At 38.5% G+C, this 72089-nt stretch overlaps 4 protein-coding genes and 1 pseudogene across 4 annotated transcripts; all 5 read left to right on the top strand.

The window, feature by feature from the left end:
* Positions 1 to 16784: 16784 nt before the first annotated feature.
* LOC150017800 (olfactory receptor 5G3-like) lies at positions 16785 to 23718 on the top strand (annotated as a pseudogene).
* Positions 23719 to 40301: 16583 nt separating this feature from the next.
* LOC150017801 (olfactory receptor 5G25-like) lies at positions 40302 to 41246 on the top strand. Its single transcript, XM_090267528.1, has one exon. It carries the CDS (start codon positions 40302 to 40304, stop codon positions 41244 to 41246), a length of 945 nt encoding a protein of 314 aa, XP_090123654.1.
* A 5973-nt stretch (positions 41247 to 47219) lies between these two features.
* LOC150017802 (olfactory receptor 5G9-like) lies at positions 47220 to 48204 on the top strand. The gene has a single exon (XM_090267529.1). The coding sequence runs from the start codon at positions 47263 to 47265 to the stop codon at positions 48202 to 48204; it is 942 nt and encodes a 313-aa protein (XP_090123655.1). The 5' UTR covers positions 47220 to 47262.
* A 9065-nt stretch (positions 48205 to 57269) lies between these two features.
* On the top strand, positions 57270 to 58205 carry LOC150017803 (olfactory receptor 9G19-like). The gene has a single exon (XM_090267530.1). The coding sequence runs from the start codon at positions 57270 to 57272 to the stop codon at positions 58203 to 58205; it is 936 nt and encodes a 311-aa protein (XP_090123656.1).
* A 12086-nt stretch (positions 58206 to 70291) lies between these two features.
* Positions 70292 to 71227, top strand: LOC150017804 (olfactory receptor 2G3-like). The gene has a single exon (XM_090267531.1). It carries the CDS (start codon positions 70292 to 70294, stop codon positions 71225 to 71227), a length of 936 nt encoding a protein of 311 aa, XP_090123657.1.
* The last annotated feature ends 862 nt before the right edge of the window (positions 71228 to 72089 follow it).

A 72089-nucleotide genomic window follows, 5' to 3' on the forward strand; every position in this document is an offset into this window, starting at 1 on the left:
ACCTATACAAAATGTCACGTGCACAGGTTATTAATTATGTTTACTAGCAAAGACCTACCAGCAACCTAGGTACCATGAAAGGAAGAATGATCCCATAAACTATTTTTATAGTATATGGCAAATGAGAAGGTTTCTAGCTACTACTCTCATGGCAGGGTCTCCAGGATATATTTTTAAGTGAAATAGAAAAGCATACAACAGTTTACATCATATATTGTTTTTGAATAGGAAGGAGAATAAGAAGTTGTATTTGTGTGCATTTGCGTAAATAACAAATGATATCCAAGAAAGCAAAGCTAAACCACTTTTAGTTAGTGCTAGCAAGTGGGCAAGGGGGATGGAATGGTGTGCACAGGAGCAAAGGGGAAGCAAGAGGACTTCCAATGAATGCCTTTTTAAATTAAATTTATTGAGGCAGCATTGGTTAATAAAATTAAATAGGTTTCAAGTGTACAAGTCTTTTCTTTGGCAAGGGAACAATTCTATGATACATCTTCTATATATTGCATTGGATGCTCACTACCCAAAGTCAAATCTTCTGTCATTATATATTTGACCTCTTTGCCCTTTACTACCCCTCCCCTTACCTCCCTCTGGTAATCACCATACTGTTGTCTGTGTCTATGAGCTTCTGTTTGTCTTGTTTCTTCATTTGTTTTTTTCAGTTTTCTATTCTATGTATGAGTGAAATTGCATGGCTCATGACTTTTTCTAACTGACATTTTACTTAGCATGATATTTTCAAGACCCATCCATGTTCCACAAATGGCAGGATTTCATCTTTTTTTTTTTTTTTTTTTTTTTTGTGGCTACCATCCCATTGTATATACGCACCACATCTTTATCCAATCATCTCTCAAAGGACATTCCAGTTAACTCCATGGCTTCACCACCGTGAATAATGCTGCAGTGAACACAGGGGTGCGTATACCTTTGCAAATAAATGCTTAAAAAAATTTGGGTAGATACTCAGAAGAGGGGTTGCTGGGTCATATGGCAAATGTATGGTTAACTTTTTGAGGAACCTCCATGCCGTCTTCCATACTGGCTGTAGCAGTTCACATTCCCACCAGCAGGGAATGAGGGTTCTTTTTTCTCCATAATCTCTCTAACATTTGTTATTTCGACTTGTCTTACTGATAATAGCCATTCTAACAGGTGTGAGGTGGTAGCTCATTGTAGTTTTTATTTGCATTTCCCTAATAGCTAGTTAAATTGAACATCTTTTCATATATCTTACTGGCCATTTGTATGTCTTCTTGGGAGAAATGTCTGTTCAGGTCCTCTGCCTATTGTTTTTTTTTTTTTCACTAATGAATGCCTTTTAATACTGCTTTGAGGAAATAGAAATAATTTGCCTATCCAATAAATAAAACTAAACTTAAAAGAATTACCAGCAGTAGCAAATATGTGTACAGTAACTTTGGACAAGTTCTTTACACTTCATGAGTCTTAACTTTTTCATCTTTCAGTTATTTGCATGAATCAAGCTCATTCTCAACTTGGGTCATTTATACTCTGCACCTTCTCTATAGAATGTGTTACCATGGGGGTTTTGGAGAACTATAATGTCAATTTCCTTCTCAGAAAAGCCTTCTGTGGCCACTATATACTATACCCCTCGCTCTACTCATTAGCTGCTGGCCTATTTCTCTATTTTGATTTTCTCACAACTTCTTAATAGTTAGCTAAACTTCTTTCTCTCTTTTTTACTTATTAGTTGATATTTTGTGTCTCTTTTACTATAAACACCATGCAAAGAGTGGATTGTCTGCTTTTATCACAGCTGAGTCCCAAGAATCCAGAATCATGCCTCATGTCTAAGAAGTGTTTTTTGAAGGAATGAATAAATGAGTGTTTGTTGTTAATGTGAGATGCATAGAAGAGGCTCCGTTGAGTTTAGCTATTTCCATCATGGGTTATATATCAGGGATCAGGCTGTGTGAGGCATTACCTCCCCACTTCAGTTACCCAAATAGTAGTTTGTGAGAACATATTGGCTTGTTTAACCATAACAGTAAGACTTAACTTAGATGGATAGCTAGCATGTGGAGTAGGAATTAAAGAAAATTAAAAGATTTCTAGAAGAAAGTTCACTGTCCTACTCCTTGGATCAATCTTGCATATTTAATGAGAATTTGGTTATTCTTACAGGCTCAATAGAATCTCATTCTGATTTTGTTCCCAAACAGACAGAAACCAAGAACCGTGCCCTTTCCAAGATGCAGGTGCAGTGTGAAAGCAGAGCTGCAGTTGCTTGGACGTTGGTGCCAGATAATTGCTCACGATTAGTTTGCATATCTGATCGGGAGCATAATTATCCCCTCTCTCTGCGAAGTCTCTGGAGAGAAAGTTTAATTTGTGCTTTCTTTTTCCTCTTCAGAAAAGTATTAGCTTTGAACTTGATTTTACCTTGATGATGAAAACAGGAGAAAGAAATATACATTTTTTCCAAGGTTTTTTTCTTTTGAGTAAATATATATATTTTATAATCCCAGTTTTCTGACTTCATAGAGAAGTATTATTCAGAATATCATAAGGAAGTTAGACCCTTAAACCCAATATGCGTGCAGTGGTATAAGTTAAGTTTTCTCTAGTTCACATATGGCTTCCTTTGGACTTCCACCACATCCAAGCACAGTGGGCCTTATGGGAGGCTTATCCCTATGCTTAACTTAAAACATATATATAGTGTTAATATTTAATAACAACATAACATTAGACATACGCCGTGTGTGTGTGTGTAGTTTTAGCAAAATGAGGTATGGAGATGAGTTTCTTTCCAACTACCTTGCTTAATGTCACCAGCTTATCTGGCTAATTCCAGGCCCTTAAGTAGCAAAGTTTCAGGTGCTCATTATTTGGTTGATTACTTTAATTTCCCACTGCATGGATACAGACTGAATTAATGAGGTAAACAAGCTGAGAGATTGATGTGCAATATTACAAATGTTGCGCAAGGAAACCTTTAGAGATTTGGCATCGCACTTACCAGCACCACAGAGACGTGCGAGGTGTGAGTTTGGAAGGCACAGGCTCTCTGCAGGCTTCATTGCGGTCCACATGTGTACATGTGTGTGTATGCATGTGTGTGTGTGTGTGTGTGTGTTATATTTCTGGTATTTCTGGTCTACCTGAGGTGCAAGGGCATAGCATTTTGTGCAGGGGCTGCTTTCATGGCTCAGGGAATTGTAGGTGATCAAATGACTCATTTCTGTGTAAGAGGCTGAAACCAAACCTTGTGATTTCCCTCTTCTCCACCTTCCTTCCCGGCATGAAGTAAACTGATTCCTGGTAAGTCAAAGCAGGACCTGGACGGTAAACCAGGTGAATCGGAGGCATCGCTGCATTAGCTTTTCAGAAGCTCTAGGTAGGGAACGTGTCTTGCTCACATTTGTAGCCTCTAGTGGCGTAAAGCAGACAACTAATGGTATTTTTTTAGTTTCTATAATAATAACAATGCTTCAGGTTTACAGAGCACTTTGACATGCACCAATATCTTTCATATTTATTATTTTATTTAATACAGAGGCCACTAAGTTCAATGCTGGATACATGGTCCTTATTTTATAGATAAGAAGAGAGAGTCAGGTTACAGAGCATGGTTAGTGGCTTCGAGGGCTGGCACCAGCTCTTCTATCTCTAAATTGACTCTTCTTGCTATGCCTCAGCTGTCCTCATTAACTATAACAATGGAGAGAAGAATGAATGAGTGAATGAATGAATGAATGATGGTCGGGGTAGTGTGCCATGCCTCAGGGTTGGAGAGGCTAGCTCACAAAGAGGATCCAAACACAAGATCCATCAGGACGCGCTAGAGAAATCCTAGAGAAATCCAGGCTGTTGGTATCGAATTGCACATTTCAAATGTAGCAGCGGGAAATCCATTTACATGCTTTCATATTAGGAGCTCTCGTGCTGCTGCGTAGCAGGGGCCACTATATTGAGCCCAATCTGCTAAACACAACTGAACTAATCACTTTAAAAGTCCTGCCTTTCAGATGCCTCTTTTCTCTGCTCCTCTTCAGGGCGGCCTCTTGAGGCATTGGGAAGTGGCTTTAGGAGACTTTATGCTGAATGGAATGGGAGGAGCGAGCCTCTTGGATTTATGTGTGGAAACTTGCATTGTCTTCCGGCTTTCCTGGTCTCCATGGGACTCGGCTGCCCATATAGTTGTTTTTGACCCTTCTGGCTTCCTCAGCTTGTGATCACCTGGTCCCTTCTCTTTCACGGCCTCACCCTGGTCTTGTTATATATGTCACTTAGTTATTATACTCATAGCATAAACTTTGGAGCCCCTGCTATAAATTGCCTCCTACTCTGATTGCAGGAATTCGCCTGGTGAAATCACCCATGGTTGAAATGGAAAGGACTTTGGGTCAAAGGTAGCACACAAAGCAGGCAGTATAAACATGCTGTCTGTGAAGATTGGCAAGGTTCTCTCTAGGACCTGATGGACTGAAACCCATTAAAATGACTGCTTCTCTGGCTGACTCACTGTCATGGAAACAGCGTTTACCAGGATGGACTGAAACTAAGCTTTAGATGACAAGAGCAATTCAAGTCCTAACTTGAAAAGCCACTATATCATGCTATTCTCCAGCCACAGGTGGAATAATGCTTGGAAGCTCCTAAGTGGCCTAAGTTTTTGATTGCGCAATATATAGTTAGGACTTATTAAGTCATGTTGGAAATTAATCCTCTGCCAAGAGCCAACTGTTAATTAAGTCTAAGCATGACTCGGCAACACAGGAAGCGAGTCACATGCACAATAGGACGCAGAACTGAAGACTAAAACTCAAGGAGGGCCCCGGAAGGTGGAGATGAGTAAATGTCATCCACACCCCACAGGCAGTCTGGGCGCAGGTCAGAGACCGTACGTCCCTGGTTGCCACCAGTGCAGCACAGCCGGCCATAAGGAGGACGGTCAGAGTCAAGCTGCGATTTATACTCACCCTGTGATGAATGGGGAGCCCCTGAGAGCATGGGCTCCATCCCAGTAGTGTAGTGTTAGCGGTGGGCAGCTAGTGTCTGCTTTTCTCCTTTCCCCTCTTCTATTTAGAGCAAAGACACTGCTCTTGGAGAGGGACACGAATTCTAGTGAATTTGCTCTGGACTCGAGGTTTTCTCCAGAGGGACTGTGATGCCTGAAGCCAGGATCCAACCAAATGCAATTTCAGAGTCATTGAGAATGAACTTACAGTTCAATCAAAGGCTGGAGAGGTTAGCTAAGTACTGGACAGAACGCCACAGGAATACACAAACATTGATCGTGGTGAAAGCACACATGATAGACAAAAACAGTCATTGTTTCTTTTTAAAATTAAAAAAAAAAATCTTCTGAAGTAGAAAACTGAGTGGTGCCTGGAAGTTATAAGTACTAGAAAAATGAGAGGGCTGGCAAAGAACATTCACTTTAAATTTGAATTTGGTAGTTATTTGGTGAATATAAAACACAGTTTCTTCTTTTGAAGAGCTAAAATGTTTTTTTTTTTTAAAGGAAGATGTTAACAAAAGACATATGAATACCTACGAACACCTGAAAAATGTGTTAAAACCAAATTGTGTTAAAACAAAAAGACATTATGTCTGACCTATCAAAATGGCAAATGGCTGCAGGGACTCAGAAAGGAGCTGCAGCCCTTGTGGCTCTTCATCCAGCCCCTAAGAGGTTCATTCCTCTACCTGAACTCTTCTGCTACGTCTTCTGCTGTGTGAATCTGTGGTTAACTTGCAGCTTCTACCCTCCCGCTAGGAATGTCTTGATTGGAGGCTCCTGGTACAAGATTAACTTGAAATCCATCTTCATGTCAGTAGGAGAATAATGGAAGTTTATAGAAATAGAAGCCCCATTGTCACAGGGATTTGTGAGGATATGCACATCATATCTTAAAGTGTATCGTCGGCAGCCGTCCGTCTCGAGAGACGATGGTGTAGCTTCTCAAGAGTCTATCTGCACCGCCGAGAATGGCTGTGCAGTCCGACTCGGGAGTGACACGGTATCTGTCTCCTCCCGTGTTGAATCGACATCTTGCGATGACGCTGGAGTGTCCTCTCCAGTGAAGCTGAAGCTACAGAGCCTGGGCAGGGTGATATGGAGGGTCTGCTGTTGCCCATGCAGCAGACCCCCCCTCTCTTCGCAGCTGAAGGGTCCAAGGGAAAGACGGAGTCGATACAGCTTGGCTTCAGGTGCGCCGCAGGAGTTGCCAGTGTTGACTACAACGTCAAACCGCCTTAGGGACTCCGGCTCCGGATTTTCTGTCGGGGTTTACTCCCTTAGCCTTTCCCCTGAAGAGGTATGCCGTAAGGCAGCGGAGGTTTTTTGGAGTCAGAGTTTTCCTTCTCTGATGTACCCTGACTGGAAGATCGAACCAGCGACACTTAGCTCGCAGGCCGACGCTCAATCCACTGAGCTAAACCAGCCAGGGCAATTAAAGTGTATAGTCTTTGGATATATACCAAGAAAAGAAGGTTAAAGTCCTCAGGTGATCTTGCCAGACTTAATATATGCAGCTGCCTTGCACTGTCTTATATTATAATTCTTTTTTTTTTTTTATCACACTTTTTGTCTGTCTAAGGGGAATCCTTTAGTTAGTGATTGAACCTGGCCATCTGCCCATAATTCAGGAAGATGGTTGTTTTATACTCATTGTGACTATTGCAACTCACACAAAGGGATGAACCCCTTTGGCAAGGTGGGGGGTCGTGGATGTGATTTAAAAGGAATGGCTCAATTAACATAGCCAGCTTCTGGAATTGGAGATAGACATGAAGGATCTGAGAAAGTAATGGTTCTCAGACTACAAATGAAAGGTTTGCTTGACTGTGGAAGTGTACTGTTATGTTCAGTAATAACTTCCAACTCCTAGGTGAATGAATCCAAGTGATCTCTGCACAGAAATAGGACAAGACTTTAACAGAACCATTTCAGTAAGTGTTCTGAACAGTGAAAAATTACTCGTCAAATGAGAGCCAACAGTTGTGAAAGCTGAAAAGGTGGTTTGTTCGTCACATGAATTATAGACACAGTAAACAAGCATCCCTGGGAAGAAATGTACTTCAGGGCAAAGTCAGAAACTTGCAAATACACATCCTTACATTATAAGTGGTGAAGGTATTAGTGAAGCTGAGTAGAAGTCGGTGGGGGAATTTTAAGAACTGTTTTCCTTGCTTAAAGTGAATTTAACCAAAGAAAGAACATTACTGACTTCTCTGCCTTATTATTTTTGTGTTTATTTTTTTCTAAATTGAAAAGCGAAAGAGGCTCATTGTGGAGAAGGTGAAAAAGTTACGCACCAGGATAAATTATTAACGCAGATAAAATATAGTTATATGACACGAAAATGCTTTGGCACTCAGAGATACACAAGGAGAAATGAGCTTCTGAGGTCAAACAGGCAAAGGCTGACTAACTCGCCTTCTTTGGGGTAATGCTACAGCTTCCTTTTAAAGCTGAATTGTTCTACCATTAAGAAAACCTCATGGCATTGAAAAATAACAATGAGAAGTTACTGTAGGCTTATTTTCTGTATAAAAGAGAGAGGAGCTTGGGTAACGCCATGTAGAATACAATTCAGTATTATTATATGTTTCAATAACTTTATAGATCAGTTTAGTTATATATTTAGAAAATTACTAATGTTCATAGGAACCAAAACCCAGTTGAAAAATGGAGACCAGAAAGTTCTCAGAAAGTGAAATATAAATGCAGCCCTAAACATATAAAAAAGCATTCATCCCTCTCATAAAATGAAAAATGCAAATTAAGACTATGTATACAGTGTTCCCTCACATATTGTGGGTATTACATTCTAGACCTCCCGCGAAGTAGGAACCTTACATTTATTCTACACTCTTAAACCTACATAACTTTAACAACATACATATACAGTACCGCAAAATCCCGCAATATAGTGAAATATCTGCGATAAATAATTAAATATAATATTAAAAAAAAATCCCCCGATACAGTGAGGCCGCGATAAGTGAACCACGATATAGAGAGGGACTACTTACTGAAACATTTCTCACCGATTCAACTGGCAAAAATTCAAAAGTTTAACACTATAGAAGGCCCGCTACTGGAAGCTGGAGAGAAACTGGAAGTCGCTTACATCACTGGTGAAAGTGAGAATGTTTCCATCTCTTAAGGAGAGTAACTTTGTAATATCTGTGAAAAGTATAAATGCATTTACTCTTTGACTCTGGTATTCTACTTCTGGAACTTTATCTGAGAAACATTTCTGCATGTGTATAAAATGAATTTTCTCAGATATTCACTGAGGTATTGTTTGTAACAAAAAATATTAGAAACTACTCAAACGTCCATCAGTGTGGGACTGATGGAATATATTGCAATGAAAAACGAGTGAGAAAGTTCTCTATGGGTTGATCTGGAAAGGTGCCCAGTATGCACTAATAAAAGTAAAGGGAAGAACTACGAACACACTATGTTACCTTGATATAAGAAAGAGGTGGGGAGAGGATTAACAAATACATTCGTATTTATATTTACATTAAAGAGACTGGATAGAGACTCAGGAAGTGGTAGACGTTGTTACTAATACAACATATTGGCAGGTGACGAGGAGTAGACAAAACTAGAGTAGGAAGGAGGTTTTTCAAGGTGTATGGTATTAATTTATGATCAACGTGAATATATACCTTATATAATAAACAACAAAAAGGAAACACTTAATTTGTTTAGTGTTTTTTGTAGTTTGTGCGGAAAAAATGTAAGGGACTCAATGCAGAATGTCTTCTGGGGAGGTTTTAGATTTTTAAGTGGACATGATCCATGGATAGATTTCAAAGGTGCCTATAAAACCATGAAACTGAATACAAAATGTTAGATCTCTTTGCATGTGTACTTATTTCTAGGGGACCTGGCCATAGCTTGCACCACATGATTGAAAGAACCTCATGATCTAAAACAATGTGAGGAGTCACCCTGGGACGTATTTATACAAGTCTCTGGACTTATTCTTCCTGAATATGAAGGTACTGTATGGCTTGATAGTTGCAAACGCGAGTCCTGGATTCCAGAGACCTGGGATTGAACCTCACCATTTACGAGCTGTGTATTTCTGGGCAGTTTATTCAAGCTTTCTAATCTCCCTTCTTGTATCTGCAATAGAATGAAAATAGTGCTATCTCCTTTAGATGGTATTGGGAGGATGAAATTAAATAATGCATGTAAAGTGCTTAGCAAAATGTCAAATGCATAATAAGAGCTCAAAAATATTGCTTAGTGTAATCACGGAACTGAGTCTTAGTGCTGTGATTACATAGCAAGTTTTGGAAGGCGTCAGAATACGCATTGCGTTTTGGCCATGTTAAATTTGAAACGCCTGTGGGATATCTAAGTGGATATATCTGGCAGAAAATGAAATTTCAAGGTCTCAAATGCTGGAAAAGTTATGCCATGCTTTAACGTTTTTATGTTAAGTTTTTCTTTCTGTCTACATTCTCTCCTGTGGCGATCTCATCTAGTGTCATGATCATATGCTAATAACTCCCGATTTTATATATCCAGCTCAGACAGTTCCCTCAAACTCAGACTCCAAATAGCTACTCAACAAATACTCTTGGATGTTTTATAGGCATTTCAGAATTTACATGTTAAAAAAGTACATAGACTTCCACATTTTAATTAATAATTATTTCCATTCTTCTAGTTACTCAAGTCCAAAAGTTTGAAGTTATTCTTATTTCTTCCCTCCCCTTCCACCAGACATCCGATCCATTCATCAATACTGTTGGCTGTACTACAAAAATACCTCCATATCTAGTTATTTTGTACTTCCTTTCTTGTTACTCCCCTGGCTGGTTTGGCTCAGTGGATTGAGCGTCGGCCTGCGAGCTAAGTGTCGCTGGTTCGATCTTCCAGTCAGGGTACATCAGAGAAGGAAAACTCTGACTCCAAAAAACCTCCGCTGCCTTGCGGCATACCTCTTCAGGGGAAAGGCTAAGGGAGTAAACCCCGACAGAAAATCCGGAGCCGGAGTCCCTAAGGCGGTTTGACGTTGTAGTCAACACCGGCAACTCCTGCGGCGCACCTGAAGCCAAGCTGTATTGACTCCGTCTTTCCCTTGGACCCTTCAGCTGCGAAGAGAGGGGGGGTCTGCTGCATGGGCAACAGCAGACCCTCCATATCACCCTGCCCAGGCTCTGTAGCTTCAGCTTCACTGGAGAGGACACTCCAGCGTCATCGCAAGATGTCAATTCAACACGGGAGGAGACAGATACCGTGTCACTCCCGAGTCGGACTGCACAGCCACTCGACGGTGCAGATAGACTCTTAAGAAGCTACACCATCGTCTCTCGAGACGGACGGCTGCCGACTCTTTCTTGTTACCACTTTGGTCCGAGTTGCTCATGTCCCTCTCACCAGAATGATGCCACAGTATCCTACCTGGTTTTTCTGCTTCCATCTTTCTCCCTAGGGGAGCAGAGCAGAATCTCAGCACAGCAACCAACTAGTCCTTCGAAAAGAAATGAGACCAGCTCCCCTCTGCTCAAGACCTCAATGGCTGCCAGCTCACCTGGAATTCAACCCAAAGCCCCCTTCGCAATGGCCGTACCTCTTTATTTCTCTCATCTCATCTGAGATTTTTCTTCTCTTGACTCATTACTTTACCACCCCGCCAACCTCCCTACTGTCCCTCCAACATATCCGGAAACAGTCCTACCTTCGACTTGGAATTATTTTCTTCCAGATTTCGTGTGGCTCACTTCTCTGCCCACTTCAACTTTTTGCTCAAAATCATCTTCTCAGTGAGATGTCTCCTGATCAAACCAACTTAAATTGCACTCCCACACTCCCTCTATCCTCCCTTACTGCTTTATTTTTCCACAAAATTCGTCACCAGTTGATGTCCTATTGAATATACGTATGTGTGGCCACAGCCACATGAGCAGCCATGGCCCTGGGCATCCAGCCTTACCTTGATTAACTTCTACTGCAGAAGATAAGAAATGTTTCATTTTGGCAGGGAGAAAGCAGTGGTTCTCCCTCTTGTGCCTGAGACCAGCGTGATTACTGAGAATAGAGAGAGGACCTCTAGCAACAGAGCTGAGAGTGGTAAGGCATGAGGTGGATATATTTAGTGGCAACTAAGTCTGCTCCCAGGAGCAAGAGCACTTATTCATCTCAATTGTAGCCAGTGGCCAAGAAGACTTCAGGTATCTTGTGAGCCTTGATAAGGTCTGAAAAGGAAATATTTGAAATTCGAGAAGGTAAAGATTAGGGATAGGAATGAAGCCAAAAGATGTTTTTTCATCATTGTTTTAACTACTCAATTTTTAATTGTCCTCTTCTGGTTTGAGAAAGTGCAGGTTATGGGTCAATACAGGATTGATCTCGACTGACCATGTGCTGTCCGGCAGTTATTTCCAGGGATGCCTGGAGCCAACGTGCTGGACTTTGGCCAAACCCAAATGAAGTCAACTAACGAGCGACAATGATTCCTGTGCTAGGGTCTGAGGCCAGGTGGGTAAGTTGTTCTAGCTTATTAGTCTTGTTCATACGAGAAGAGATGGATGGTTTGCCCCTGGTTCTTGTTATATTCTCCTGGTTTCTTCTGTTTCTCTGGGCCATGCAAGTGAAGTTTCGGTATGTGACTAACGGGTTTGAAGTACCACTCTGCGGGTAAGACCGCCTCTCCTCAGTCCAAGTGATCTCGCGTGCTATCTTAGTAGTTCATGATTCAAATGCAAAATGCGTCCTGTGTGACGGAGGAGGGGCCCCGGGAGCTGTATCTGGAAGTGCTGGGCCTCTCTGGTGTTTGCCTCTGCTGTCTTTATCCTGCTAAACTGGGGCTTCATTGAGTCATTTCCACTATCCAACCCTGTGTCAGGTGCTTTAGACCGGTTTTGAATTCACTCTGGAATATGATACCGTAAAAAGACTACACATATTTTCAGCTCATGTCTCAAGCAAATCTTAGGTCGATGTGGACAAGATCAGATGGGCAGTTGATAAAGTCAGCCTTTGAGTAACTCCAATACCCAATTCTCAACTCTTCTTTCCCCTTCACATTCCTTTCTCAACCCCCTTAAATATAGAACGCCCTATTATTTTTCCTAACATTCTCCCATCAAAACTTTCTGTGGATAGCTCTAAGAACCTTCCCAATTCTCTGCCCCATCCCCATTAACTAAAACTAGTCCCCAGTCCTCAGTGGCAGCAAAAGCATGTTTTCACAAAACTGCTATGACTCATCTTACACTATTAAATCTCTTTCTCTGGATAGATTGTAAAATCTGTGAGGACGGCAGTCTTATTCATTTCCATGAATTTCACCAACTCTGAACACACTTGCTTCTAAGAGTGGGTACTCATTAAATGCATGATCAAAGAAACCAATGAATTAACAAATAGCTCTTTAGAGAGAAAAGAGTTCTTCCACTTTGAAGAGTGTTGACTGACTGGTAATGTGTCTCCCAGGTGCATTTGCATTCCAAATATAACAGGTGGATAAAACCTGAAGCTAAATTAATGCTCTTTTAATCACAGCATGTCAGGCATTGCTAGGCAGTAGATGAGTCAAATGATGAGGTGTTTGCATGTATTCTCAAATGGGGGCATGAAGGATTTTTGCAGAAACTTCTAGTGATGAACATGTAGGTTATTGTGACCATGAATCCACTTTGGAACCTGAAAAGGTCAGTGAACATTGATCTGGTTTAAGTTGCAGTCGATTTCATCCTCCATAAAAAACTCAATGTTATTTTTATTGAGGTCATTTCAAGCCTGGAGCTCTGCCCCCAAATAGTTGCATGGAGACCTTCATTTCTTTATTTGTAAAACAAGAAGTTGAATTCTATAGTCTGTGGAGTGCTTTTTAGCTAAATGTTGTGTATGTGAACTTGAATAAGTCAATCATCCAAATAGACTTGAGTAGAAAAACAAGTGCTTTGTGTGAAACTGGGGAGAGAATCACTGCTCATTGTGTTGGGAAATAGATGACAGGAGGTGGGGCATGGAGGATTAACAGGTCACTTTGGAATTGTAAAATAAAAATATGTATAATTATAACAGGTTTTTTTTAGTTGGCCAGTTTATTTGGCCTAAAACAATATTACACCAAATTTGCTTCTCTTTGGAAAGTCCTTCACCAATTGACGTTAGAATTCTTTCTGATATTACTGGATTGTCCAGCTGCTTATATGGTCAGTGGGGAGAGAGAGAGAGGGAGGAGGAGGAGGAGGAGGAGGAGGAGAGAGAGAGAGAGAGAAAGAGAGAGAGAGAGAGAGACCATGTGGCCAGTTAATAGCCATCATGAAGTCTCTCTGAAGTAGGCAGGTGACCATTTATTTCGGAGGACAAAAATAAGAGTATATGTGTAAGTAAGTTGAATAGTCACCCAAGAAGATTTGTTGATGTTTGAAAGTTAAGTCCGTGGATCTCAAGGGTTGTGAGAGGAAGCTGAGTGGCTGCCCATAGATCTTACAAAAATATTTACTTTGCACATTTCTAGTCCAGGATCTAGTTTGGTTTTCAAGTACAGAATCTTGGTCTCAAGAGAAATTGAATTGTTGGTTTCTTATTTCATCCAAGGAATATCATGAGAAAATACTAACCCTTCCCCCCCCGCCGTCCAATTTCACAAGAGAATGATACATAAAAATAGAGTACCAGTTTATGATTTTATCATTAGGTATTGTGTTTCCACAGGCAGAGAACTAACACGGGCTTCAATAATTGGGGGTCCATGGAAAATACCTACCAATGTGTGTGTGTGTGAGGTGCCTTATGGTAATTTGAAGCTTGCTTGGCAGATACAAAAATGGGTAAGGAAGCCATGGCTAAAATTTGAATATTTGGTGGCATCTGGCTCAGCTGCCATAAGAATGGTGCTCTAGAGTTCCTTATCCCATATAACACCCTTACGTAGAAACTTCCTCCTTTAGCCTCTGGTTTTAGAGTTTTTCTGTTTCTTTGTTTTGGTGGTTCCATTACTAGGAACCAGTCTTCTAATGGTTAGAGTTCTATCTTTAGATAAGGCAATAATTTAATAATTTTTCTGTCCAATGTAACAGGATAAATCTTTTAAAAGTGACTTTGTATATTTTCAGTCTGAATTATTTTTCATGCACTTATAGTTTTGCTCTCAGAATAGGCAATCCTAATTTCCTTTTATTTTTTATTTTTGGGAGGGTGAGACTGTGGGGGTGGCAGTGATGCATTTTGATGTTACCCCCATGACCTGCCTATAAAGCATAAGTTAATATTTTCTACTTGATAAACACTAGAATTATTTAATGGTAAATCTTAGATGCAATGATGCTCCTTAAGTTCTTAAAAAGTTCTTTTTGCTTCAGCAAATCAATTAAGTAACAATAAGGATTTCTGGAGCAAGCTGCTGTGAGAATTTCTGTTCTGTTTTGGTAGCAGAGTTTATAATATCTAAAGCTGAACAGACAAAGAAGATGTTGTGGTGTGGTCAGGATATTGATGATGGAGTTTAGATGATCTGTTGTGATCTTGAGTAAGGAGAGGGTAAGAACTGGAAGACTGGGTAACAACGCAGTGACCTCTTTGTATGTGGATGTACTGCCACCTGCTGGCCTTATCTTGTCATTGCCCAGGTTTTGAAGGCCGCTTCAGGGGATTTCTTAATATGGCCAGATCTAGACTCATTCCAGTGATGATTTCTATTTTAAAATTGACTGGTTGATTGATTGATTGATTGAGAGAGAGAGAGAGAGAGAGAGATTTTTTTGCTTCACACATTTATGCAGTCGTCGGCTACTTCTTGTATGTGCCCTGACCAGGGATGGAGCCTGCCACCTTGGTGTACTGGGATGATGCTCTAACCAACTGTGCTACCCAGGCAGGGCTTTTAGTGATGATTTCTTGCCTTGAGATCTTAGCAGACTTTTTGAGGTGTGTGTGTGTGTGTGTGTGTGTGTGTGCGTGCGCGCATGTGTGTATGTGTAGCACTGGGCTGGAAGTCAAGGTACATGATTCCAGTTCCAACAATGACACTAACTTGCTCTGTGACCCCAGACAAGTCCCAAATGCTTTGGGTGGTGGTTTCTCATTTGCAAAATAGCAAAAAAAAAAAAAAAAAAAAAAAAAAAAATCGTGATTACCAAGTATTCTAGCTCTGTTTCTTTTAAAATATTCTTTCTTAATGAATTGATTATGATAATAGCTAATGTTCACTGACAATTTGGTACTTGACAATGTGCTAAGACTGTTACACGAGTTTTCTCATTCAATCGTTGTTACAATCCTATGAAGCAAATACTGTGATTGTTCCCATTTTATAAACCAGGACACTTAAGCTTAGATTAGTTGATCCCTGACTTCCTTAATTGTTACATTGCCTATTTTCTTCCTGGTACAACTTATACTAATATACCTTAAGGCTTTTAAAGGTGGAACTCAAACATATACACTATATACACGTCGGCGGCGGCAGCCGTCCGTCTCGAGAGACGATGGTGTAGCTTCTTAAGAGTCTATCTGCACCGCCGAGAATGGCTGTGCAGTCCGACTCGGGAGTGACACGGTATCTGTCTCCTCCCGTGTTGAATCGACATCTTGTGATGACGCTGGAGTGTCCTCTCCAGTGAAGCTGAAGCTACAGAGCCTGGGCAGGGTGATATGGAGGGTCTGCTGTTGCCCATGCAGCAGACCCCCCCTCTCTTCGCAGCTGAAGGGTCCAAGGGAAAGACGGAGTCAATACAGCTTGGCTTCAGGTGCGCCGCAGGAGTTGCCGGTGTTGACTACAACGTCAAACCGCCTTAGGGACTCCGGCTCCGGATTTTCTGTCGGGGTTTACTCCCTTAGCCTTTCCCCTGAAGAGGTATGCCGCAAGGCAGCGGAGGTTTTTTGGAGTCAGAGTTTTCCTTCTCTGATGTGCCCTGACTGGAAGATCGAACCAGCGACACTTAGCTCGCAGGCCGACGCTCAATCCACTGAGCCAAACCAGCTATATACACGAATACATATATAATAATATATATTTGGTATTTGAATATATATAATACGTACACTAATACATATATATTCAAGTACCAGCGCAGTACAAAATTAAAAACAAAAAAGACTGATATATACACATATATTATATATTCTTTCTGTATATTAGTGTATGTATATATTACATATATTCAAAATCTATATTAGTGTTTATATTACTGAGATTTCTTTTGTACACCTAATTGTGCTCAGCAGTATAGGGAGGGGCAATACAGAGCTTACTCCAATATAGATCAACCTTAGGGAGAATTCTATGTAGTGAAGAACTATGACTTGTAATATGTTTTTAATTTTAATTTTTTTATTATATCTTTTTCCATCAGCATTTAGTCTCCCTGTACCCCTCTCCTCGCCGCAACCAGCACACTGTTGTCCATGAGTCCTTTTTCCTTTTTGCTCGATCCCTCCACCCCCTAACCTCCCCCACCCCCAGCTGTCCTCCGCTCTCCATCTATGAGTCTGTCTGTTTTGCTTGTTAGTTCAGTGTGTTCCTTAGATTCCACATCATATGATACTTGAACTTTCTCGGTGCGCTTATGATGTCCACAAAGGCAGGGGTCCAGCTAAGATCTCAAGGAGGCCTGTGCCTGGGAACAGGGTTCCAATCTGGGCATGGAGGAGTCTTCATGCTAGAGGTGACCGGAAATGAACCTCGAAGGACTGATGCTCTGACGCTTGAGACGCAAACTTCATTGGGCGTCCTGTAAGCCACCTGAAACTTACCTGTTGGGCCCAAGTGTCTTTTTTTCCACTGCTAATTGTATGTACAATTTCTGTTCTATACACCAATATGGCTGATGCTACTAATGCGTCCTCAGGGTCCAGGGAGGTTGACAATCGTTTCTGCAGCATGAAGTCGTACAGCACTTCTGGCTTGAAGAAAGGTTTATTCTGCCCCTCCCCTTTTGTCTGAACTGTGGCCTGCTGCCAACCACGCCAAAACCTGGGCTCCCCCTCCACTGTAAGACCTTTGGTTTTCTGTTTAGCAAAAACCGGGGCTGTTTGTCCTCTCTTAAAACACTAGAGAGGCCCTGCTTATTTCTTTGGAAAATGCGGTGTCTTATGTAATAGTGATTTAGCAAATCAGGTCTGGATGTCTGTGTTCAGAGATAAAATATCTCCTTTAGCAATCATTCAGGATGAAGGGGCAGCCAAAAGTTTATCTTAAGAACCTTTCACTCTGATTTGTAAATGACAAAACTAATCATGCTTATTATAAATTTTTATAAAGTAGAAAAGAAAGACAATAAGAAATCATCTGTGATTCAACCAAATAGGCATAACTACGGTTAACTATTTTAGAATTTATCTCATTTCCCCCCAAGTATAAGCTCAACATAGGAGGCCGATTTTAAAAGTTTAAGTACCACACACACACACACACACACACACACACAGACACCCCGACACACACACACACACACACACACACACACACACACTGAAGCTTAGTTCTATATACTCTAAAGGTCAAGGAAAGGAAGTTCACTGATTATCGCTGTCTGTGAAGAGAGATTCAGGAAATATTCCAGCAAAAGAAAAAGAACGGAGGTATTCTGTTTCTTTATAGGCAGCTATGCTTTGGTATTTGTATCTTCTTGCTTTTTAGGCCAGGTCAGTTTCCCAGTCTGTGTTTCCTACACGCAGGACCTGAAACAAGGATTTGAGTTTGAAACAATGTTGGGGCAGTGAAGGAAGCACCAGAACAAGGAGGGAAAAAAATGAGAAAAAGGAAGAGGTCAATAAGAGGTAGCTACCAGGGTGAGCCTGGAACTTCAATAATTGAGGAGCCTCTGGAAGTCGGTAAAAAACACAGATCTCAGAAGTAACCCACCTGCATGACCAGGGGCCTGCGGGGCTTACAAACCAGTTTTATCAGCTACAGGTTGAAGGCTGCTCTTGGGGTTGTTAATTCCCCAGTGCTCTGGGCTGCCAGGCAGGCAGGCAGGCAGCAGTGTTTGCTCTCAGGCAAAGGAAGACAGGGTCTGTTGGCCTTCATGATAGGGGCTACTTTCACTTCTATCTCTTGGATACCAGATTCTTATATTCTAGCTATCAGCGACTGTGCACAGCTTGGCATAACAATCGAATCAAGTACCTTGTATACAGAACGTCTTGAAAAAGAGCGTCCCAGCCATGCTAGGTAACATTCCCAAACTGCTACCCTAACACTGCTCATGAGGCCATTCCAATATCCAGTTAGCCAGTAGCTTCTGGAGGACATGTGGGTTTCAAGGTCATGCGCTTATTCTCCCCTCTCACCAGGAACTGTGTCCCTTAGCCTGAGATGGTAGTCAGGCAGAATCCCATGATGGTAAGTTAGACATTTTGTGAGCTCTGAGATAAGGATAGCCAAAGCGCTGTAGCCCGGGGGAGCAAACCTATGTCAGAAATTTGTGTTAATCCCAGGAGACACTCCTTCTTCCCATATGGAAGAAGTCTGATGTCATCAACTTAACTCTATGTGGCTGGTTAGTTTCCCTGAGGTACGGGACCATACTGCTAGCCCAGAATCAGTCCTCTTTCACCGACAAGATGAACATTCATCAGCAGTAGTATCAGCATCATCCATAGCAACAAGGCTGTTGGATCAGCCTTGGTGAGAGAGCAGTTTGGTTGTTCATTTTTTGTATAGCCTTCATCCTTGTCACCATGGTTACTCTGTTCATGGGTCTGTGGTGTCAGCACTGAGGTGACTAAGGACACAGGCTGCTGAAGTCAGCAGTCTACCCAGCCGGTGACTTGTGTAGCAGGTAATATTGGTTTGCGTTACTAGAGACACAAAGATCTATGCACACTGTGAACACACCCATAGTTCCATCCATATGCTTCTCTCCTGCATCTCTTTGGCTCTGACCTTCCAACCTGGCGTCTTCCCGGCACCTGAACAACCAGCCAGGTCACGTGGTGCATCTCAGAATTCCGAGTATATTTTTGAGCTTAGGCCACTTTCATTTTAGTAGCATCTATACCGTTGTCACCTCTCTAATGGCTGATATTGCTGAGTTCTTTTCTGATCAACCTGGCAAGAAGATTTTTGGTTGTGTTGACCTCTCAAACAACCTGTGTCTGATGCCATTGCTTTCTCTGTTATTTTTCTGTTTTCTGTTCAATTTATTTCCCCTCTGACTTGCATTATTTCTTTTCTTCTGTGTATTAGTTTACTGTGGCTGCTGTAACACAGTCCCACAAACGGGGCCCAAGGCAAGATGGCAGCCGGGCCAGGCTCCCTCTAGAGGGTCTAAGAGGAGAATTCATTCCTTGCCTCTTCACAGCTTCGCCAGGATCTGTTGGCTTGAGGACACCACACTCTAATTCAACAAACACTTACACAACACCAGTTGCTGACAGCCTTCTAAGACAGACACTTAATGGGAGTTAAAAACGAGCTACCATGAAGCGTGAGGGAGGCTGATAGAGGAGGTGAGCTCTCCTTGATGAATAAATAATCAGGTCCTCAGAGGAGGTGGTGACTGAGGTACTTCCACCTATGTCATCAGACTCTACAGTTTCTTTTCTCTTTGTGACCCTTCCAACTCAAACAACTCCCTTGCTTCACTTCCTGACATTTATACACCTTTCCCCTTACCTTTAGTTACCTAAATTTTGCCTTCCTAGACCGATTCCTCTTTTGGAAAATTTTCTCCTCTACTCCAGCTTTGGAGTCCAGTGACTTGTTATTATTTTTGCTTAGAAATAAGCAAATGTGACTTTAAATGGCTGTTTTATTTTTATGTCTAGATATTATCTCCCCAGCTATGCTCTAGATTTTTAATAATAATCAGTTATGCCAATGAGCGCCAGTTCTGTGCCAGACACTCTTATAAGTACTTTAAATGTATTATTTCATTAAACTTCCAACATCTCTGTGTGCTGTAAACCATTGTTTTTTTTTTTTTTTAACAGATGAAGGGAATGAAGCCCAGAGAGGTTTAAAGCTTGCTCAAAGTGACACAGTCAGTAAATTAAGGAATTAAGATTTTTACACCCAGGCAACGCGACACCAGAATCCAGGCAGCAAATCACTTCACCCAGCTGGCTCTGGCTGTGCAGTGAGTCATTCCCCACTGGTAGAAAAGAGGGCTCTCTTTTGATAAAGAACAATCCCCAAAGAGAAAAGAAACCCTACGTTGTTTTCTTAAGAATCCTCTGTGTAAGAAAAGACACAGTTTAGAAATAATTTTTGGTTCAAACGCCACTGTGATCATTTTAACTTTGTCCATTCAGGTATAAACTCTTGAGGTTTTAGTTTTTTGGGGACCTGGCTTTAAAGTATTGAAAACTCCGAAGAAAAAGCCCTTTATTCTGTGGAGTACATGAATCTCTCTGCAGGTCAAGAAATATCTTTTACCTCCCAGCCTCTTCAAAATGGGAAATTTATCTCCTTTGCCAAGTACCTAGAAAGTCATGCCCTGTGGAAAGGCTCCCACCAGGAGGGGAGTTGAATGTTTCACCCTTGCTTCTAGAAAATGATCCTTTCCTTTGAAGCAGTTAACTGAGATACAGAAAGAATATCCTTAAAGAACTGAGTACAAATGTGGGATATAAACCTGAAACTCATAGACACAGACAACAGGAAAGGGGGAGGGGTAGCAAAGGTAAAGGAGGTCAAATATATGGTGACAGAAGATTTGACTTTGGGTGGAGGGTACACAATACCACGTACAGAGCATATAGAAATGTACTCTTGGAACTTAGATACACTTATTAACCAATGTCACAAACACAACCCACAAGAATCATCCATAAATAATTTATTGGATAAACTATGTGACTACTTTGCCAACTACAGTTGTGCCATAATGGCAAATCAACTTTATATTTAATATTATTAGATAGCATAGGACAAATATTATCATTGTTTACACAGTAGATTCAGTGGAAGATTCATATGTAGAGAAATGTAAGTGACTCTGATAGGCTTAGAAGACCTAGTGTGTGTGTATCGTGCGGGGATTTTGTGAAAATGTAGATTTTGACTGAATTGAACTGGAGTGGGGCTTCAGAGTCTGTGTTTTTGATAAGCTCCTGGGTGATGCTGATACTGTCGATTCATAGACCACACAATGAATAGAGTGTTCAGATGATAGTTCCACAGTGTCCTGCACCTTGACTTTCTGTGGGTCAATTGAAATGGTCCGTTCCTCCTTTCCTAGTCCTATTTTATGAGCAATATTAATTTTATCAGCAATATCGATCAGAAACGTCTCACTACTAAGTCTATTTATTATGATATCTTGAATTGTGCTTATATGGAACATGAGAAAATTAAAAAAATATTCCATTACTCTGAGTAAGGACAACGGACTTAACAAGATAACAGAACTCAGATGTACAAACGTTTTACAGAAGAATTGCTCAACTCCTTCACTTCATTTCTTCTGCAATATTCTTGACAAATTGCTGTCTGATCACTACTGTCTGAATGTGTTCCCTAAATGGATGGTTGTGCCTCCAAAAGCAACTATTCACTCTTGGAATTTTCCAAGTTTAAAAATTTTCTTACCCTTTTGAGTTTAAATTTGTGATCTTACAATTGAAATCCCTTAGGACACCATTTGTCTTCTGGAGCTACTCAGAAAAAACAAACAACCGAACAACTGCCATTGTTCATAACAACCCTTTGTCAGAAAAGCTCTTTCAATCTTTGAAGACAAGAAGGCATGTTCTCTTATTTTATCACCAGCCTAAAGCTCCTATTTCCAAATAAGAGGAGAGCATCACCTGAGGTTGTCACTACTTCTGTTTGTATTTGTTGGCATACTTGCTCTCTCCATGTTTCTTTGCTCAGAACCTGACTGACATATAGGTTGTCTTCATAATTGTAAAATGATACTGTCCTGGGACAATGAGCAGCTGAAGAAAAGTATGGTTGAAATTATAGTGATAATTCTCGTTCTCAATTATTCAATTATCTACCCCCATGCATTCTAATAAGCACAGGGCATACAAGTATTAATCAAGCAGATTTGCTTTGCTCAAGTTGTTACATATTGGGAAATAATGTAATATGTTGGATAAATGCTGTTTTAAAGGAATGCTATGATGCTATGGAATTATGGTGAGGGAGAAACTAATGGTGACCTGAGGTTCAAGGAAAACAGGAAAAGAGAGAAGAAAAGGGGCAGGGAATTAATTTTTTATCCGCACTTACTATGTGACAGGTATTCGGTATACTTTATTTAGTCCACCCTTCCAAATAGCTCTGTGAGCTAAGTTTTCTTCATTCCGTTTAAGCACACACTAGTCATACAAAGCCGCACACACAGAAAGATGCAGAGCCAGCATTTAGTTCTAGGTTCCCTTGGTTCCAGCTTGTGCTGCCTCTTCCCTACTGTGCTCTCACATACAGTGGCATCTGAGCTAAGATTCCTTCTGTTTGTCATAGCCCTTCCTGCGGTCTGAGATATGTTTACCCATTATCGGGTAAAATTGAGCTGTACAAGTAAATATTGACAATATCTGAAGAACATAGATACTCAACACAGCTAATGGATTCAAAGGCTGTATGGCTTTGTTAGCTGCTGATGTATAAAACAATATTGTTTTTTTGCACTCATTACAGATTGCCACCCAGAAAGGGATAATAAGAATCAAACAGCAGTGACTGAATTTCATTTTGTGGGCTTAACAGATAATTTTCTATTGAAGATGATTCTTGTTATTTCTCTTTGTGTATCTTGTCACATTGGGGATGAACTTGGGGATGGTAGCCCTTATTTGGACAGATTCTCGACTCCACACCCCCATGTACTTTTTTCTCAGCCACTTGTCCCTTGTGGATGTCTGCTCCTCTTCTTCTGTTGCTCCAAAGATGTTGGGTGACACCCTTCTGGAGAGAAAAGTCATCTGCTTCATAAGTTGTGCCATACAGATGCGGTTTTTGTATCAGTTTGTAGTGACTGAGTGTTTCCTCCTAGTATCCGTGGCATGTGCTTGGTACATAGCCATCTGTCACCCTTCGTTGTGCACAGTCATCATGTCCCAGCAGGTCTGCGTGCAGCTGGTGGTAGGGCCTTATGCTGTGGGCATTCTAAATGCCATTACTTAAGAGACCTTCACTTTTTGCTTACCTTTCTGTGGCCCAAATGTTGTCAATCACTTTTTAAAAAAAATAATTTATTTATTTGTTTGTTTATTTATTTTATTCTTAGAGAGAGGTGAAAGGAGAAAGAGAGGGAGAGAAACATCACTGTGTGGTTGCCTCTCACTCACGCCCCAACTGGGGACTGCATGTGCAAGCTAGTCATGTGCCCTGACTGGGAATTGAACCAGCGACACTTGGCTTGCAGGCCAATGCTCATGTCAATCACTTTTCCTGCGACATTCTCCCTGTTCTCTCCCTGGCATGTGCCGACACCCAGAACAATAGGTTGGTTCTTTTAATCATGGCTGGAGCTATTGTGATATTCAGTGGCCTGATCATCACTGTCTCCTATGTTTGCATCCCACTGGCCATCCTGAAGATCAAGACCGCTGATGGAGGCAGAAAGCTTTCTCCACTTGTCCTTCTCACCTGGCTGCCATCTGCATTCTATACGGGACTCTTTTCTTTAGCTACGTTCTGCCTGATTCAGGTTCCTCCCTAGATTATCAATAAAGTAATTTCTCTATTTTATACTGTGGTCATCCCCATGCTGAACCCCCTCATTTACAGTCTGAGAAACAAGGAGGTGAAAAATGCATTCTGGAGCAAGTTTGAAAGAAAAAATGCAATAATGTGATTCAGTGTTGTCTGGTAAATTAGAGAACAGAAAATTTCTGTCTGCCTGTTACCAGGGCACGTGTATACTAAAAATACTGTTTCTATTGCTTTTACATCAGTCTTCTCCTTTGTGAAATGATGGAAAATACAGAAGAAGGTGTAATTTAGGCCAGAAGAAAACCCGGGAGAACGTTTATGTATTCTTATATGTGGTAACGTAGTTTATTCCAGAACAGAAACACAAATGTTATAAGGGAAAGATCAACAGAGTTCATTAATAAAGGTTTCATAGGCCTTTTTAAAAGTTGAACAATAGAAAGTGAAAGAACAATTGCAAAGCAAATGACTCACGATGAGTTAATGTCCTAATAGGAAAGTGTTGTAATATGTATATGAAGCACAGGGGAAAAGTGGAACACAGCAGAGAAATAAAGCAAGAAATGAGTGGCCAAGTGATACAATTGAAAATGCAAATGGCCCAAATTAAATCTATATAATTCTATATTAAATATATGCTGTATTAACTGCTCAACTTTCCAGTTGGTGAAGTAAATGAAGTCAAACGGCAAGATAATGCTTGTTTTTTTTCATCTATCAGATTGGCAAACATTAAAATGATTATATGCAAGGCTAGTAAGGTTACCATTTGGGTATGTACAACAATTTTATACAAAACTAATGTAGCCAGATGTGAGTAGCTACATTTCCAGAAAATAATTTGTAATTTGTTGATTTCTATTAAAATGCACATAATCTTTGACCTAGCTGTTGTACATTTGGAAATCCATGCTATAGAAATATGAATACCAGAAAGAAATGCTGCAGCATCTTTTGTAGAGGAAATAAAAGAAAATAACCTGAATCTGCATTATCGGGAGAAACATACATTTTTTCCTTTGAAATGTTGTACAGCTGATTATAAAAGAATAAGTTAGATGTTCATGCTTTGGTTTGGAGGAAACCTTCTGATATAATGATTGATAGATGGAAAAGAATCAAGTCACAGTTTCATCTGTACAATTGATCATAATTTGTAAAAAAAAAAAAAAAAGGTGGGGCAAAACCTATCTAATGTATAAAATATATTGGTATTTCCTTTTATACATGATCATAGAAGTGTGGAAGACCACAGGCCAAACTGTTAACATTGGCTAGTTCAGTAGTGTGACATTGGAAGTAGCAAAGAGGGTCATACTGCGAAGGGGTACAGAGCAGGGGAGGGATCCCCAAAGTCCCCACAGCCCATGGTTTGGGGGATGGAAAAGGAGATAATACAGCTTTTAAGGTACTTTACATATCTATGGCAAGCTGATAGCTAGATAATAGCCATGCTATGGCCCTGTGTGATGGTTCACGGGGCAAAAGGTGTACTGATTTTCAGGATTTAAAAGAAGGGTGGGCAGCCTTGAGGAAAATGGGTGCTGTGATGAAGGAGTATGTTGGGAGGAGCATGATGGGGGAGTGTCATGATGTGAGAGGAGCAGGATGAAGGAGGATGTTGTAGCAGCCGTGTGGGAAGCAGCAAGCAGCTACACAGTTTGTAGTCAGAAATCGACCTGGGATAGTAAGAAAGCAGGCATGCTGCTGCTTTGATTGTGTCCATTCTAGCTGACTCCAAAGCCACCAAGGACTCTGCCTTGCAAACCCAGACCGTATCTGGACTCTTGGAACTCAGGACATATGGAAAGGACTTCACCATGATCCAGTGTAACACGGCACATGCTTTCCTGGAGGCTGAAGACAACATACCCCAAATCCTGAAGGAGAGAGCTGACAGGTAAGGGATGGGGAGCTATTGGGCTTGGTTTTGCTTTATAGCCTTTTGGGGAGCAAGGGAAGTGCTGAGTGTCATGGGAGAACAGGGCTCCAAGCTGAAGTACTCCCAGCCCTGACAAGGTTGGAATATTGTAAATACAGACTTGTTTTTCTCAACACTAATTGTTGGGTCTTACACCAAGGTGTCACGTGAATGAGCCCTGCTTTGCTCGGTAACAATACTCATGTAAGTGGTTAAACTTGTTTTACAACTGGTATGTTTAATTTTATCATTACAATTTATTGTTGAAAGGCTACAATTTGTGCCAAAACTGAACAAATGAATGAATGAACGAATAAATGAATGAATATGTCAGTAAATAAGTAAATTGAGGGGTTGGTCTCAATGTCTTCTCTTAAGCCTACTGTACATTCCAACATTCTCTGATTTCATGAAACACTTCTTAACATTGGCGAATAAAATCTTTGTCAAGAATTAAGAAAAATGAAGGTATTTTTAACAACTCTATGTTTCAGTCTCTCACGTTTTGTTTATCTAAGGGTGTGCATTTTCCCCCACTTCCCAGAGTCTCTAATTTTTACACGTAGTAGTAGGTTTTATCCTTATTAAAAGCCTTGAGGTGATAACAGAATGCTGTTAAAAATGACATAATGCGGAGAGACTTCCAGCCACGATGGAGGAGTAGACAGACATGCTGCGTCTTCCTCCACAACTAAGAAGGAATACAACTACCTCAGAACTAGAAACAACAAGAAGTTCCAGAAAATCAAACTACATGGAGGTCCAACAAACAAAGATATAAAGAAGAAATACTCATCCAGACAGGTAGGAGGGGCAGAGCCGGGGTGGAGAGGATGCGGTGTGGTGGGGGCAGCAGCGGCGGCAGTGGCAGGCAGACAGAAAGCAGTTACATATTTTAAAAAGTCATGAGGGACACCTGGGGAGCATTTTCAGCTCCTCACCAGGCTGCACAGCTCATGGTCGCAGCACCAGGAAAAATCAAGCCTCATTGCTTCTGACTGTGCAAACCAGTGGGGGTTGGGGCGGAGGCAGAAACTGCCAGTCTCTTAGCAGAGTCCCCTTGTTTAAAGGGCCCACACAGTCCTAGAACATCTGCAGACCCATCCACTCTGGGAACAATGGCTAGGGCTATAGCTAGAGAAGTGCCAGACCCATATGGAAGTGAGAGAAGTGCTTGGTAAAAGGGCAAATGCTGAGCAAGTGGCATTTTTTCCTCTCAGACCCCTCCCCCACATACAGCACCACATATGGTGAAATGGTTCGCCCTGTACTGACAAATACCTAAGGCCCTGCCCCTTACAACATAACAGGAGTGACAGCTCTACCTGGGACACAGAGGCAAACAAACACAGGAGCCAGTCAAGATGAGGAGACAGAGAAGTATGGCCCAGAAGAGGAACAAATAAAAGTTACAGTGGGAGAACGAAGTGATGAGGAGATAGCCAACCTAACAAATAAGAAGATAGCCAACCTAACAGATGCAGAGTTCAAAACACTGGTGATAAAGATGCTCACAGGCTTGACAGATATGCTTGAGTACAGCAAACACATAAGAGAAGAAGTGAAGGCTATGCTAAGTGAAACAAAGGAAAATCCACACAAAACCAACGATGAAGGGAAGAAAATCGAGGTTCAGATCAATGATTTGGAACATAAGGAAGAAAAAAACAGTCAACCAGTACAGAATGAGGAAACAAGAACTGAAAAAAATGAGGAGAGGCTTGGGAACCTCTGGGACAACTTTAAACTTGCCAACATCCAAATCATGGGAGTGCCAGCAAGAGAAGAAGAAGAGCAAGAAATTGAAAACTTACGTGAAAAAATAATGGAGGAAAACTTCCCAAATTTTGCAAAGGAAATAGACATACAAATCCAGGAAGCACAGAGAGTCCCGGGTGAGCTAGTCCCTGAGGGGACCACACCGAGACATATTATGATTAAAATACCAAAGGTGAAAGATAAAGAGATAATCCTAAAAGCAGCAAGAGAAAAGCAGAAAGTTGCCTACAAAGCAGTGCCTATAAGACTATCAGCTGATTTCTCAAAAGACATTTGGCAGGCAAGAAAGGAGTGGCAAGCAGTATTCAATGTGATGAAATGCAAGAACCTATAACCAGGATTACTCTATCCAGCAAAGCTATCATTTAGAATGGAAGGGCAGATGAAGTGCTTCCCAGACAAGGTAAAGCTAAAGGAGTTCATCATCACCAAGCCATTATTATATGAAATATCAAAGGGATTTACTTAAGACCAGAATAGGAACAGAATCATAGGTATGGGGATCATTTGGAGGGTTATCAGCTGGGAGGGAGAAAGGGGAGAAATGGGGAAATGGTGCAGGGATTAAGAAGCATAATCGTTTGGTACAAAATAGACAGGGGGAAGTTAAGAATAATATAGGAAAAGGTGAAACCAAAGAACTTATATGCATGACCCATGGACATGAACTAAGGGGGGTGGGATTGCTGGAGGGAAGGAGAGTACTGGGGAGGGGAGCAAATGGGAAAAATTGGGACTACTGTAACAACATAATCAATAAAATATTCTTTAAAAAATGACATAATGCAAATGTGATGAAATTTGAAAAGTATATTAAATATTCTCCTAAATAATTCATATGAAACTACATTTTATAGTTTTTGTAGCACATTTCATAGAAAGAATATCTGTTTCTCCTAATGTGACAAATTCAGTTTTTTTCCCTTTTATTCCCCATACAAATGATGTTGCCACACTTGCACAGTTTAGATTTCTAAATGTAAGATAGGTAGGTCAAAGACTATATGCATTTATCATTGTAAATCGTCAGTCTTGTAAAATTTTACAACACCATTTTACTAAGAATTGTTAAAACTGGCTTAGGTGTGACAAACAGAAATGTATTTTTTTTCTGCTTTTATCTAGAAACATCAATAGTTTCTTTCCCAGTCAGATCTTGCCTTAAAATGACTGTTCTGTATCTCCATTATATAACGTCTCAAACCACAATCACCTTTTAAGACTATCATCATTTCCTAGTATAAGACCTAAAGTCTCTTCTGTCTTTTAAATTATTTCTCCAACATTTATGATGCAAAATCTATTGGGAGGGGGTTGGGGATGGAACAGCGGGAAGCAAGTGATAATTATAAATTTTCTGAATTGCTCTCCTCCAATATATGCAAATATATTCAAGCCAACTGTCTTCTTCTAGATTTAGTTATTGCTGTTTACTTTAGGAGAATTCTCTTCCTACCATATTTACATTGATAACTACTTGATTTTCATACACCGCTTAAGTGTTGTCGCTTCTACTCAGAGAATCGCCCCGATTTTTCAATCTAAATTAAAGCCCTTCTAGTTTTTCTCTTATAGCATCATATATTTTTCCTTCAGACTCTGTAAGGGTAACACAATACACATTAAGATTAATTTTTTTTGTTTTGTTTTAAATAGTGAAAAATCTTCCCAGCTGATTCTTCATGTTGGGCAGTGACAGAAATTCAATGAGAGGTACATTTTTTTGTTTAACCCTTAAGTCTTTAAGTGGTTATCCTGATTTTATAAAGAAAGGGTAAGTTCCAATACTAGTAGAAAAAGTTTCTGTCAATTAATGCTTCCACACACACTGAGATCTCCCGATTGGTAACATTGGTTCCTGGGAGAAGGTCATCAATTTTCATGAGACATGGTTCCTGAGGAGAACTCATATGTAATTCTTATCTTTGTGAAGTGGTTTCTTTTCTTTCTTTTTCTTCTTCTTTTGTTTCTAGCTGCTTTCAGAATTTTTTCTTTATCTTTGATTTTCTTTAGTTTGAAATGTTCACATCTAGGTATAGTTCTTGTTGGCATGTATCCTGCTTGGTGTTCTCTGAGCTTCCTGGGCCTGTGGTTTGGCATCTAAGATTAATTTGGAGGAATCCTCCGTAATTATTGTTTCAAATATTTCTGTTGTTCTTCTCCTTTTCCTTTATTCTTACATTTCCATTGTGCACATGTTAATACCATTGGTAGCTGTCCCACAGTTGCTATGTGGTAGGCAGTCAGGCAGGCATGATCAGAGCAAGACAATAGGCCTGGTACCGAATGTCACTAGGGCAGAAAGTCCCAGATACCTAACAACAGGCAGAACTGGGAATAAGTATCGTTAATCAGGATCTCGCCCCCAAGGTACCCTTTTCTTCCATAGATCTTTCCTCTGACCTTTTCTCCCCTGGCATGTAGCTAGTCATGCAGTATACCACCCTCCACCCTTAGAGAAGAATAAGGGGGCTGGATTAAAGCCCCATCTGACTTCCATATAAGAATAGGAAGCAACAGGACAGGCTCCAATACTTCAGCTGGAAGAAAGCCCTTAACACCCTCCAAGTGCTTAGAAGAAGCCCTAGCTCACACCCTGGGGCAGCTCTTTGAGTCATCCACTTGAAACTTTTTTTCAAGTGCACTTTTGCTTTGCTTGCTGAATAAGCTTTCTCTTGAGAGTTTGAGTCTTGACTCTGAATTCTTTCTTAGCCAGAACTCAAGTACTGAGGTTCTCTTTGGCCATGCACACTGAGATATTCAGATATGCTGTGTTTTTTTTTTTTTCTCCACTCTTTGTTCTCTTTGCTTTTTCAGTTTTTGAAGTTTCTATTGATAGATCTTCAAGCTTACTGATTTCTTTCTAGCCATGTCTAGTCTACTAATAAGCCCATCAAAGCATTTTCCATTTTTGTTAACGTTTTTGATCTCTAGCATTTTAATTATAGTTGATTAAAATTCCTGGCCTGATAATTCCTACATCCCTACCATATCTGATTCTGACACTTACTGTTTCTTCAAATGGCGTTTTTTGCCTTTTCGTATGCTTTATACTGGGTAAAAAGAACTGTTGTAAATCAGCCTTTAGTGATATGGTGATGAGGGGGAGGAGGGAGCGGAGGGGAAGTGATCTATTGACCCATGATTACCTCTCAGTATTTTAGTAAAGCTCTGCCCCTGCGTTGTGAATTTCACAAGTGTTTTTCAGTTTTTTTTCCCCTCATAAGATGGGACAGAATGGCTAGAGTGGGCTGAAATTAGGTATTTCTCTTCTCCCATGTGGAGGGCTGGAGGGGTCTGAAGTTGGCCATTTCCCCTCCCCCACATCAATCAGGCTCTGATAATACCCCCAGGTCAGGCTCTGGTTAACTAGTTTCTCCTGAGGGTGAGCACAGTTAAGTACAGGGTGTTGCGGTGTGTTTAAAAATGTGGCATTTTCCTCCTTCCGGTAGAAGCACAAGGGGATTTCCCCCAGATATTTTTACCATCACTTCCTCACCAAGAAACTTATCTTTCCTTTATGCGGGTCTATCTTTTCTGTTATCCATAACATTTTTCACCTTCTAACCTACACTGCCCTTAAAATCATTTTTAAATGAATTGTTCATTATCTTCCCTCACTAAAATGCAAGCACCATATAGGCATGCTCTTTTATTAAACTGACACATCTCAAGAATGTGGAAAACTGAAAATGAGAACTTCTCAAGTGAGCATGGGGTCAGAATCAGATGCAGAACTGGATAGGCTGGCTTTAGATAGAATTGTGTTGAATGCTTTGCATGTTACTGAAGATAAGGAAGCCTATGTGTATGAACGTGAAGATAACAGGCTGAGAGAAATATGTAAACGTCTCTCTTTCAAATAAATAGGGATTACATTTTCTTGTGCTGCCTTTTATAATCTTGCTGGCCCTGTCTATAATGCCCATCTATTTTCTCTTTGAAAACGTTAGTATCATTCTTCTTGTAATTCCCATTTCCTTGGGGAAGTTTTAACCCAACGGCATTAGCTTGCTAGTGCAGCCATAAAAATAAAAATAAAAAAAAATCCTGGGTGGCACAAAGCAACAACAACGAATCCTTTTACCGTCCCAGAGTTCCGCTCTTATAACCTCATTTAACCTTCATGACTTCATGAAAGGCTCTGTCTCCAAAAACAGTCACATTAGGGGTTAGGGCTTTGACATGTGAGTTTTGGGGAAACACGATTTAGTTCAAAACACTGAAGATAGAGGCTATTTAAAACTTCAAACAAGTAACACAGTGGCGCTTTCCCCTGTTATTAAACAATCTATGTGACCTAAAACCAATTGTTTCAAACCAAAATGAGCCCTTTTTAAAATCTCATAAAATCTGTTCTATAAAACTTGGAATTGTAGGTGTTGTGAAATTTTCCAGGTGTTTTGATTTCTCATTACATACAGATTAGAACTTGCATAGAATTTAGTTGATAAAGCCTTGCTCTTGGGCATAATTTAACATAAGTGATTCAGAAGTTTAGAATACAGTATATTTTACTGATAACCAACAATGTTTGTATGGGATTTTTGATCCTTAAGTGTATATTATTTGTAGAGAAGTGAACCTGCAAGTGGACTTTGGGAGTCCTTGACCCAGTTGAGGACTTTCCCCAATCATTTTAAATAAAACTAAAACAAGGTATTTCCAAGTCTATGTGTAGTTTTTAAATTTCATATTTGATTTTTCCATGCTTATGTCCAGTCTCCCCAAAACACCTGTAACAACTTTTAAATATAGTATTTGAATTGTGAGTTTCTGTCTCTTAGGTTCAAGTGCTTCTTGTTCAAAGGAACTTTTCGCTCCAGTTTTCAAAGATGGCCCCAACATGTGAGTACTTTTTCTTCAGAAGCCTTCCTTTGAGAAAAAATTTCATTGTGAAGTAATATTGGCTCAAACGACAGAATATCTACTTTAATTTATTCTCTATGGATGTAAACTCTTGAGGTTTAAGGTTCTTTGGAGATCAGATGCCAATTGACTCAAACTTTCAAGAAAAATATGCACCTCATAGTGTGCTAGATAAGAGTCTCAGAAAAAGGCAAGGAATTAGCTAATATGTGTTAGTAGACTTCAGGTTAATCAGGATGTAGATCATCCATCTTCATAAAAATAAAATAATAATTCATGATACTTTAAGAACACCACATTGGAGATACTTAATTCTTCTTGACTGAGGCCAGAGGTCCTCAAATTTTAGTATAATTTTTAAATAATTAAAAGAGGTAAATAAGGGATTCTATCAAAGAGGAAAGTCTGCTAAATTTTGGATAAGCCAAATTCATAAAATTATGTAGTTATTATTATATGGCCAAAATTAGTGTTTTTAACTCTCCAAATAAAATATCTTGACTCAAATATTCTTGTGCATGCTTCAAACTAAACAGAAAATTTGCATGATTCTTAAACCTAAATAGCAGGTCTTTAGGTCTTTTGGAGTTAATAAAATGTTCATTCAATCTTTTCATTTTAATCTGAATCTGGTGATGTAGCATGACCAGTATCCTACGGCTGGTGGTTATTTTGACATATACTTTTTCAAAACTAATTATCTGTGAATTATATTTTATTATTATTTCTGTAATTATATGAGCCCCCTCATAAACAAATAAAAACATTATCCACAATGGATCATGCTTTTGTTGAAAGCTTAGATTTGTATAAGAAATATCATTTAGTATCATAATATTCACCCATTTGACTAAAGCAAGCACAATCCACAGGAATCGTCCATCAAAAATTTATTGTAGAGATAAACTATGTGACCACTTTGCCAGCTACAGTTGTGCCATAATAGCAAATCTATTTTATATTTCATATTATTAAGTATCATAGGGCAAATATTATTGTTGTTTACACAGGAGTTTCACTGGGAGGTTCATAAGTTGAGGAATAAAAGTGACTCTGATAGACTTAGAAGACCTAGTGTGTGTGTATCGTGCGGAGATTTTGTGAAAATGTAGATTTTGATTGAATTGAACTGGAGCGGTGCTTCAGAGTCTGTTTTTGATAAGCTCCTGGGTGATGCTGATACTGTCGATTCATAGACCACACAATGAATAGAGTGTTCAGATGATAGTTCCACAGTGTCCTGCACCTTGACTTTCTGTGGGTCAATTAAAATGGTCCATTCCTCCTTTCCTAGTCCTATTTTATGAGCAATATTAATTTTATCAGCAATATCGATCACGAACTTCTCAATATTAAGTCTAGTCATTATGATATCTTGAATCGTGCTTATATGGAACATGAAAAAATAAAAATAATTCCATTACTCTGAATTAGGACAATGTGTTTAACAATATAAAAGAACTCAGCTGTACAAATATTTTACAGGATTTCCTCAACCCTACTTTATTTCTTCTGCAATATTTTTGACAAATTGCTGTCTGATCACCGAGTATGTCTTCTAAATTGATGGTTGTGCCTCCAAAAGCAACTACTCGTTCTCGGGATTTTCTAAGTTTTGAAAAATTTCATACCCCTTTGCACTTAGATTTGTGATTTTGTGACCTTACAATCGAAATCCCTCAGGACACCAATTTTCTTCTGGAGCTACTCAGAGGAAAAAATAAAACCGTATAAATATCCAGTCCACCAATGGGAGGTGCAAATCTTTTTCCACCTGTTCACACTTGTCTGCTGTGGCCATCTTGTATGCCTTTCTTCCCTCATAGACCACCCAATTCAAGTTCTTCTTAGGACATTAATAAAGTGGTTTCTGCCTTCTATACTACGTTGATTCCCATGCTGAATCCTCTCATCTATAGCCTGGGGAACATGTATGTAAACCATGAATATTAGGATGACATTTATTAGGAAGAATGCTCTGCTGGGTAGGTGATGCAGAGGGCAACTTTTGCCATTGTACAGATGAAGTGACTGAAGTGTGTGTTAAGAATAGAATTAGATTGTCCCTAAAGAGTCACTTTAAACCTTGACTCTGCCATTATAAAGAGGATTAAAAACAGATAAATGCTACACCATTTCTGGTTGTCAATGTCTTAATTTGTAAAAATGAGGGTAAAACAGATTCAATGCCATCTAACTTTTTTTCTGTAAAGTTCTATAATTTCGTACAATGTCTAAACTCCCATGAATGATATCTTTTCATATGGTGTTCCCTCCACCCACAAAAAAAGAACTTCCTAGCACTTAGTTTTCCAGTTTTCCTTCTAGGGACTTGTTCTCCCTTTATTATCCTTGAGTTCAATATAATACCTAAAAGGCTTTTCAACTCAGTTCTACATAATATAATATGTCTTTGTTAAAAATTATTGAGTACAATAAGTGGAATGAAATTATAGCTCTTTTAAAGCATAAATTGAAGCCCTAAATGGAAAATTGCAAGAGCTTAAATAAATATCATGTGTCATTTGCACACAAATTAATACATAATATATACAGGGTGGGCAGAAATAGGTTTACAGTTGTTCATATAGAAATCAATACAGCAATTAATAAATAATAATTCAAGAAAAAACTGTTTCACGTACTCACAACTGTAAACCTACTATTGCCAACCCTTGTATAAGAGTACCTGACACAGAGTAAGGTCTCAGGAAAAAGATGTTAAACGAGTGAGTGGATTAAACAAACATAAAACATGTAATTACCTTAAGTCATAATTATAATCTCTCCTAACAAACTGGGAAAAGATGTGCTATAGGGTTCTATATCTCTTCTAGTTCTAGTAATCATTCTGGTTCTATATCTCTTCTAGTTCTAGTAATCATTCTTCGGCTCACTGATGTCTTTTCAACCCAAACTGGTATAAGACCCACATCACTTCTCATGGGAATGAGCACTTTCTGGGATTACTAATTCTCATTCTTTCTATCTACAAGTGCCTCTACTCTACAGCCTACATATATTCCTGACAATTTTTATTTCTACTCCTCTAGCTATTATTGATAAGTAATGGTTTTCTCTGTTACATGGGATTTTGAAAAGAAAGATGTTTGTTCTCTCTTCCAGTCTTCAAAATGCCAGCCAAGGCCCTATCCCTCCCCCTAAATGCTTTGATCTGATCTTTCTTTTAATTTCCTTTCCTATTCCCCTTCTCTTTTCTGCTTCTTTGCCTTTCTTTTTTTTCATGACATCAACATGTGAAAATTTACGTAGATTGTCCTTGATTTTGGGAGGGAATGCATCATGTGTAAGCTGAGTCCTCCTCAAATAGCAGAAATTGTTGGTCTTATTTTTCTTCCAATTACATGCTGTCTTGCATCTTCTGATAAAGGAACAGTATTTTTGTCATTTTATGCCCCCTGGATGGGGCCCATGATTTCTTACTAAATGGTCTATCATTAGACTTCCTCATTTTTATCCTGGTTCCTTCTTTTCAGGAAAGTCACTTGTGTAATATGGCTGTTTGCATTAGTGCATGTTGATTTGCAGGCTGCTAAGTCTAGGAAGAACTGATTAAGACTCTCATCCAGTTTTTAATCTAGTGATTAGAAATACAACAGTGAATTCCTTATTTTTAACTGTGGTGGCAAGAAAAAAAAAGAATGTTGTCATATGTCAAGTAAATAGTAGGAGAAGATGGGAGAATAAAAGACTTGTGTTCCTTCCATTAGATCATTCATTCCAGTCTTGTTTGGTTTAGTACTGCCTACTGGCCTCTCTTGTCTGGAAATCCTGCTATCCCCATGGGTATCAGTTAATTCTGAAGTCCTGTAACAGTGTCTCCTACTGCCAGCCTTGGTCTAGAGAGGAGAGCTACCACTAACTATATTAAAGATAGTGACACCCTCCTCACCAGCATATTCTTATGGTCTTGATGAGGGGTATGTTCTCTGGGCCTTTGGAATATCGTAATCTGATAGGTCTTTGGCTGTAAATTATAGACTTCCCATGTCCCTGAAACTCTTAATCCATTTTCTACACTGTTTGCCATAGTGATTTGTTCAACATAAGTTATTACTTTTTTCACGTATTGATTCAAGTAGAGGATTCACGTCATCTCCTAGGATGCTTGTCTGGTGTTAGAGCCCTTATCTTGGGAGAATGTTCCCAAGTGAAAATCTCTCCTTGGTATCCTTGACCAAGCACTCTCAGAATCCAGACCCACTCATACTCCACTTTCTCTTGCTGATACATGCTAGCTAGTCTTTGCATTTCCTTTGGAGAGATAGCCCCTTTTCTCCCTCACCAAGCCCAGGATCTCCCTATTTGGGTTTGCTATGACTTAACCACCATTATAGTTCTAGAGGCCAGAGAAGGTGGGGGAACTCTCTAAAGGTAGAGAGACCTCTACATTTTCTTATAACTTGAGAGAACACTAGCTCTTAATGGGGAAGGGCAGGCCATGTCTGCAGGCATAGATGATTCTGAGCAGTAAATATCTTCAGGAGCATTCACCCAGATGTCTCCATCCCAATTATTAGAGAGTAGACTGTGTGAGGTCTCAATAGATTGGAGAAACCCAGAGAACCTTGAAAAATGAACATCTCCAGTGGCAAGATTAATTTCCAATGGCAACACTTATGTGAATGGATGTCATCTGTTTTCTAAAATACCTTGTAGGAGTCATTTTTGTGTACAGAAATTCTAACTTCTTTGTCTAATGCTAAAATATTTATGAAATCTGAGCCCAAACCTATTTTTTCACTTTTATAGTTGTAGTTTTTATACAGCCAATGCGAACTACTTTTGTCTCAAAGATGCTGTCCAAATTTAGAGCTCTCCATTGCTGCATAAACACCCCTGTCTACCTTATTTTTATTTACCTATATCTTAGCTTCTTTTTGAGATCCATCATGTTCAATACACTATTTCCAAACACTGGTTATAATGAACCCACCTTCCTAGTAACTCATGGGCCAATCAGAGTGTCTTCAGTGCTGCTGTGTACCCAGACTCACCTTTTGATTCGAATCTCCCAGATTCTCAAGTCTATACTGTGCTAATCATACAGCAGCTGAAGGCTTAACACTAGCATTGTGAAGTGTGTATGTGTGTGGGGGGAGGGGTGATCCCAAAGGAAGATTGACTCAAAGTCCCCAAATTATTTTCTCATGAAATACTTTAATACTTTCTCTCTAGGATTAATCCCCTGAGCTTCTGGCTCCTTGAGGAACTTAGCTCCAATTCACATACAGCCCTTTAGAAAACCCTGCTGTGTGTTGTGCAGAATTGAATCAATGAACCCTTTTAAAAAGTGCTTTTGAAAGGTCCGTGTTTCAAGATTGTATCATTGTATCCTTTATCTTCCTAGACACTTGAAGAAGATGAGAGGAATGACAAGTCTGCATTTACAGGGTAATTCATTTTTATATCAGAAAAATGTAAATTTTGTCATTCAATTTGGCACGAGCAGGCAAAGTCTAGGGAATGTTTCTTCAGCTAAGTGAGTTAAATAATTTCCTAAGTTAACTTCAGTAGGGTAGATATGAAAAATAAGTTTAGAAGCCCAAGAAAACATCATTTCTAAGCTACCATGAAGGAAAAGTTGGTATAGATAGAATATTTAGTCTGTGTCTTTGGTTTAAATGATTTAACTTGAATGTACATTTTGCCTTTGGTGTATAGATACTAAAATGTGTTGTAAGATTCATTGGCTCATGGCATGTTGGAATGAAGAGGCATAGACTTTTCTGGGTCTTAATTTTTGGCTTAGATTAGGTATTATAAGTAGAAAACAAACCTCTCAGTCAACTGACTTGAATTCTCTGCTGCTCATGCCCATAGCCACACGCATACCCAGAATCATGATTTTTGTACATTAGACTCTTTGGATTGAATAAGGCTGGGAAAAACAAAGCTGTATGCATTTTGATAGTCAGAAACTACTGTTTTCACACTATTGTTTGAGTTGGTCAGATCATAGATGGGTATACTCTTATCCTAACTTTTTCATAACTTAAATTTAATGTGACACTCAAAATCCTTTGTTTCCATCTTCCTTGGGTCATCATGAACACAAATATAAATGATCTGAAATAAGTTCTTATGTTTAGAAAATATTGAATTCTTGAAACATTTTACTATTAAAGCTTTTCTGACTAATCTTAAGTTTTACCCCATTGGGGCTGTTTCTTTCTAAGCTCCTTGCCTCTGAGACCACAGGAGGTCAGCAAAATTTAATTTCATTAATTTTCTCTTCCCTAAAATCATTTCATGCTTTCTTAATGGAAGAGAATGTTGTTAGGCTTCTGTCAATACTTCTGCCGCTGCACACTCTGCTAATACTTTTGTGTGATTATGCCGTTGAAATCCTTACGATTATTTTAAGGTCTAAAATGTATGCCTCCTTTCCTTAATTTTCCTTTTTTTTTTTTTTTGTACTATTATCACTTCCTCTTTTCTCACTTTTCATTTATTCTTTTTCTAAAAAAACCCTCCATTTTGAATATATACAGATTCCCAGGTAACTTCAAAGATAGTACAGAGAGTTTCTTTGTCCTCTTCACCCAGTTTTCCCCAGTGGCTATATCTTCCCAACAAGTGCACAACTTGAAAAACACGTGTGATGTGTGTGCATAGCTCTGCATCATTTTGTTATGTGTGTAGATTTGTATCATTACTACCACATTCAGGATACAAAATTATTCCATTTCCATGAAGATCTTCCTTGTGCTACTCCCTTACAGTCACGCCATTACCCTTTTTCCCGCCATTCCTAATCCCAGGCAACAAACTAACCTGTTCCCATCCCTGCAATTTTGCCATTTTGAATACACTCTATGTAAATGGAATCACAGACAATATAACCCCCTGAGACTGGCTTTCTTTCTTTCTTTTTTTAAAAAAATAACTTATTTGTTTGTTTATCTATTTTATATTTTTAGAGAGAGGGGAAAGGAGAAAGAGAGGGAGAGAAACTTCACTGTGTGGTTGCCTCTCACTTGCGCCCCCAACTGGGGACCTGACATGCAACCTAGTCATGTGCCCTGACTGGGAATCGAACCAGCGACACTCGGCTCGCAGGCCAACGCTCAATCCACTGAGCCACAGCAGCCAGGGCTTGAGACTGGCTTTCTTTAACTCAGTCTAATGTCACTGAGGCACATCCAGGCTTTTGTGTGTATTGTGTTTCCTCCTCTTTATTACTGAATAATAGTTTGTGGTATGGATATACCCCTGTTTTTTTAACCATTCAAATTGTAGGACACTTTGGTTATTCTGAGTGGCCATTGTAGATAAAGCTTCTATAAATTAAATAGTACAAGTTACTGTGTGGACATAAATCTTCATTTTTCTGAGATACATGCCCAGGTGTGCCGTTTTCTTCCTTAAAATATTGTTTTTCTTTCCCAGCTCCTGATAACAATCAATTGGTTACAACTCCTACTCAATATTGAAGAACTGATCTCTTCTATGAGGGACTAAAATTTTTGATGTAGTTTGATGAGATTAATGGGTATAATATATGCCAGTGATATGTGGAACATTTGCGTGTTGGAGAAGGCATCACAGGGGAGATACAGTTGAAAATTTTGATTCTTTTCCAAAACGAACTTCTCTTGTGTTCCGTTTTTAGACACCAGAAGTTTTCGACAATGCAACTGATCACTTTCTAGACTCTAAAGCAATTGGTGAACAAGTTATATTCCCAACACCTTTTACCTTGAGTGAGAATAAGTTTCAAGTTATATTATGTGAATTAATCATATTCACATAATTTCTTTTCCTGTGAAATGTTTTTAAGATATCTTTGGTCCAAAGGCAGGGATTATTAGAAATGTAACCTCATACAGTTGGAAGATTTGCCCTAGATCACCTCTAAAGGTCACTACTAGGTCTAAATTTTATAATTATCCTCCCAAATCCTGTTTTGATCAAGGAGAAAACTTGATCAAAGAGCCCAGTGAGATTCAGTGACTTAGTATCACACAGATGAGAGACAGGACAATCCCTAGGGCAGAATTTGAGTGTTATCTGTCAGTCTACCCTATAAAATGTAGAAAAATATATGTTACATTTAGATTTAAAATTGAGGAACTCTCAATTACAAATTTATTACAAAAAATATCTTTCTCATTACAAATTAAAACACAGTAATGGATCATGACAATCAAACCTTTGTGACTGAGTTTTTTTTCACGGGTTTAACAAATCGCTTCCAGTACCAGGTTGTTCTCTTCGTGATGTTTCTCTTGGTTTATCTTGTCACTTTACTGGGAAACTTGGGGATGATCACCCTCATTTGGGCAGATTCCCGACTCCACACCCCCATGTACTTTTTTCTCAGTCACTTGTCCTTCGTGGATGTGTGCTCTTCCTCTGGCACTGGTCCCAAGATGTTGACTGGCATCTTTGTGGAGAAAAAAGTCATCTCTTTCTTTGGTTGTGCTGCCCAGTTATGGATTATTTGTCAATTTATGGTGACCGAGTGTTTCCTCCTGGCGTCCATGGCATATGACCGGTATATGGCTATTTGTAAGCCTTTGTTGTATACACTCCTGATGTCCCAGCGGGTCTGTGTGTGGCTGGTGGTAGGGCCTTATATGATGGGTCTTATAAGTGCCATGATCCACACAACGTTCACCTTTCGCCTCCCGTACTGTGGTCCAAAAATTATCAATCACTTCTTCTGTGACCTTCTTCCGGTTCTCTCTCTGGCATGTGCAGACACCCAGGTCAATAAACTTTTGCTTTTCATCTTGGCTGGAGCTCTGGGAGTACTGAGTGGTGTGATCATTGTGGTCTCTTACGTCTACATCATCATCGCCATCCTGAAGATCCGCTCTGCTGATGGGAGGCAGAGAGCTTTCTCCACCTGCTCTTCTCACCTGACAGCTGTCTCCATCCTGTATGGGACACTCTTCTTTATCTACGTCTGTCCGAGTTCTAGTTTCTCCCTGGACATCAGTAAAGTGGTGTCTGTGTTTTATACAGCTGTGATCCCCATGTTAAACCCATTTGTCTACAGCCTGAGAAACAAGGAAGTCAAGGATTCATTCAGAAGAATGTTTGAAAGGAAGAAATTCCTGATAAGTAGGTAAACTAGAATACCATTTGTGTATAATCCTAGCAGTTAAATTACTGGATCAAAACCAGTTCCATTTTTAGTTTTTTGAGGAAATTCCATATTGTTTTCCATAGTGGCTGCACCAGTCTGCATTCCCACCATCCTGAAACAACAATTCAGAAGAAACTATGCATCTCTATATTCATAGCAGTACTATTTACAAGAGCCAAAATTGGATACTCATCAGTGGATGAGTGGATCAAAAAACTGTGGTACATTTACATAATGAAATACTATGCATCAGAGAGAAAGAAGAAACTCTTACCATTTGCGACAACATGGATAGAACTGGAGAGTACTATGCTTAGTGAAGTAAGTCAGGTGGCAAAAGACAAATACAACATGATCTCACCTAATAAGGGAACCTAATGAACAGGACAAACAGACAAGCAAAATAGAACCAGAAGCATGGAAACAAGGAACAGACTGACATTGACAAGAGGGCAAGAGGAGGGGGAGAAGGGAGGAAAGGAGGGGAGGAGTTTGGTCAAGGAACTAGTATAAATGATCCTTGACATGGACAACAGGGTGGGGATTGACTGTGGGAGAGGGGGGAGGTGGGCGAGAGCAATAGGAAGAAAAATGGGACAACTGTAACAGAACAATAAAAAAAAGAATTACCAAACATTTGAGAAAACAAAACAAAACAATAAATTTCCAAAAAAAGTGAAAAAGAATACCATTTGTACTACAGATCAACAGCTAATCTACATGCAAGATGCAAGAATATGGGTTAGGTGTTGGGAGTCCTACTTTTGTGTTGAGAGTCACTCTGTGTCACTGACAATTCATACAATGTCTTTAGGCTTTAATTTTTTCAGTTTGATTTTTTCATTTCTCATCAAGCAAGAACGAGTTGGAGAGCTTTCAACTGAGATGGGTGGATTATTGAACTTCAAAACTTAAAAATATTCTCAAAGCTTGTGACTAGGAGAGGAGATATTCTTTGTTATATCCTTCATGCTGTGATCATAACCTGTGCCTTAACAAGACTTCTGTTTTCTGTTTTGCTTTACAGGGTGTTGAGTTCCATCAACTGTCTAAACTTGACCTTGACTTTTAAACATAAACTTAAAAAGTTTGTTATAGTCAAAAGGAAAAACTTCCAGCTACATAGTAAGTCTGGGATGTAATGTAGAGCATGGTGACTATACTTATTACTATATTGTATATTTATAGGTTGCTAAGAGACTAGATCTTAAAAGTTCTTAGCACAATAGAAAAATTGTAACTATGCAAAGTAACCAATGCTAACTGCAATTATTTTGTTATTACTTCACAATATATGCATATATAAAACCATTATGTTGTATGCCATGGACTAATAAAATGTTGCATGTCAAATATGTATCAATAATAATGGAGAATAGTGAATTATTCAGAAAGTCACGCAATGATAGCACTCTAATACTACCTCTGTTTTTGGAGTGGATATTTTACAAAGGCCTGTTACTTTCTTCTCATAGTAATAACCCACTAGGATTTTGCCACGGCAACATTGGGTGAAGTGTCTGTTCAGGTCCTCTGTCCATTTTTTAATGGGACTGTTTGTCTGATGTTGAGTTGTATTACTATTGTTATTACTTTTTTTATCATAGGTATGGCAGTATGATGATAGCCAGAGGTAAGGAGGGTTGGAAGGAGGTGGTAATGGGCAAAAGGGGGATAAATGGGGATGGAAAGAGGATTGGCTTTGCATGAGAAGTGCATGATGCAGTGTTCAGATGATGTTTTATTGAGTTGTACACTTGAAACTTGTATGGTTTTATCAACCAATGTCACCCTGATAAATTCAATAAAATAAAATAAAGTGCATGACACATAAAAATTTAAAGTTTCTGATATACTATAACATCTTTACCTTTTAGATTGTGAAATGCACAGAATTATTATTGCACATTTGTTCTAGAGACACAGAGTTCAGAGACCTTCTTTCCATCCAACATTCTTATAACTCCTTCTATTATCAGAGCAATAATAAATAAAAAGGCTTTGTTACGTTAGCTGCAAATGATTGTCACAATAATTTTAGTTAGTATCCATCACCACACACAGTTACAATATTTTTCTGGTAATGAGAATTTTTAACATCTATGCTCTTAGCAACTTTCAAATATGCAATACAGTGTTATTAAGTATAGTCACCATGCTGTACGTAACATCCCCAGGATTTATTTACCTTATTACTTGCATTGCCTTTGGGGTCATATTTAATAAAATCCTCTCTAAGACCAAAGTTCATTAATTTAGTACCTATGCTTTCTTCTATGTAATTTATTGTTTCAGGTCTTGACAAACAGTAGTCTAGCTTCATCCTTTTGCATGTGGATTTTCCACTTTCCCAGCACCATTAATTGAAGAGGATTTCTTTTCTCCATTGTATGTTTTTGGCTCCTTTGTCAAAAACCACTTGTCCATGTACATACATGTGGGTTCATTGCTGGGTTCTCAGTGACCAAGACATGGAAACAACTGAGGTGTCCTTAAATAGATGATTGGATAAAGAAGATGTGGTGCATATGTACAATAGAATACTACTCAGTCATAAGATGAAATACTGCCATTTGTGACAACATGGATGGATCTTGAGAATATCATGCCAAGCAAAACAAGCCACACAGAAGACATCAAGAACCATATGATTTCACTCATATGTGGGATATAAAACTGAAAACCACAAATGGAGAAACAATAAAAACAAGCAAACAAAAACTCATAGATACAGACAACAGTCTGGTGTTTACCAGAGGGAGGGGAATTGGAGACTAGTAAAGGGTAAAAATATCAAATACAAAGTGACAGAAGATTTGATTTTGGGTGGTGGACACACAATATAATATTAAGATCATATACCATAGAGCTGTACACTGGAAACTTGTATGAACTTATTAACTCATGTCACCCCAATTAATTTAATAAAGAAGTAGTAGCATGCTACAAAATTAAAAAAGAAAACAAAAACAAACAAAACTTTCTAGAGTAGAGAATTTTATTACATGTTAAAAGACTTGTGTTTTTTTCTTACCTAGGCTAGAACCAAAATTCAGGTTTTCATACTGACTTTGTTTCGTCAGGCTGATGCTATTTGTCTTGGAGGTAAAACACAATGCTGAGGCATTTTGTTTTATTTGTTTTTATTTCTTGGCAATAAGAAATTATTTTCTCTTGCCATATGCTAACCATTCAAATGTAATCTGCTAAACTTTAAGAACCAGTTAATATATTATCAGAATATAATTTTTAAAAAAAGAAAGAAAATAAAAGTTTTTCTTTTTTAATCCTAACTTACAATAGTTAAACTCTTTACATGTCTTGGACAAAGTCCTGGAAAAATTATTTCCTTTGCAACGTGTGGCGAATGTTATATCTGAGGAAAGTCTATTTTATGCATTCTTATCCCTTGTTCCCAAGACATTAATGCAGAAGAGAGAGGGGTACCACCCTCTCCGTGTTACTTCAGTTTACAAAATTCTTAACGTTTCTTGCTTAGCCCAGAACTAGAGGCGATAGTCTATATCTAGTTAGAAACAAACTTGAACTGATCAGAAAAACAGATCTCATTGAACTTAGGATATGAAGCAAAACTTTACTTGCACTTTCCCTTAGTGGCTTAATTCCCAAGATATGGTATGCTTCTGGGGACAGAACATTTTCAGTAACAATAACAAAGAAAAGGATGATGCAACTTTTCAGGGCACTTTTATCTAACTCACAAAGACTAAATATATTTTACAGTGGAGTTGTCCACGTCTTCTTTTTAGAAGAAGATAAAGAATAAAATCAAATAACTATTGAAAATTCTGCTCCATTCTGCATGTGAAGGTAGCCATATTAAGGGAAGAGATGAAACTTGAGAAACTTGGCTCGTTTTTACTTTCGTTCTTCTTGTCATCTTGAAAGAAGAAGGTGAGAGCCTATTAGAATGTAAGTTGAGATCTAAATTCTGTTCTGTTCTTCATTCTACTTGATTTTTTAACAAGTTCAAGAGAACATAAATTATTTTAAGTAAACTTGAAGTGAATTATATATTTGGTTCATAGCCAGAATCATCACAATGCTCATCTCTGTCGATGTTGAGCAAGATCTAAGAAGAGATCATTTATGTAGAGATAAATTTAAGTTCTGCATCTGGATCAAACTAAGTATAATATTGGATAGAGATATTTCAGCAGCAGAGTGAGGGGAATAGTCAGGACTATTTCCTGACTTTAACTCTATCTCAACGGGGTGATTTCCTTGCTAAAGGAAGACAAACATAGATTGTGTTGGAATTGCCCAACTGCTCTGAACATGAGAGCCAATTGTATCCCCCATTCTGTGTGGTATTCTAAGGAGCAAATAAAAATAAAAAGTGAAACTAAGAAATTAATATTTGCATAGAGGGGTAGAAGGCTTGGGCAGGTGTAGAAACTAAGATTGACAGAAAAGAGTTGAGGAACTTCAGACAATGTCAAGGTGAAGACTGAGAAACAGTGTGTGACTGATCCAGTGGGAGTCATTAGACTTTTTAAGACGTTTAAGCAAGAGGTGAGTGTGATGGATAGACAGTTTGACTGGCTATTTCATCTGTCTCTTTAATTCCCCCAAAGGCAAGGGTATAATGTTAATTGCATTTTTGGCTTCATAAGGAGACCTTGCTAAAGTCAAATAAAAATTTCAAATTAGAAAATTGAAGTCTAATGTTGGACTCCAATATTTTGGGACTCATAATTAAAAATAAAGTAATATGTAAGTAGCTTACTGAGCATTTGTACATTGATACCATTATTCTAAGTGAGTGAGAATTCTCAGAGATCAAAGACAATAATTTTAGCTACCTTGAATAAATGAAGCATTTAAGTATGGTTCAGTGAGATCAGCTGACTAAACCAAAGTCACCCTTATAGTGGGTGACATAAGAATCCACAGAAGATACGGAAGTGGGAGAATTCAGGCTCTTTTCAGAATTTTTTTCCTGTACTATTTCCATGAAGGTGATACTTAAACTCAACACTTTCTATTATCTTATGGCCTTCCCACAAATGGCCACTGGCTATAAATTCAACACCAGAAACAGAAAACCAGAAATACATTATCCTGTACTCATGTTGGAATGAATATTTTTCTTATTGAAATGAAAGAAATTGTGAAGACATCGATATTTCACAGTGTGAGAAAGGAAAAAGCATAGACCATTTTGACAGGTGTTTCAAAGCCCACCTTTGCCGGTCTCTAGCATTATGAATTTGGATTGAGCTTTCATTTATTGCATATAAAGTGAGATTATATTTAGCTTGCAAGTTTATTCAAAAGAGTACGTAAGGCAAGAATACTAAGAATTATCGTGCACTTATTTAGGTCCTCAATAAGACTCTGCTAAATGCTTTGGATGTGTTATCTCATTCAATCCTCACAACAGCTTACAAGGTCGGCATTACTATTATTATTCTGGCTTCACAAAAGAAGAAAAGGAACTTTCCTGAGGTGAGTGGAGGTGGATGCTAGAGCAGTTGGATGACATGCATTTAGCTTTAGGTTATAATCACAAAGTGCAAAGAAGGGTCTAAAAATAAGTGGCCGCTCATTTCTTTTCCAGCTTGCTTCACTTCTGTTCTCCTGTGTCATTTCCCCAGGTGTGTAACCACCTGATGAACTCAGGTAAAGTTCACTAAAGTGGGAGTTAATAGATGCCTATTCTGGAACCATCTATGTGCATTTAGTCCACTGAGAGGACCTGGAGGAAGCTGCTACTCTTCTCAAGGCTTCCATTTTTTCATCTATGTATTGATGGACTCTACAGAGTCTTAAATATTATAGCTACAGGTCTGATTTTTTTTTTCCCAGTGGTCTATATTTTATTTTGGATTCCTTGATGCAACGTGTAACTAACTCATATCATTCCTTGTTAGTTCAGGTTCTAGTATATCTTTGCTGTGTCCCAAGTTTGAAGATATGTTTACCAAATCTGCTGCGACGCCTCTGCTCTTCTAGTGGAAAGCCACAAGCAGTCAATGGCCAGGGAAAACTACACAAGGGTCTTTGAGTTCATTTTCACAGGTTTGAATTACAACCCCCAGTTACAGGTCTTTCTCTTCCTGCTCTTTCTGAGCTTCTACATTTTCAACCTAACAGGAAACTTGGGTATGATTATTCTGATCCGGATCAGTTCCCGCCTTCACACACCTATGTACTTTTTCCTCAGCCACTTGTCCTTTGCGGACATCTGCTTCTCCTCAGTTGTGAGCCCCAAGATGCTCGCTGACTTCTTTGTGAAGCGGAAAGTCATCTCTTTCTTGGGCTGCGCTTTGCAGCAGTGGGTCTTCGGGTTCTTTGTAACAGCAGAGTGCTTGCTCTTGGCATCCATGGCGTACGACCGCTACGTAGCCATCTGTGACCCATTACTGTACTCCGTTGCCATGTCCCAGAGACTCTGTATCCAGCTGGTGGCTGGTCCCTACGTCATCGGGTTTATGAACACCATGACTCATACAGCAAACACATTTCGCCTCCCTTTTTGTGGCCCCAATGTCATCAATCATTTCTTCTGTGATATGCCCCCCCTGCTTCCCCTTGTATGTGCTGACACGGGGCTCACTAAGTTGGTAATTTTTGTCACGGCTGGAGCTGTGGGAGTCTTCAGTGGACTGACTATTGTGGTCTCCTACGTTTACATCCTCACTGCCATCCTGAAGATCCGCTCTGCTGATGGGAGGCACAAAGCCTTTTCTACCTGCTTCTCTCACCTGACAGCTGTTTCCATCCTGTATGGTACCTTGTTCTTTATTTACGTACGGCCTAGTGCCAGTTTCTCCCTGGGTCTCAATAAAGTGGTGTCCGTGTTTTACACAGCCGTCATCCCCATGTTAAACCCACTTATCTACAGCTTAAGGAACAAGGAGGTCAAAGATGCCATCCACAGGACTGTCGCTAAGAGGGAGAATTGTTGGGCCTAAATTCTTATCTGGAAAGGAAATTGGGGGATAAATCTAAATGGAAAGACTGATTGTGTGATTCCTAAGGCCACTTGCAAATGTTTGGGGGCTGGTCGACATCCCTTTATCCATTCATCTATCCAGTTGTCTGTTCATTTAGTCAATGAGTATAGACTTACTAAGCTCTGTTTGTGATTTTTCTCTGCGATATACCAATATTGTAGTTCAAACCCATAGTCCATTTAATTTTGCTTCTCTTGGACACCCCATAGTCCAATTATTTTCAAAAAAGCTTTATTTAACTTCAGTTATTAATTTTCTATCATTTTGCTAATATGTTTTCTCTTCCTGCTCACCCCTTGGTACTAGAATTTTAAAATGCAGTACTTTAGGCTTTGCACTCACATCTAGCTCCTATCAATAGGAATATGGAAAAAATAAAGTGATGTGGGATCTTATGTTTAAACTCATCAATGAAAAGAACTCCTTGGCTGTAAACATTGATTTTGGCGATGACCTTTACACAAAGAACTACACACGTCTTGCGAAATGAAGATGGATCTGTGTACAACTCTGACAGATGGGGTGGTCCACAGTGTCTGTTTATAATGATAAAGAGACTTGTGCTCATTTTAGTGCATTTTACACCTGAAAGAGCGTGTGACGGAATGGGTAAAGCTTATATTTTCTTGGGATTCATCACTATCATTCTCACCCAGGCTGTTATTGCACTAGCTCCCACCAGGTGCCCTCACCTGCAGTCACTCTTCGTTCCTGACCACCTATACAAAGGCATCCTTTCTGCTGGGTAGCCCTACATGTAACTATTTATCCTTTTACCCATTTCTGAGTGTCCGGTTCATTGGCATTAAATACATTAATGTTGTCAAGCAACCGTGACCACAGTCTATCTCTAGAACTATTATTTCATCATCCCAACTGAACCTGGGTACCCATCAGACACTAACTCTGCCCTATCGCCTTCCCCAGCCCCTGGTAACCATGATCCTACTTTCTGTCTCTATGAATTTGGCTACTTTGTCATATAAGTAGAATCATACAATATTCGTCCTTTTGTGTGTGGCTTACTTCACTCAATAGTGATGACTAAATAATAATGACTATTTAATGAGCTCTTCCTATGATCCAGGCACATTATGCGCATTATCTAATTTAATTCTCCATTGCAGGTATTATTATTTAACCTTCTGTTATAGGTGAAGCAACTGAAACTCAGGAATTTTAATAATTTGCTCAAGATGAAGACCTAGTGTTCAAAACTAGAGGTGTCCTGCAAGAGTCATGCTCATCAACACAACAATGACTTAGATTATATCCTTTCCTACATATTTCAATATTTACAAATTAATTTAATCTTCTGGGTTTGCCAGCTTTTGCTGAATTAGAATAAATTTATTTATTTATTTATTTATTTTTGTGTGTTTATTGTGGAGAAAAAGATCTAACCTCAAGAAGACAGGATAGCAAACAATGAACCAATAATGCTGGAAAGTGGTCCTCTTGCCTTAAATCAATTAAAAAGACATTGCCCATCCCCAGGGTTAGTCCTTCTTTACTGTCTGACCTATGACAGGCCCCAGGGACTAATTTTCAGAGCTGAATAGCAATTGAAACCCAGAAAACTGTCTTATTAAAATTGTCTTGATTAATTAGTTCCTCTGAAACCTGTTTAGAAATGAGGCAAATAATTTCGTTGAAGTTTAGCAGTTCCTGGGATCTGAGCACCTAATCAATCATAATGGTGCCCAAGGCATTTTGGTAGAAGGGGATCAGCCACAAGGTTGGGCCCTGCAGCCTCAGTCTCACATGACAAATATAATTTGTTAATATTTTCTTGCAATTGTTTCTCTGAAGAGCTGACTGCTGATTCCTCAGGCTTCAAACTCATGTATCATTTTTGTGTGTTACAGAAATGTCAGAAGCAGACACTACCAAACCCTTTGTCAGCTGAGGGAGCAAATCAGTGGAGTGGAGAACTGATTTGTTCAAGACATGCAGTTAGAGGTACAACCCTGGCAAGAATCTGGTCCTCCTGATAACTTAGTACAACTACTCCTTGTAGCGATACCTGCACATAAGACAAAAGGGAAGAAAAAAGGAAGAAAGGAGGGAAGGAAGGAAGAAGATTAGGCAGGAAAAGAAAGCTCAAAGAGCTCTCACACTGAAAGGGAATATGAAACATTTTACGATTAACTCATGGTTATTTCCAAAGGTCCTTCTATTTTAAAATAAGGGCAATTAATTATGTTCTTGTGGAATTTTAGAAATTTGTAATAAGACAGTGAGGATAATTTTTTGAACAGAGAGCCAGTGGTCCCTGGGACTTTCTGGTGAAGCCAGTAAGAGGAAGAAAATAGTGTTGAGTACTCAGGGAAACGAGGACACTTGCTTTCCTTCCTTCTACTTTATTCTCTTGTCTACCCCAATTAAAAATATTGGATCTTTTTTTCTGAAAGGTATTTGATTTACATAATCTTCTGAATGCATATAGCTATGCAAGTATATTTTTATATATTTTCTTTAATGTGAAAACTTTGTGTAGACATACACACACACGATAGAGCAAATATATGACAGAAAAAACTATTGTATCTTGGAGAGAGGTCCTCAAATGATGAAATGATCAGTTTAATTGTTGTATATTAAAGTGCTAAAGGTGAAGATAAAAATAAGAGGATTGTAATGAAAATGCAGGTGCAATTATGCATAAGAGCGATAGATCCTCTTGGAAAAAAACCATCACAGACAAAATTTCTTGTGCACATCCTCTGTGTTCTTCCTAATGAACAATGGGCCTTAAGTTAGAACTCCTGCTCTAGTAGAGGTAGAACAAGACATTCAGGTGAAAAAAAGGACAGATAACTAAATGCTATGGCACCTGAGACATACACAGTGCATTTTGAGGAGTTCTGGTTATGCTAACGCTGACATGAACTCTCTTTGTGGTCTTGGGTGAGTCCTGTAACCTCTCACAATCACACTAGGCAATTGCTTTGCTCTATAGTTGTGACAACCCGAATCATAAGCCATATAAGGACAAGGACTTTTTCTGCTTTGTTCATGGTTGTACCTCTGGTGATTAGCACATAATGTGTTTTGGAGTTGAGAAGACCTACATTGGAAATTTGTCTGTATCTGCACGTCATTAACTGTATGACTTAGTAAAATTTATGCAGAAACCATTTCTATTCTTCAGTTACTTCAACGGAAAATATTCCTGTGACTTATTATAGTAACTGTACACAATTTATTTGTGATGATTTGTGCTTTCTCTTAGCTGCAACTCTCCAGAATTGTATTATTCTCAATGAAATTAACTTAAAATACTAGTGTTTTGTTCTATTATCAAAGAAGAGTATCATAATTATCTGGAGACTAAGTAGATTTCCCTCTTCTAATTGCATATATATATATATATATATATATTTAAGGTTGAATTTTTTTCATATACTTCATCCAAAACAAAATATCTCAGTACATTGAATTCAACTGTCTTGTATAAGCCAGATATTTTTTAAAATTACAAAAATATAACACTTTCACTCCTTACTATATATTTTTTGGTATTGAAATAAATTTGTCTGTATTTATTATTTAGGTTAAATGTAGTAAACTTATTACATTTTTAAATGCATCAATAAAAAACATTTAAAATTTCTCAGTTTTTGTTTCTGAAATGGTAAAAATATTGATAGATATAACTCATATAAAGAAAATCTCTTTGGGGTCCCCAATAACATTTAAGAATGTAAAGGGTTGCTGAGCTCAAAAGACTTGGGAACCTCACATTTAGCTGACGGTTGAATTGGTTGGATGACTGATCTATACCAGCATTTCCAGCTCTCTGATTCCTTACTTACAGTCCTTCAGCGATGGCCTTCTATTTCAGTTGTACTGACTATAGGCCTCAGGTGATGTTATTTCTTGGTATATTTGTTCTTTCAAACTCCCTTACTGTCCTTCTCTGGCACTTTCTATGGACCCTGCTTATGACAGTTAGCACAGTCCCACCACTCCTCAGGGGTTCCCGTGTGTCCCCCAGAGCAGCCTTCTGCACTCCCCGAGTGGGTTATGCTTGGATGTAACTCTCTTGGACCTGGACACGAAGAAGTGTATTGAAAGTAGAGACTGAAAAAATGCTGACATCTCTGAACTTCCTTCACTTTCTGGAATCCACAATGGTTTTCCTGAACTCAGACGTCTGCCCTTCCTAGAACCTGCAAGACTATCCTGTGGACCCTCCTAGCAACCTGCCACATCCACCTTTACCACCCTAATGAACTTTTATTATTATCTTTTAGTTTTCAGGTCAAATATTACCTCCTCAGAAAAGTCTTTTTTAAGATCCCACACTATGTCAGGTGTTGTATGCAATTGCTGACACCTTGTTATTGTTACTCCACACACTTAGCCATAATTTGTAAGTATAAATTTATAATATTATTTGATTACCTCTCCTATGAGGTCATACATTTCACAAAAGCAGGCACTATGTCTATTTCTCACTATTTTACTTTTCTCTTTGTTTTTCCTTGTTTATTACTTCTCATTGTTATTTATTAAAATGTTACATGCCATCACATGTAATCTTCATAACAGCTTTATGAAGAGAACACATTATTTCCATTTTATAGGTGGGAAAACTGAGGCTTATGAGCTAAGGTGAACTGCTCTTGTTCACACAACTAGTAAGCTGTAGAGCTGAGATTCGCCTTTAGGCATCTCTGTCCTAGGCTTGCCTCTCACCATTACAAAGCTCACCTAATACCTTACCTCACCTCCCAATTGTATCTCCCTCAGCACCTAACTCAGTGCTAGGTATCTAAAAGTTGCTAGATAAAGTATGTTTTGAATGAATAAGTACAATCATGGCTGGGAGGAGAGATAAAATTTGCTCTAACCACATGACTTCGGTTCTGTCTCTCAATTTCAATCTCTCAAATTTTGTCTCTTAATTTCATTGTGTGTAAATAGGTTCATTTTATTACGTGATAGTTGATATATTTCAGAACTAAAATTCTATGGTCTTTTCATCATCATTATTATTATGGACTGCAAATAATTCTTGAGCACCTACTGTATGACGACTGTTCTGTTGGTTATTCCTTTCTGCCAAATTCTCTTTTCTCTTAAATGTATGAATGAACTCACAAAGCAAAAGGGATCTATAGGTTAATTGGATCAATTATATTAATGATGAATTATCTCTCCATATTTCATTCCAGAAAGATAACTGAGCTTTATAATTTGTCACTTGACACCAGAATAGCACACGAAGGTACCTTTTGCTGTTTGTATCATATCCCAAAGGGATGCTCAGGCTTATATTTTCTCCAAGTATTGTTAGCATTGGAAAGAGGATTTTGTTGGGTGAGTAGAAGGCACTTTTTATTCTAAGGTAATGGGAGAAATTCTAGACTTCAGTTGAAATTCAAATGAAGTGACAATTTATGTTCATCAAGTAAGTATTATGTTTAATTAACCAGGGGTAAAGGTCAGTATATCATAATATGAACAAAAGATAAAATTCTTAATGTAATGGAACCATAGCATAATTCAGATTTGTGAAATAGAATAATGTTCTTTCCTCTGGTCATATGTGATGAGGACAGCTGAAATGTCTTTTCTTTAGGCCTTATTTTCTCTTTCAGTGAAATAAGCAATTAGATGTGTACTGGGTGACTGCTTCCATCCCCATAAACCTTCTGTAGCAGTGTGTGACCCACCATTGTCTCTTGTGTCATCTCACGGATTTATTGGTCCCTATAGTAGCCCCAATGTATAGAAAAATTAAAACGTTAATATTTTCAAGACTTAAAAGTGTTTCTTTTTCTATGTAGGCAGTGTATGGAGGAGGAGCTCTTTAAGAGGGGTGCAATATATATATATATATATATATATATATATATATATATATAAAATATAGATAAAGCTATATCTTTGAGATTATCCTGTACATTTATAATTAATATCTAACCCAAGCAGTATCTGGTTAATACATCAGACTGAGTGATAGGGATTGCAGGTGCATAAGCCCGGAGAGGACTGAGAGATCACTAAAGTATCAGCTCCTTTTGGGTGATCATTCTCCGAGCCGTCTGCCTCTTAAAGAGGCCTCCTGGTGAAGGGACGTGAGTGAAGACAAGGAGGAGAGATTTTTGGTGGGGAGATGATGTCTGAGCATCCCTTGCCTCTAACAAGGCGTGTAGCCAGACTTAAGTCTATGAATTAATAACAAGTAAAGGGAGCTCAAAATAAATAAATAAATAGATAACCCCCTCTTTTGTGTCTATGTATACAATGCTACAATTCAATGTATTATGCCTTACATTTCCCTCATTCTCTTTACAAGGAAACTTTGGAGAAATATTTCAAAATGAGTATCAAGGATGGTAATGTGTTGTCCAATTTTTTTTGGATAGTAGCTTGTCTTTTGAATGTTACTAATTGCATATTGGGTTGCTAGAAAGTTTCCAGTTAAATTTGTGGTCTGCACAGAGCAGTGCTCGTCGGTGGTGCAACAGGTTTTATTCTGGTCTTATTTTGTATCTAGGTATTGCTTTTCCTTTTCACACTTTATGTTACTTACCTGTGTCTTATGACCGACACCAAGACATTTTCAACTCTTTCTTTATTTGTAAAAGCATTGATATGTATATATGTATATATACTCATATATGTATATTTACAAGTATGTTTATCTCATATTTTAATTACTGTGGAAGAACCCAAGAGAGATTAGGGAAGAAATGTCTTGCTATTTTTAAAGCCAGTTGTAATTTTGCAAACAAACCCTGCAATTTTTCAAGTTTCTGCATGAGGGTACACCAACTCTAGGGACTCACAGCTTAGGTATAATTGGAAATCCTTGTGAGGTAAAGCAAGTAACATATCCAAAGGACAGATTATAGAGGTGAAGGAATCACAGAGAATGCATTACACAGTTTCAACTTCTAGTTTTTGAAGTGCTTTTGCACATCTGGGAGCTTTAAAAGTCCCACTGAACTAAGAAAGGTAGGTGAGAAAACAGAATTTTGAAATTATGTTTATTTAAAATTGGCAGTAGCCTACCAAGACCAGAACCCAGTTCTCTTGATTCTTGCTCTTAAGCTGCTCCCAGAAATAGGCTTTGTTAAAAATGACCTTAGCAGCTGACATCTGTGAAATACAAAAGGAATCAAAATGCCACTTATTTCAATCCTCTTTTGCTTATTATGAAGAATTTCTACTTTGACAATGACTACAGCATTAACATTTATTTAAATTTAAAAATTATAGATTCTCACCATCAAATAGATACAGTTCCAAGAGAACATTAAAAAAATTTCTTCTAGTTCAGTTTTAAGTCCATAGTTGAGTATGTGACTAAGATTAAGTTTTTTTCTCCTTAGTAGAAAATATTTTTAAAACCTTGGATTGAATAACAGAAATATTACATCTCCTGCCAACTCAGAGCTGTGACAGTTGTAATGCAGCCATTTGTGATTGTGGCCCATTGTTGTCTATGCTGGGTTGTAACACAGATAAGCAGAGATGGCGTGTCTCCCCTCCCTGACAGCGGTCCAGCTACCTGCTTCTGTGTCTGAAGTCAGGATGACTGGTAGAGGTCAAGGTCCAGAACTTCCTGTATTAAGAGATTATCACAAATTTGGCAGCTTAAAACTACCTGTGGAGGTCAGAAGTTCAAACTGAGTATCACTGAGACAAAAGGAAGGTATGTATTGGCAGGGCCACACTCCACCCAGAGGCTCTAGGCGGAAACCCATGCCAGTCTCTTCTGGCTTCTTAGGGCTGTCGGCGTTCCCTGCGGTGGTAGCACTTCACTCTCTGCTCCTCTGGTTCCACTGCCTTCTCTTGCGGCTGTGGGCAGATGCCCCTGTGCCTCTCTCAAATAAGGATATTTGTGATTGCATTTAGGGCTTACCTTAAACTTACCCATCTCAAGATTCTGAACTTACTAACCCTTTCTCCATATAAAGTGACATTTACCGGTTTCAGGAATTAGAACCTGTATATCTTTATGGGCCATTATTAGCCTATCATGTTCCCCCAAATCATTCAAGTTGGCCAGCTTAGTTTCTGTTTGTTTTGTTTTCTTACCCTTGGTTCTATAGGACAGCGATTTTCAACCTGTTTCATTTCATGGCACACATAAACTACTAAGATTCTGCAGCACACCGAAAATACATTTTTGCCTATATGACAAAAAATAGATACAGTTTTGACTCATGTACACCAGATGGCGATTGTCTTAGCTGTAGTCACCTTTTCAAATTTGGCAATCTAAGGGAAAGAGGTCAGGTATTGCATATTTTAAAAGTTCTTGCAGCACAATAGTTGAAAATCGCTGCTGTAGGAAACTCAAACACGTTTTGAACACGAGTATCAATTGATTAATTTTTACTTCCGTTTACAGTATATTTGAGGGTCAGACATGTGGCTATGGTCTTAAATTCCTATTATCTAAGGAAAACTTTTTTTTAAAATTCAAGTTACACATTTTCTACTTTATAAAAACCTGTGTTCTTAGTTTTACAGATACAAAGTTGGATAAAATATAACCATGTTCAAAGAATTCACAGTAAAATGAGCTTCTAAGGATACTCCAAAAATATTGTTAGAATAATAAAAGGGTTCTTTTCATGGAATTCTCTGGAAAAAGACGAGAGGTTTCAAAAACTAGAAGAGAAATCAGCACATCCTTTCTAACTCTCCTTTTTATATCTTCCACATGGTCCCAGTCACCCTAAGTGCAAACAGAAGACAAGATACACAAATTACCCTCCCCAACAAGGAGAAAAAATAGATTAAAAAGATACGGTGACATATACTATGTTGTTTTTTATAATTACTGGTCTCTCAAACCAGCGTAGAACAATTTTTCAGTCATCCAGCAAGAATGATACCCAGTTCAGCATAAACATGTCTCACAATGAACAACGTATGTATCAGATGGGCTTTTCAATTATCTAAAGTGGCCAATGATGAGGGAGTTTATGTATATCTTAAATCTTGCCATATTTATTCATTTATTTGCAGAAAGAGACCATAGAAACTCAAAATCAATGGATGAGAAAAATTTCACCCAAGTGAAAGAGTTCATACTTTTAGGGTTTACGGCTGATTTATGGTTACAGAGTATGCTCTTTTCCCTCTTCTTCATCATTTATATCATCAGTCTCTTGGGGAACCTTACCCTGATATCTCTGATCTGTGCTGACTCTCGGCTCCACACACCCATGTATTTTTTCATTGGAAACCTTTCGTTCCTGGATCTCTGGTATTCCTCTGTCTATTCTCCCAAAATCCTTATGACCTGCGTCTCTGAAGACAAAAGCATCTCCTTTGCTGGCTGTCTGGCTCAGTTCTTCTTCTCAGCTGGACTTGCCTACAGTGAATGTTACCTGCTGGCTGCCATGGCTTATGACCGCTATGTGGCCATCTCCAACCCACTGCTTTATTCCCAGACAATGTCCTCAAGGTTGTGCACCAGTCTCGTTGCAGCTTCATGCCTTGGTGGCTTTCTTAACTCAACCATCATTACCAGCCAGACATTTACCCTGAGCTTCTGTGGTGACAATATCATTGATGATTTCTTCTGCGATCTTCCCCCCCTCGTAAAGTTGGCCTGTGATGTGAAGGAGGGCTACCAGGCTGTGCTCTATTTCATACTTACCTCCAATGTCATTACTCCCATCATGCTTATTCTTGCCTCCTACCTCTCCATCATCACCGCCATCTTGAGGATCCGCTCTACCCAAGGCCGCCTCAAGGCTTTCTCCACTTGTGCTTCTCACCTGACAGCTGTCACCTTGTACTATGGTTCAATTCTCTTCATTTATTCCCGACCAAGTATGAGTTATGCCCTGGAAAGGGATAAAGTGGTATCAGTCTTCTATACTGTGGTGATTCCAATGTTGAATCCTTTGATCTATAGCTTAAGAAATAAAGATGTTAAAGATGCTCTGAGAAAAATGATAGACAGAGCAAAGTGTTCCTAAATGAAAATACTTGGTAAACAACCTGTTATTTCACAGGTTATTTCCATGTTATCATTATCAGCTCTTTGCTCAAAAATAAAACGAACAAGCAAACAAACAAAATCATTGGATAACGTGGAAACACAAGTCTTCATTTTTGTCTTTTGAATGTGTTTTTAAAGTAATTTGGTGCATTCGGAAGAACTGTTGTACCTGCTGGCTTGGAAGAAAGTCCATGAAATTATTGCGATTTTGTGAATGTTAAAAGAGAAAAAATTAAAAAGAATTTTCACTTCAGAGTTTATAAGTTGTCTGTATGTAAATATTTTAACCCATATATGAGAATAATAAAATTGGTTATGGAATCATTGTTAGGATTAGAAGGGGTAAATGATTTGCTTTAAACCCAGAACTTCTGCCTCCAGAGGTTTTACCAATTTGTTGGGAGAGAAAGTTAGGGGTTCATACGTAAAATTTTTACTATGAAATGCCCTTAGAAACAAGTTGAAAAAATTTTTTTCTGATTCTCACTTTTTTGTTTGCCATAATACAAAATTTCTTTGGCAATAGATATAAAAAAGAACAAATATCTTACAGTCACTGAGCTTTCGATAAAAGTATTTTCCCCAACAATTAAAAAATCAAGAGCAAAAGTATAGCAGCTGTATCAAATAGCCAGAAGTGGAAATGTAGAGAAATAGAGAGACGCAAACAGAGATGGATATATTTCAAAGAGCTTTACATCCAATATTCAGATTAAAAATCTCTACTAGGTAAGGCAATGATTGATAACAATAAAGGTTCTCCGCATGTTTGTATTTCTTTGCTTGTTCAGTTTTACGCATGAATAAAAATTAGACAAGATTTCATTGTGCTAGATTATATTTCCTTAATTTATTAGTCATACATACAAAACATGAGGTGGTACCAACATAAAAAGTGCTAGGGTTGATAACTAAGTATATTCATTTGCTAGAGCTATCATAACAAAATACCACAGAGTGAGTGTCTGAAGTAAAATTTATTTTCTCACAGTTCTGAAGGTGAAGAAGCCAAATCAAGGTGCCACCAGGGCTGATGTGTCCTGAGGCCTCTTACATGTGCCTGAAGGTGGCCACCCTTTTGTTGTCTCCTCACTGGTCTTTTCTCTGTGCATAAACCTGGTTGGTATCTCTTCGTGTGTCCAAATTTCTATTTCCTCTTTTTATAAAGCTCATCCTAACCAACTCATTTTTAACTAATCACACCTATAAGGGCCCTAACTCCAAGTATAGTTACCTTCTAAGTTACTGGGGGTTCAGCTTCAACATACAAATTGGAGGGTGGTTTACAATTCAACCCTTATCATCAGGGATTGATAGGCATTTCCTGATGAATGACATGAGGAAGAGTAGCCTAGACAGAGAGAAAAGCATATGGCAATGGAAAAATTATGGACCACATGAGAATTTCTAGAAAAGTCTAGTATAATTTAGAGTTTCTATTATCAGACACATTATGATTACATTGTGACTTAGAGCCATTAAATGTAAACTTTTAATAGAATACTCCTCATCTCATCATATCCAAACTGATATATCAAACCTTATACTCCAAATAAACTCTGAGTGTTTGGAGAGTGAGAACTTGTTTCTGGGGTATTGGATAGAAGGAGTCCCAAAGGACTGTTCAGGAAACACATAGCTCAGGTCCAGAATAGCATGCCAGAGCATCAGAGGAGAGGCAAAACAGTGTCACTTCCAGGGGTGTCCTTACTGATCGAGGGTAAGCAACTGGGATCAGGGGCAGGCAAGTGGTTTGACCTGTCTGTGACCTCAGCTGTAATTAAAGGGGGATATAGAGTCTGGCATGGCTCTCAAAAGATCATTGTTGTGCCAAAGGCACACAGACACAACATAGACACAACCTCTAAATAGGATTCCAACAATAATATATGTAGCCCTCATATAGAATTCAAAATTTGGTCTGGCAATCCAACTAAAAAATGGTCAAAGGACTTGAACAGACACTTCTCCAAGGAAGACATACAGAGGCCCACAGACATATGAATGGATGCTCAACATCACTAGTCATCAGAGAGATGCAAGTAAAAACCACAATGAGATACCACTTTACACCAGTCAGAATGGCCATCATCAACAAATCAACAAACAACAAATGCTGGCGAGGATGTGGAGAAAAGGGAACCCTACTGCATTGTTGGTGGGAATGCAGACTGGTGCAGCCACTATGGAAAACAATATGGAGTTTCCTCAAAAGACTAAAAATGAAACTGCCTTTTGATCCAGAGATTGCACTGCTGGGATTATGTCTGAAGAGTCCTGAAACACCGATTCAAAAGAACCTATGCACCCCTATGTTCATAGCAGCCCCATTTACAATAGCCAAGTGCTGGAAACAGCCTAAGTGCCCATCAGTGGGTGAGTGGATCAAAAAATTGTGGTACATTTACACAATGGAATATTACTCAGCAGAAAAAAGAAGGGACTCCAATCTTTTGTGACAGCATGGCTGGAACTGGAGAGTATTATGCTAAGTTAGATAAGCCAGGCAGCAAAAGATAAATACCTATGATCTCACCTAATGAACCAAACAAACAAAAGAGCAAAATAGAACCAGAGACATGGAAAAAAGCAACAGACTGATAGTGACCAGAGGGGATGAGGGAGGCAGAGAAGGGGAGAAATAAAGAGAAGGGACTAGTCAAGGAACTAGTATAAATGACCCATGGTCATGAACAACAGGGTGGGAATTGACTGTGGGAGAAGGAATGGGACAGGGGAGAGCAAAGGGGGAAAATGGGACAACTTTAATAGAACAACAATAACAACAACAAACATCACTAGAAAATGAAGTGTTTTGAATTAAAAAACATTTGGTCTGGTCGTTATGCTGGGTTATTGTGTATTTACTTATATGCAATATAAGAGGACAAGAGGACAAAAAGGTGACATGCTTTTAGACTCCAGTGGTTGCACTGCTCTAAGCTGTTCAAAATACCAGTGTATACTTTCTTGTCTTGGTACTCATTTTCAGGTGCTAGAGAGACACAGTCTCCCATCACAATTTTAGTGCTCCAGGGAAGGGAGCAGAGAGCAGATCTACAGGAAAACACGAAGCTTGTGAAGCTGCCTTATATGGGACTTTTATTCCATATTCATTATTTATTTCAAATTCAAGATGGATATTAATTCACCTTGACAGTTATAAGTTTGATGAATATGATTTCTTGCTTTATTTACTCTTCATTATTTTTAGTGATACAATACAGTGAGCCTGGGAAGTCCGTGGAGGATAAATCTGTCCCAAATAATTTGAGTTAGTTTAGAAGTGGACAATGCTTCTGCTCAATACTGAATGGGAAAATCAGCTTCAAGACATAAAAATAATTATCCACTTATTGAGTCTAGAAATATTTATCAACTGCCAATTAGTTTCTAGGAGTTATATGCTGAGATACAGCAATAAACTAAATGGAGAAATCTTACTAACCCACGTTGTTGCATTCTGGCGGGGAGAAAAACTGACAATAACTTTAATAAACAGGAATTAGAAGGTGACAGTAGGTCTGGGGGAAATAGAGTAGAGTCTTAACAGAATATGAATGATGAGAAGAGGGCATACAATTTAAAACAGAGTGAATCTTAAGAGATAAAGACCTGTAGGTAATGAAGAATCTGCTCATGGAGGACCTTTACGTCATTGTATGGAATTTGACCCCAACAGAATAAATTAGTTGGATATTAGGGTTGTTTTAAGTACAGAAGTACCATAAATTGCCATTTAAAAAAAATGATCATACTGACTGTTCTATTTTTTTAATGTTTTTTATTGATTATATTGTTACAACAGTTCCAATTTTCTCCCCCTTGCTCCCCTCCACCCAGCACCCCCCACCCCCAGCAATCCCCCCCAAGTCCATACCCCTGGTTCGTAAAAATTAACTATCCCCCCCCCTCTCAAATATTAGGACCCTTTGTAATCTTGTAAAGGACAATGGGCGAAGGTCTCAAGCTCCTCTAGCTACTTCAAACTAGACATGGTCGTCGTCGTACCTACCCTTGGGTCCAGAAAACCCTAATAAGAGTGGGGGTGTGGAGGGGAGGGTGGCCTTCCCACATGGGGAAGGATCGTGCAGACTCCAGGTCAGTTGGCTCATTGAAAATAGGCTATAGAGGGACGAGTGTGTAAATATTAGAAAGATATTGCATTATCGGCGAAATACAACGGTGGTTTGGACTAGGTTGGCAGCAGTGGAGGTGATAAGTGCTTATATTCAGGGTACATTCTGAAGGTGGGGACACCAGGATTTCTTAGACACTGAGATGAGGTAAGAGAGCGAGACAGTAGCTTGATTCCTAATTTGAGAAACTGGAAGAGTAGAGTTTATTAAACGATACGAGAAATGAGAAGGTAGGTAAATCTTGAGGAGTGAAGATTAGGAATACAGCTTCAAGCATGCAAAGTTTGAAACACTTATTACTTTAAAATTATAAACCATTATCGCTGAAAAGAAAGTGAGGTATCTTTTAGTGCAGAATTTTAAATTAAGGATTATAACCACAAAACCCATGAGTAGATTTCTGAGGATTTGTAGACCCTCTAAAATTTTGTTTGTTTATCCTTATATATAAGAAGTTTTGGAAATTGGAAAGCATCATCATCATTTTTGTCAGGTTCTCAAAGATGCCCATGATTCAGTTCTGAAATGCAAGAGCTGTTAAATTCTTAATAAGAGAACTAAAGAACACAGTAGTTAGAGAATATAAACAAGCAAGCCCACAGGATTGATCTTTGGGAAAACAAGAAAGAGTATGGAATCTTAAAGTAAAAAGAGGAATGCTGTTGCCTTTGATAAATTCCATCTCACTTCAACCAACATGATGATAATGTCCCATGTATCCAAAGATATACGTATATATAAGGATTGTTAAACTGTCCCACCACCCTGTATTGTTGCAGAGGAGGTTACCTATTCTTAGTTTAATGATGGGTTCCAAAGAACAGTAACAAATTGGAATTATAGAAGGTGGGTTCTTTAAGAGAGTCAACAAATTTTTCATGTGGGTGAATCTGTGTTCCAGAGATGACAGGTGACTTAAAATCACACAGGTAACGGTGACAGGCTCTGTCCTTATCACAGGACTCCTTGATCGAAGGCCAAAGAACTTTGCACTTCCAAGCTTGCTGTTCTTTTATCAAATTGCATGAGACTAGGTGACAAAAATATCAACCTTCAGGATTTCAGAAAGATTCTGAAGGACCCAATCATTATGGCTTAAATTGTCTCCTTGTAGAAACTTGTCCTTATTTATTTTTTCTTCAAGTTCATGTTTTATAAATAAGTCTGGTATTACTTCTCTCACTCAGAATAGGAATAGCTACCAGTATGCTTTTCATCCACAGACTGGGCCATGCACTTTATCTAGAGGACTGACATATTTCTTATTTTTTTTTTTAAGGTGAAGAACTGTGCATTGGAGGTTGTTAAAGATGTTCTCAAGACTGCAGAGCTATCAAAGGGTAGAATCAGAATTTAAACTCATTCCAACATGCAATCATGAAAGTCTACCTATGCCAGATGTGTCTTCTCTCAGCTAATCTGCTCACATGTCTGTGGTCAGCTGATAGCTCAGTTGGGGCTGGATGGTGAAGAATGGACCCACTACACGTGAAGGGGCAAGCTTGCTTTTAGCTGCGGCCACAGAGAGAACGTAGCTAGATGTCTTATCCAGCAAACTAACCCAGGCTTATTTATATGGTGGTGGAAAGATTTCAAAAATGAGAACAGAAACAGGCAAACCCTGTTGACACCCAGACCCGCTGTCTTCACGGTGTTGTCTATGCTGCAACCCCCTGGACAAACAAACCACAAGGCCATCCCAGATCGAAAGGTAGAATAACAGAGTCTACTCTTTCAGTCAGGAAGTCAGTAACGAATTGTATTTTTTTGTAAGTATACCACATAGAGCACTGGTTTGTGGTTTAGTTTATGGCTATTCTGAGAATGTGTTCAGCCTCTGGAAGGCACAAGGCCTTCTCTACCTGTACTTTGCACCTCATCTCAGTCATATTCTTCTATGGATCATTGCTCTTCATGTATTCAGGGCCCAAGCTCCACCCACTCTCTGGAGAAAGACAAAGTGGTCTTCTTCTACACTGTGGTGAATCCATTGCTCAACCCTATTATCTATAGCCTGAGGAACAAAGATGTCAAAGAGGCCTTCTGGAAAGCAACAGAGACCATTAAGTCCACAGAGATAAATGTTATCTTTTTGAAGAATGCTCTCATTGCATCTTTCAAATTATTGGCTAATAGATAGACATGTTGGTGAACATTGCAATATTTCAAGTAAATATAAATTATACTCAAAGCAATAAAACATTGATCAAACCACTCTTTAATTTTTTATATTATTTTGTTGTGATTGAACTATTTTAAACCTGTAATATTGGGTTATTTGATATTCCACCATATTGTACTTATGATTTAATTCATTTAGAGTAGGGTCTAGACATTGATATTGAGACAAACAAACTACAACAACCCAACTACCATGAAATTAAGAGTAAGTGATATTATGTGGAGGCAGTATTTTGCTCTTCTGGCTCTTCGTACATTGAAGGGACTTAGTTAATTTTAACCATTTTTTTTTTTAACTGATGAGAGAGAGAAAGGAGAGAGAGACACACATTGATTTGTTGTTTCAGTTATTTATGCATTCATTGGTTGTTTCCTGTGTGTGCTCTGACTGGGGATCGAATACACAACCTTGGCCCACGCTCTAACCAACCTAGCTACCCAGCCAGAACCAACAACTGTTAACTTTTTGCTTTCCTTCCTTCCTCTCTTCCTACCTTTCTTCCTTCTGTTCTTCCCCTTTAAAACAAGCGAGTAATTGTAGTGGTCTAGATATTGTTATGCCCATTTTAAAGATTAATAAACCAAAGCTAATGAAGTAAAATGCTATGTTTGAGCTCATGGTTTCCTCTCCTTGCTATTTCCTTATAAACAGTTTGTATTTAGCTGCTACGCAATAGTATATGGTTCCGGAATTTGCTATTACCAGAGAGAAGAGAACCTAGGGTTGAAATTTGCTACGTGGATAGTTAAAAGTATACTAGGATCATAAAATACTCTTGATTCTAGAAAATGACTCTCTGTATGGTCTTTAAAGTTTGTATTTTAGGTTTTGCTGTCCTTGTGATGAATACACCCATATTTATGATTATCAGTATTAGGCAATATAGAAATGCATGGATGTGCTGGATGCTTGGAAAGCCTGTAACATATACACCATGCTAAAGGTTCATATGCAGGGTAGAGAGAAGAGAGGAGCAACAGCCAACAAATGTATCAACCAGGAGTCCCTCAGAACAAATAATTAAATTTTAATTACTGGTCTGGGACATTATCCCTCAAGAATCTAAAATTTAGCTGAAGGTCCTAAAATGAGGGAACTCAGATGACTTAAGGATTTCACTGTGCACGCATTCATTATCTTTGTTTCTAATCTATTTATAAAAGGGCTGAGTCAGATTATAGAAGTATTTTATTTGTAGTTATTATAACTAAAGATTTATCTTATCTCCATGGAACTGTATTGTTTGCACATGGATATAATGTCTGTTTTATTTTTTATTAGTAATTGTTTGCGTGAGTGTATGGTGAGGACAGGGATGAAGCAGATTATTTCTACACATCACTTATGGCTTTAGGGTATGTTTATTATTTCTGTTATGCTTATGTTTACAATTGCCTATTCAGACATAAGTAATAATGATAGTAAAATAAAGACATCTGTTGTTTAATTTAATAATGTTTTGGGATTAGGCAGACTCTATTGAAAATTATGGCTCTGCCAGATACTCTGACTCGGAGAAAGTTGGATAGCCTCCCCTGATCATCAATGTTCTCATTTTAAAAATGAATATTAATTACTTTGAGTTATCATGAAGATGCAATTTACTGTCAGCAAAGTACCCAACAATGCTTGTCATGCAATGGAGACTTATAATGGGTAGCAATTAATACCTTTGTGTTTTTATTAGGGGGATACGATTAAACTTTGTTGACTTTTTATTTTTATTTTTTTCAAACATAGCATTCTGGCTAATGTTGGGGGTTGACCCTCCCTTAGAGTATGGCCTTCCAGGAGCCCCTGCTTTCATATTTTTTCTCTTTATCCTACAAGCTTTTCACAACTAGATCCTAACTGTTCAAGAGCATTTGTAAAACTAATTTATACTACTGTGTAATTTGTAAGCACAGTATGCAGTGATTTTATTTAAAGAAATGATCATCCCTTTTCTAGAATAATTTCCATAACTCAGCAATGAATTTATTAGAAAAATATTTATAGACTTGGTAGTCCTTCCTAATATTCTTCCTTAACTAAGTGGGAAATAGAATTATGGTACTATTTTTATTTTTCTTAGTCCTTGAACTTCTTAGTCCATAATTGATTTTAACAATAAATTTTGTAAATTGACAAAGTGATAACCAATTAAAAAACATAGCAAATTTTCACAATAGTAAACACATATAAGAATTGTGTGAACTTGTGTAGGCTCTAAGTATCTTTGTAGTGATATGTCTTGTAATTCCAATGTAGCTATGTTTAACAGTCCTTCTACTCTTAGAACACAAGTAAACTGAGCAAACCTGGAGTTTCTATAATATTGTTAGCTATACCATGTGCCAGATACTGTGCTAAAACTTCTGGATGTGTAATCAAGATAATTCGATGAATTAAGTACTAATATAGTTACCACTCAACATAGGATAAATATGAGATTTAGTGAAGTTTAGAAATTTCCCCAAGTCATCCAGCAGAGAAACGGTGGGGTCAGAATTCATATTGAGGCTTTCCTTTTTCTGAGTTCACGCTTTTACCCTTACACTATAGTGCCTTGCAAAATTATACCTAGAAAATGAGGTATGACCAAAGGCCAACGATATTATTGCTATCTGTTAATACAAACCTAATAAACAATTGTACATTGGAAAAATGATGTAGTCAGTTATACAAGTGGTTCAAATTATAAATATTAAAGACTTTGTTATTGAACATTCTGAATTTATGAAGAACATTAGCTTCCTTTAGTTGGTGTAAAATATATTTTAGATTTCTTCCTGTAATTTGCAGAACAGAAAAATGAGCCATTCATCCCTGTAAGGCATATATTGCCCAATATGCTATGTCTATATGATGCCAAAATAACCTGACCTTGACTAAAGTATAAGTTACTCTACATTGTACCTCATTGGCTTCAAGTCATACCATCTGTTTTTTTTTTTCTTTTCTTTTCTTTCTTTTTCTTAAAAAAACTGTATTAGGTGTTTTTTTTTTTTTAAACATTAGGCAGTGTTGTTTAGAAACTATTATGCAGTAAATGAACTTGCTTAACTATATACTTTGACTAAAGTCATAGTTACCTTGAGGATAAATTTATTTTTAATCTGAGTTCAAGGCTTAAGAAATGTAGAAACAAGAAGAATTTATTTGAATTTTATCAACATTGAATAGTATTTATGTGCCAGGGAAAGGAGAAACATAAACAGGACAGGATCCCTAGAAACCCAAAGTCAATTGAAGAGGTAGACTAATGTATATAAAACAATAGAGTGTGTTCAAAAAATGGAAATGGTTCAGTAGAGAAGACTAATTCATTCACTCTGTCAGAGTAAATGAAATTAGAAATAGTTTTGAAGAGGATGTCACGCATGCCTAGTATTTAAAAGGTTGAAGAGAAGTTTTTTAGGCAGACAAGTTGAAAGAAAGCATTTGTTAACAGTAGCCTTGCCCATGAGATAAAACAGAGGCTGTATGGTCACCCAGGGGATTGCTAGCCTGATTGAAGTGCCAATATAGAATCTATAGCTAATGACAGAACAGCCAGGGCTTCTGCAACCCCAAATTTAGTTTGGTGAGCCTACTTTATACTATGGGTATTTATATTTATTTATTTATTCCTCTTATGACGGAAAGGCAACTCTGTGTGTTCTGCCAGAAACAGAATGTTTTAGATCCTGGAAAACTGAGAATGAGTGGTTCCGGATGGTTTTCGGCAGTTAGAGCTATGAAGGGACTAAAAATGTTCTTTGAGGCAACTGTGCATTAAGAGGGACTAAGGGCAGAAAAGAAAAAAAAAAGAGGGACTAAGGGCTTATCACATTTTATTGAATCTTCAAAATATAGACAGTGTTTAGATGCTGAATCAAAATACTTGCTTCTTTATGTGAACACAATTCTACATATACATGCATGCCTATAGAAGCAAAACTTATTTTCCTGTGCTTTTATTATTATAGATATAGACATATATATGTATGTTATATATATATTCGATAATTATGTGTGATCTGATTGTATCATCTAAGAAACTCACTGTGGGTGTCACTTGTTGTCATTATAATCACTCCTAAAAAATCACCAAAACATTTATTATTTGCTGCAGAACTTTTTAATGCTGTTAGAAAGACATGGAAGGGAACTCTGTAACCTTTCCTGTTCACTCCTTTTCTCCTAATTTTATGAAAGTAGAACTGTGACTCAATTTCTCTCTTTTTTTTTTTTCCAGGCCCATCCTTCTTTATTCTGGGACTTCATGTTTTACATAATTTAGTTTTCCAGTTAACTGAATTACTAGATTTGGAAAGCCAAGGTTTAAATCAAAATAGAAGAAAGCCCTCTGAAATGCATTACATCCGAATCAATATTATTTGAAAAAGGATGTTCTGCATAAAGGAATCCTTTTCATGACATGCAACTACTTGGTTCTGAAATGTATTCTTGATACAATTCCTCACTCCCTCAGGTATCAATTTGTTCTTCATCACAGCTTTCCTCTGGACTGTGAGCTCTGCGGGAGTGCTGGGAATGTCTGTTGTGTTTGCTAGTGTATGCCAAGCACCGACTACATACTAGATTATCAAAAAAATATTTCTGAGAAGAAGAAAAGAAGAAAAAAGTAAAAAGAAAGAAAGAAAAGAAGAAATGAATGAGTGGACAAATGATTAGCAATGTCTTCTTGCTATTGTATGTGCCTTCTTTTAGGGATTTTTTATTATTCCATAACTTCTTAAACCACTAATTTTAATCTTCTCCATGCTGGAAGTCAGTCAACCAAACATACTAACTCTGTACCTAAACTGAGAGAATAAAAAGCACAAGGTTGACTAAGGAATGCTCAGGGAATAGACCTAGTAACTTTAACTTGCCCGGATTTAACTTATTAATTACATTTTATTAATATAGAACATGTTAACATAATATGATATCATTTAATGTATATCATTACACATTAATCTAAGAAATGGTTATTGACATGAATTCCAGATAAATGTTCATCACTATATGCTATTTTGGCTATTAATAACAGATGGGTTCTATTTGTAGATTGCTTTCTACATGCAAATATTGTCTTAATTCTTTATACACATTATTTAATATAATCCTCAGAATGCTCACAAAATTGGCTCTATTATTATTCTCATTTTTTACATAAGGAAATTATCCAAGCACCCAAAGTACAGAAGTGGTGATGATGGGAGAATTGGAGATTAGTGTGCTCCCTGACTGGTTTTGTTGTTGGTGTGCACAGTCTTTGTTCTCTAGATAATCAGAGTGTCTAAGCACTAAAAGGTTACATCAGGGTGATCCAGAGGAAGCACAGGCTTCGGTTCCTACAGCTGCATGTGGGTTACTGAGCAGCACCGGAAGCAATGCCCTTCACTGCTTTTTACTTGAGTGCCGTATCATGCTGTTTCAGTTGCTTGGTACATGATCGGATCTTTTCGAAGAGCTAAGAGTTTGGAAAGATTATGAACAGACAAAGCTGCATTCCTTCAAAGTAAAGACAAAAATATCTACTTTGCTCAGTATGACTTTAAAATTCTTAATCCCATCAAGAGAACACTCCATGTAAAAGCAGAAGAAAAGCTTTCCATTTGTAGAATAACTCAGATACTCAAGATATAATTTCAAAACAAGCCTTCTCTTGCTCTTGCTTGTGTCTTCAGTTTCCAACACAGTGACATATACAGTGTAGGGTTTTGTCTTCAGGTGAGTAGATGGTTTCATAAGAAGTAGATGACCTGAAAGATGAGTATGATCAAAATGAATTTCACTGTCACTGAATTTGTGTTCCTGGGGCTCTCATCACAGCCAAAGGTGCAGCTCATTCTTTTTATTATGTTCTTGTTCTTCTATCTATTAACGGTGGTTGGGAATATTATTATTATCACTATTATCCAGATAGAACCTCGTCTCCAAACCCCCATGTACTTTTTTCTCACGAATTTATCCTTTCTGGATATCTGCTACACATCCACCAATGTCCCACAAATGCTGTCTAACATGGTGGGAAAAAAGAAGACCATCCCTTTCTCCAGCTGTGCTGCTCAAATGTACTTCTCCTTGTCCTTTGGAATGGTTGAATGTGTTCTGCTTGGTGTCATGGCTTATGACAGATATGTAGCCATTTGTCATCCTCTTCGTTATACTGTCATTATGGATCGAAACACCTGTATCCATCTGGCAGCCATTTCTTGGTCCAGTAGCTTTCTGAGCTCCATGATGATCAATGTCCTCACTTTGAGTTTGCCCTACTGTGGGCCCAATGTCTTGAATCACTTTTTTTGTGAGGTGCCTGCTGTCCTGAGGTTGGCTTGCACTGACGCCTCTTTCACGGAGATGGTCGTTTTTGTCTTCAGTATCATCATTGTCTTCATTCCTTTTCTCCTCATTGTTGTTTCCTATGGTCAGATCCTTCTATCGGTTCTCAGGATGCGGTCAGCCTCCGGGAGGCACAAGGCACTGTCCACCTGTGCCTCCCATCTGACAGTGGTGGCCTTATTCTATGGAACCGCCATCTTCATGTACATGAGACCCAAGTCCAAGTCCTCCAGGGCCGGGGGTAAGGTCATCGCAGTGTTCTACACTGTGATCACACCCATGCTCAACCCCTTGATCTATAGCCTAAGGAACCAGGATGTGAAAGGAGCTTTAAGGAGAGCCATTGCAAAAGGAAAGACGTGAGAGCTCTGAGTGAGGCACTAAGGTTGACTGTTCACCTAAGATCATCGACTTCTGAATATGAAATGAAGGGGTAAAATATAGCATGGATTCTCAACATCATTCCTGCCATACGTAAAAGACACATAAACCCAGCTGCAAACTCAAGAGGAATCATGTCTTCTCCAAGGACAAAGCACAGTTTTAATGTGTTAGAGCAACTCCCTCCATTGTGTGACTATTTCCTTACTCCCTAAAAAAAAAAAAAAAAAAAAAAAAGCCTTCGTTCTCTGAAAATAGGCTATCTGATATTAATTGCTTAAAATTACATCAGTAAGGTGAGAGATATTGTTCCTTCCTAGAGGATCAAAAGCACTTTGATATGGAGAAGCATTCTTTCTTTTCAGTTCAGTACAGAACTTCAGGGAAAGGGACTTTGGATGCAATGTTTCACATCTGTCCTAACTGTACAGTTTTCAAGGGAATAGGAACCTGAATCTACTTTGTGCTTTAGACCTTTATTAAAATATTGCTTCATTTAAATTTCAATTGAACTCTACCCTTCCCAGAAATCCTGGTGTATGGTTACTCTTTTTTGCAATTGGTAAATAAATCTGACTTCATTTAATTACAGTTTTGTTCTTGGTGGTCTCAGGTTCACTGTGTGGATGGAGGACAATAATGATCAGAAACAGAAGGTTTGATCAAATGTTAATTAATGGGTTCATTCATTTACTACATAGCATTGAATGACTATGTGATGCAATGTTAAATAAAATAAAAAAACTTATTTTATTCATATATACAAAAATATTTACAGTATACATATACTTATATATAGGTACACTGAAAAATTGTGATAAATGCAATAAAGGAAATAATCTTT

Source organism: Furipterus horrens, unplaced genomic scaffold (assembly GCF_987537825.1).
Source record: "Furipterus horrens unplaced genomic scaffold, mFurHor1.1.pri manual_scaffold_2, whole genome shotgun sequence".
NCBI lineage: Eukaryota > Metazoa > Chordata > Mammalia > Chiroptera > Furipteridae > Furipterus > Furipterus horrens.

Bases quoted from the DNA above. Each gene is read 5' to 3' on its own strand.
- LOC150017801 (XM_090267528.1), top strand. From the start codon at position 40,302: ATGGATCATGACAATCAAACCTTTGTGACTGAGTTTTTTTTCACGGGT.
- LOC150017802 (XM_090267529.1), top strand. From the start codon at position 47,263: ATGGCCAGGGAAAACTACACAAGGGTCTTTGAGTTCATTTTCACAGGT.
- LOC150017803 (XM_090267530.1), top strand. From the start codon at position 57,270: ATGGATGAGAAAAATTTCACCCAAGTGAAAGAGTTCATACTTTTAGGG.
- LOC150017804 (XM_090267531.1), top strand. From the start codon at position 70,292: ATGAGTATGATCAAAATGAATTTCACTGTCACTGAATTTGTGTTCCTG.